Source organism: Saccostrea cucullata, unplaced genomic scaffold, assembly GCF_032062105.1.
Source record: "Saccostrea cucullata isolate Sc308-1 unplaced genomic scaffold, CSIRO_AGI_Scuc_v1 ctg1175, whole genome shotgun sequence".
Classification (NCBI taxonomy): Eukaryota; Metazoa; Mollusca; class Bivalvia; order Ostreida; family Ostreidae; genus Saccostrea; species Saccostrea cuccullata.
This window is the reverse complement of record NW_026920785.1, coordinates 82,697-154,785: the sequence shown is the minus strand read 5'-3', so window position 1 is coordinate 154,785 and position 72,089 is coordinate 82,697. Positions and strand designations below refer to the sequence as shown.

Below are 72,089 nucleotides of genomic sequence, written 5' to 3'. Positions count from 1 at the left end.
TACGCATGCCAAAAAATTTAATTCGAATTAGTTTCGTTTAGCGTACACACGGAGCTGATGCAAAATAATTTAATGCACAACCAATTCATTTGAATTCAATTATTAGCAACTCTATCTCTGAACGCGGTTCAGATTTAATTTTCAGTAACTTAAGTTTAGTTCGAATTTAACTCTCCGCAAGAACAGGGCTTTAAACTCATGTTACTGGTTTGGAAAATGTAAAATTAAATATTTTATGATTTTTCCCTTCTTCTCTATACCAGTGACGAATTCTCAGATCTTCCAAAGAATAACCATCTGTTATTAAATGAACTTTGTAGATGGAGTGTAAGCAGTTTGGTGCAAAACTAGTCGAAATAGAAACAAAGGAAGAAAACGATTTTCTGAAACAAAGAATCAGCATATATGATGACGAGTCTCTGTCATATCATGAATACAGTGAGCATTTTAAAGTCAGATCTCCCGTAAAATGTATCTTATTTTTGCAATATGTCATGTAACATTCTATTTGAATTACCTTAAAGAGAAATTCTGGATCGGTGGAACAGACAGAAACAGAGAGGGAAGTTTTTTCTGGGCCTCTACCGGAAGTTCCTTGACGTTCACGGACTGGGACAGAGGAGAACCCAATGATGAAGATAGCGTTGAGGACTGCATTGAAATCTCCACATTTCAAACAAGAACCGGGACATGGAATGACAACAACTGTGCCTTAAAATATCATTACATTTGTGAAAAATCTTGTTAATATCTGAAAAAAAAATCAATGCATTCTATGTCGTCAAAAATAACATAAAACTTGAACAATTCATCATAATGTATCGAACCTCGGAAGATGGTTTTTTTCAAGGAAAAAATGCAACATTAAGCTTTTATCTAACTTTTTTGTGTACATCAAAAAGGACGTTTTACATTGATTACATTCAAACATTAATGCCTGTTTATCTATTCATTTTCATTTTCATGTTGCATGATTTTTTAAAAAATTAAATTTATGGTTATAAATGTAATGTAGTTGTAAGTTGAAAGTTGTAAGACTTTTTAAGCCTTTGAGGTTGTTTAACGTCCATTTCAAGAAGCTTTCACTCATATTGAGACGTCAAAGTTTTCGTTTCTGGACTGCAAAATTAGATCCACACTCAGAACTCCTGCAGTGGGGTTCAAACCCGGAATGTAGGGATCAACTCGATGGGTATTACTACAGCAAAACTCTCCACTAGATCAGACTTTTAAATTTTATGTAAACGCTCTATTTAATGTATGGAAGAATAATGAAAATTACAGAGAGGGATCTAAAAAGTCAAAAGCAAGGAATATAACAGACGGACTGACTGAAGGATCGCCCACAAATAGTGACAGAGATGATGTTGAAGAAATAGTAAAATTTATTGGCCTGTAAGCTGATAGTAATGCAGATTGTTTGAGCAGAACTACTTCAAAAACTATTGACGGGTTAAATGTTCAGTCAAAGAAAAGGCTGACACTCCCAGATGCACCTAAATCTTCAAATAGAAGTTGTTGATGCATGTATGTATAGTTCTTGCATAATTATAGAATGTATATACTACATGTAGGAATTTTATAATTCATAAGAGATTGATTATGACGCTCTACTTCAAAGATAATTCAGGCGTTAAATGTTGAGTAAAATATTATGTAAAAGAAAAGGCTGACACACCCGAATACACCTTAGTCTGAAAAAAAGCTTGTTAAATGATGTAAATAGTTCTGACATATATATAACGTGTGAGTACCCGTTATTGCCGAAATTCAACACTTTTTCCCAATTTTTTTTAAACGAGATATACCGTGGTTAATATATCTATACTTATTTCTGCAATACTGATTTACTTTGATGATACAATGATTTGATTTGAAATAAACCCTTTCAACTTAAAATAATCGTCTAAAAATATACCTAAGGTCATGGCTCTTGGTAACAGGAAGTCGAGTACCCATTATTGCCACTTAGATCTGTTCTGAATTATTTGGTAATAATTTGCTATAATTCAAAGAAGAAAACGAGTAAAAAAGAAAAAAAGACAAAAAATCTTATTACATCAATGATAAACCATTTAATCGATGCGACATGCTTAAATATTTATTTTTCTCAATGTCATTGTCCACGAATCATGCGCAGAACGTATTTCCTGTCTGTGAAAGAAAGCACATGTTAATCTTCAAGAAAGCAGCGGCACTCCTGGCAGAAGGCATCTGTTGCTCAAAATGCCTGATAATTCTCAATGCCCTGGAAGACGTTGTGGTACCGTTTACCACAAAGTTCACACGAGCACCAACCCTCGTTGACTCTAACACTGGTACTCGTACTGTACACGGGGCCTCTCTGCTTGTACAAAACGAACAAATAATCGATTCGTCATCGATGTCAACAATGGCGGTTGTTTCTTCTGCGACATGAAGGTATCTCTGTTTTGATTTTAGTTTTTATGAGGCTGGAAAAAAAATAGGAATATGTGATATACAGTATTGATCGGTACTAACAAATAATTTATCATTAACAAAAGAGTACTGTAATATTTATTTAAGACCTTTGGTTTTTTAGGTTGTCTCTTAGGCCTGGATAAAACTGGCAGATCATCATGCAGATCATCATGCTCACTCTCAATTTGAGTTGGAATGGGGAATGATTCGTTAGAGTTGGTGATCTGAAACAGGTAATAAATAACTATAATAAATGCATATTTTTCTATCTTGTGTTCAAAATAAAGCAATCTGTCCATTATTGGCACACACCAATCCCTAGGTATGTGGTGTTAAGAGTCAACTACATGATATCAGATGTTGAAGGTGTGATCATTCGGATGAGTTTTATGTTTTTGTATTCACATCCCGTCTGTTTTTCCTTATACAATTCATGAGAAGTCCACGGCATTCAATTTCTATAACACATGCAAAACCTTGTCACCGCGTGTTCGAATGCACAGTAGGAACTATTTGCAGTTTCTATAATCTAGGAACACCAAAATGTATAATGTGTTGACTCAATTTAATCAAAACCTATCATCCTGTTAAATTAACGTAAAATTACTACAAATGTGAGTTTAAAATTAATTTGACACTTTTTCCCTCGCAATGTTTGTTTGCGTTATTTTACTTTGCAACGTCATCTGACGCCACAAACGGCTCTTACATCTATCAACCCCGTCAGTTTTTGAAGGGCGCTAAATTCACATAAAAGATTAACGAAATCAGTAATTATGAAGCAGGAAAATTGGAGAATGTAAATATAAGCATTGAATTCATATTTTTGGCTGTCTTCGGTTCTATAACACACCTGGCCGTGCCGACAAATTTAATTACGCGCGGTATTCAATTTGTCGGCACGGCCAGGTGAGTTATAGGACCAAAGACAGCCAAAAATATGAATTCAATACTTAAGTATAATCAGCTTAGATTTGTAGTTGGACATGGTTTAATCAATCATGGTGTGTTTCCTTATCTCCAAACCTTGGCGAGGGAATAAAAACATGCAAGTTTAATGTAAATTATATCCAACAACAAATCATGGTAAATTCTTTTAATATACCTTTTTAGCTTCATTAACGAAGTTTTACATTGTTTTAATCATATCGTATTCGCGTAAAATTAGGGGAAAATACCTTAATTCTATGGAACCTAATGTAATTTTTAGCTTGAAAAGGAAATATTATGAAACAAACTTTTTGCTTTCTCTTCGTGGCTTTTTTTTTGCTGTCGACTTTGTTTTCTCTGCTTTCTTTGCTGCTGCTTTCTCTGCTGCTGCTTTCTCTTTCATCTCCTTTTGCAATTTTTGTTTTCTCACTCCTCCTCCTCTTTCTCTTCCAACTGTTGTAATATTTCATTTCTTGTTGTCGTATAGTTTAATTTTATGAAATTTGTACTGATAAACTCACAGAGCAGATAGAGAACGACAAATCAACAGATGTATATATGATTATATCAATATCTGTAAATGACTTTGTGTGCTCCAAAGATAGAAGATTAGGAAAATGTTCCCCCGTCTTTAAAAGCATTGGTTTTTTTTTATTTCATTAGAAAATGCCACCTACTCTTGTGGTAATTTGTTTTATGAAACACTTTTTCAATGTTTATATTAAAAAAGATATTTAAAAAAGAATACCTCTAGATTTTGTGACAATCCTCCATTTCTTTTCAGATGGCTTGTTGAATATGGGCAAAAACACATCGGATAAGTTGGATTGTATGAGGCCTTGTTGAACTAATGGGTTTTCTTTGATAAAGTGGTCAAATGCATGACACAGTACAGATGTTGCACAACTGCTGGAACTGCTGAAATCATATTTATGAAATGAAAAGTGAAGTGAGTAAATTGTATATTGCCAAAAAGAGGAAGTTTTATTTAAAGAGGTAAATTGCATCATTATTTAATAGAAACGATTTTGCTCAGGCCTTTTGTGTTCATCAAACACATTGTATAAACAGTTATCATTAAAATTCTTCTGGATAATTTATTTGCCGTTATATTAATTTCTTTTTATTCATTTATAACACGGAAGACTTTCTTGTAAATAACTTGGTCACCTTGCTTTTCTATTAATTCAGATGAACACTTTGGAGCAAGCTGCTTGTGATCAATGGCATCTGAATTCAACGGGAAAATCCCAGTTTTCCGGAAAGCTTCCTTGATTGCGTGAGGAGAAAAAAATCTTGTCAATCGCAGTTGAGAGAACAGGTGCAAATCTAATAAAAACATAAATGATTGAACAAATATAACATTTCTGTATTCTCAAAAATGCAAGCAGATATAAACAATAATTAAATAATGAAGCAATTTATAAGCAGAACTTACTTAGCCTTTCCAATAATCAAGTCTTTTCTTGCATATCCAAGATTCATCGCAAGCTCAGAAAACTTGGCCTTCAGGGGACGGAAGAGACAGACGTTAAGAGGTTGGGTGATTTGGGTCGTGTGTGGAGGAAGCCCGTGCAGTTCTACATCTTCCTCTCTAGCCTTCCTAATTAATTTTAAAGACAAGTGACTCTCTTGATTATCCAGAATTAATACTGCTTGTCTCACGTGACAGTTCGGAAGAAATATGAACTCAAACCACTTGTAGAAAAGGTCTTTATCCATATAACCATTTGTCAAAGTTCCAAACAGTCCTTGGGTGAACCTAAATATTCAATATTGATAGTTGATTTTTCTTTATGAAAATAATATGTATTTTTTAATTTTTTTCAATTATGAAAGGAATTCATTTTTTTAATATTACAGTAGTATACAGTATATGTTTAGTTTTTAAGTTCACCTGAGTTGTCAAATAAGGCCAACATTAAAATATTTTTGTTTGATGTACTCTGACTCACAATTTTCAAGGTGGGTAGGTAGGTACGTTTTTTAATACTGTTTTGCAGTATTGGACATAACTGTAATTGTTATAAAAATCAAAGACTCAGGAATTTATTGATGTTTTCATTCCTCATGGGATTACTATACAGAATAATAACAATATGCAGATTAATTTGATATTTATTGCTATGAGAATTTCAATCAAAAGCATCCTACGAGGGAAATTATATTATGGAATGGAAAATATAAATAAGAAATTTAAAATGCTGAATAAAAATTTTGGGTATGGCTGATTTTGACAGGTCGGTTGGAGTACACCAAACAAATATTTTTTTTATTGTTGGCCTGAGCTTTTTTGATCGAATTTTGTTTGTCTATCTGTATATTTTAACACTTACCTATAAAGTCACTTGATTAATTTTAACGAAACCACAATTAATCAAACATATGCCAAAACTTCAGAATGAAAGAGGGGGCTAAAAGTTGGTTTGATATCAAGAATAAGGTTGGTACTTCAATATTGGGAATAACAAAAAAATGATCACGTTAAAATAATTGGTAAGCATTATGACCAAATGACATTGTTGTAGATTCATCTCTCAAAGATACTGAAATACAGATCTCCACATTAGCACAAAGCACAGTCTCTGTGCTAGTGTAGAGATCTGTATTTTAAACAAAATTCCTTAGCTCTTGATGTTCTTTTCACTCAGGTGAGCTTTGAAACCACAAGAATCCTAGTTTTTCTTTTTATTTTGTTTTAATTTGAACATTAACTTTATATCTGTTCACCTTCGCTATATGTTCCACTTGGAAAACTGCTTTCATAAATGACAAATGTAGGAAGTACCGTTTCACTTGCTGAATTGCATATGTTTGCAGTGATATGCTAGTGGTATAAATATTACGAGTGTAGTTGTGTTTCCTGGTCTTGTTTTTCAAAACCTTTTCTCTGCTTTCCGTTTTACCAAAACCTGTCTCATCAACATTGAAAATGTTTCCAGGTTTTCCTGTATGCATGAAGCCAAAGAAAAATTATTTTGTGGAATTGTTTAGAGTCATCAGTTTATTAATTTTGGAAGTATATTTCAAAGCATTTTCTATATTTTGTTTATTTAGGTACAGTTTTGAATGCAATAGGTTTAGAAATTAATTCAATGAAGCTTCTTATTTTGGAATTTGTAAATTTTAGGGGAAAAAAGAAGTCATGAAACTTGCATTTTCTACCATATTTTGTGCATCTTATTTTCAACAGATAAACTTTTCAGTTTATGTAAGCTGGTTGCTGAAATTTAGTTATTCTCTTTTCTTTAATTCATTTTTTTTATTTTACAACTGATCTAGCATCCTGTACCAGATTATTCATTGATATATAAAGTTGTTTTGCATTCTTTCAAAAAAAAAATTCAGGTTAATTAAAAAAAAAGGTCCTTACCCAAATTTTTTAGGCATTTCTCAAGCAATTTGAAGTGTTCGGTCATGACTGTTTCATTGGCCATACCATATGTGCCAATGTCTGAATTTCTCTTCAAGAAACTCCTGAACCACTTGTTTGATGGTCCTTTGCAAGTGTTCACTGTTGTGTTTGCATTTTGGTTCATTCTAATAATTTCTCTTGCAAAAGCCTGTTGATTAATATTATTTTTCTCAATTCTGTTGTTGTTTTTTGTTTTGTTTTTTTAAATTATGATTGTTTTCCTTTTTAACTTTGAACATGTGTTACATGTATATTCATCATTTTCATTGCTTTTGTGTAAATTTGAATGCTCGTTTTTCGCATGTTTGCCCTTGGTTCATAATAACTTTAAGGAAAGGAATTTCGTTTTAGATTTTCACCTTTATCATTTTTCTTGCAAGAGGAAATGCCCTCTCTGCACAATATTTAATGTATGCAACAAGGTTGTCCTTTTGTACTCGACTGAGGCATCTCATGGGATATCCTTTGAGCTGATTGGCAAGTCTGTACCACATTGTCCGCACTGGGATGTTGTATTTGTTGGCTGCTTGTATTACTGATTTATAATATTTTGCATCTATGGCTTTAATAAATCTGTATTTGAGTAATTTTTTTTTCTTTTCCGCATCTTGATATAAAATAAATTAAATTTAAAGCTTTTGTATTTGTGTATTTCTTTGTAATAAAAGATAGATAATTCTTTCAGTTAAAAAAAAAGTGGAGCAGTTCATTTTATAGGAGTAACGCTACTTTTGATAAAGGCAGATTATTTGATTCACTTCCGGTTGGAGAGAAAAAATGGCGAGACGTTGACATTGAGACTAAGTGAAGTTTAAACATTATATGGAGGTATTGAGACATTTAAAGAAATGTTTTTATAATGGATTTTCACTAAGTTGGTAGTTTTCTTGCATTTCACCTTTAAAAGCTGATGGTTTTACTAAAAAATTATGTTTTAAAAGAATTTGCAGGAAAGCATGTGCTGTCGCATGTGTCGTAATGGCTGTGTATTGTAACACTTACCTTTTATAATGCTAAAATCTTTCACTTTGATGAGGAAATTTCTCAGGCAGTTTATAATGTTTGCATAAATGACGTTATTTATATTTTTTACGTCATAATCAATAAATAACAAAGATTGATTGAGTTTTTATTGTTTTTATTGAAAACGGCAATAATGGGTACTCGCACGTTCAATGTGGTAGTTTAAATCTATAATAATAATAATAATTCTTTTATGAATTTATTCATTTTGGAACCTTTTTTTCGTTTCATCTAAATATTTTTATCCTAAATTTCATTCGTTCATAAGATATTATCCAATAGTTTTAATTTAATTAAGTAACCGTTCAAACTAAGCAAAATCGGTAGTATCAAATTTTAAGGAAGAAATTATGTTCAGCTGATATCCGATGAATCTTGTGGAATGTAACTTTCATATCTAATAATTTTTTACTTCACTATTTAAGATTTGGGTTTGACAAATTGCAAAGTTGATACTTTATCGTATTTTTGAAATCGAAGTTGTCTAAGTAAATTCTTATATTTTGTCTGTAAGTTCAAAGCTCATTTGCTAAAGAACATTTTTCTTTCTTAAATATGTAGGCTGAATAAACGGTAACTTATTGTCAATGTTTAGGAAACTATATGTAAATTGAATTTTTTCTAATGTGTTCTTTGTATTTGTCATAGGTCAATGCAGTTTGTCCATAGACGCAATAAATAAATTGGATACCACCATCTTATTCATCATTTTCCATTAACTGCTTGGTTATATTAAAAAAAATGTAAATATTACATGTAATATGACTATAATTCATAACAAATCTTGTTCAATTTGATTTCCTTTCCCTTGTCTTCGATTTAGTAATAAAAGTAATATGATTTATTGTTGTAATTTTTTTTCATTTTACAAACTTTGTAACTGTTACCTTCAGAAACACATAATGATTGATCTTTCTTAAAATCTTTCACTTTCAGGAATACACAGGTATTTTATATATGAAATACCCAATAAAACGTTTAATTTTCATTTTCCTCAAACTATAGCGGGCATTAGATAGGATTCCTTATGATTTTACTCACGGTACGGGGGTCTTTATATCCTGACAAATGAAAAAGGAATAAGAGGGGCTCTTATAGGGACAGGGGTTATAAATAGGGATTATACGGTACGAAGAACATTCGTTCACAAATGCCTTGTTTTATACCGACCTAAAACCCATTCCACACAGTATCATGATTTTTTTTTTTTGGGGGGGGGGGGGGTAACTGACGATTTTGCAGCAAATTTGCATTTTTTCTCAATAGTTGCGCCTGGTTTATGTTTTCCAGTATCAGAAAAAATGTAGTGGGTTTCTTCAGACATGGCCAAAAAAAAAACCCGAAAAAACGTGACTTTGACATAAAAAAGTCGTAGACTCTTCGATAATTTTTTTTCTTACAGCCGTATATTTTTTGATTTACGAAATGCCATATGCATACGTAAACAAACAAGCCCATTTCCTAGCATCAATAATTATCGCATAGCCTTCTCTAGAGGGCTCATGATCACTTCTTAGAAACACTTAAATATCATTGTGAATTGAACAAGATCTCTCTCTCTCTCTCTCTCTCTCTCTCTCTCTCTCTCTCTCTCTCTCTCTCTGTGCGTGTGTCTGAGGGTGTGTGTTTGAGCTGTGAAATGTGCTAAGCTTAAAATTAAAGATATTGATATATTCTCATTATATTTTTTTCATCAGGGTTATAGGGTGATAAATAATTTAAGTCAAAAGACGATGAAAGATTGAAAATAAAGAAGTCTACACTTTGAAAGTCTTTAACCCCTGTGCCCGTTGGACACCCTTCAGAAGTAAGTGCTGTGTGTGTGATGGTGTGTGAGTGTGTGTGTTACTACTTCTACATTAACCATATTTTACAATTTATTGCATAGCCCTACTTGATCTGAAATTGAGAACATTCATTTAAAATTTATTTAAAATACGAAAATTTATATTTTTCATCACGATTTTGTTAAAACTCTGAATTCAAGATATTGTACTGAAGTTTGTATATAATACCTCTTTGAACATCTATGCATTTGGTAATCATGCTCGAAGGAAATATGTATTTTGCAAGATTGTTTTGTAAAATTCAATGAATTCATTACATGTGTACGGATATAGCAATGTCAATTCATTATCTTGTAAAGTTCTATGGTTGATGCAATAAACTTGTCGGCCAATAAAATTGATCATTGAGTTAAATGCTGACTTACATTTTTCATACTTATTTTAGTCTATATTTCATACACTGAATTGACAACGGATTTTTTTCGTTATTTCCCGATCATTACAGGGAGCTCACAGTTGGTGTGACCAGTTGGCAGGGATGCTCTCTTTTCCACGGTGCCTAATCCCACTTCTGATGTTTTGGAGGTCTGTGTTTGCTCTTCTCCTAATTTGTAATGTTTTATAGACTTTGAATACTGTTTGTTTTCTCCATATATTTCATAAAATCCCCAGAACTTCGCTCTAATGGGATATTATGGTAGTGATATAATAGAATATAATAATGCAATTTTAGGAGAATTTCAAAAGTTATTACAGCATTATTAAAATATATACTTCGCAAACACATTGAAATGTAATTTCAGTTGGTTTTTTTAAGAACTGTTGCAATTCTTCAGTATTCTCCCTACATATTGAAACGTTTCTACAAGTTATAGAACAATATAGTGCCCAATCAGTATGGCAGATATAACCATTACATATAAGTATATTGTGTCTTTTTCTCGATTTACAAAGATGTGTCATCTCACGAACACTCTTAAAAAGAGTCATTTTAAGAGTCTAGCTTAACAATGAACATATATGATCACGTAGCATATCAGAGTACTTTTATTATGTGTAAAGTACAATGTTTGTGCGGGATTTTGACGCACCGTTTTACAGTAATAATTATCATGCAAACACGTTTTTGGTTAAACTTTTTTACGATTTGACAATTGGGCAATGTATTAACTAACCAGGTTTTACAAACTGAAATCAGCTACTTACACAGGATTTTAATTCTTAAAAAGTAATGTAAAAAATATAATAAACACTCAGATGGCAGATAAATTAGAAAAAAAATATATTTAGCCGTACAAAAGAAACAGTACACAATAAAAACAGGAAAAAGATAAATGCAATATCTTCATTTTACATAATGATTTTAAATTCTGAAAGGACTCTTGAATAACAGCGATTAAATGAAGGAAGTCTATGTCAAACGTTTTCTACTTGTTGTGAGTAATACGTCACATGGGCTATATCATAGTTCCCGTGGTACTTGTATATGTAAGTACTTTTTGTTAGAAATACATTTGAAAGCTAAACTAAATTGAGAATAGGAAAAATCTGAAAAAAATTGCGATCGACTTTTCAACTGGTCATACATGTATTCTCATGTCTGTCAAAATGATCTTTACAGTTATCGGTTTCCTTGTTATTCTTAGTATGACAAAGGGACAACCTTTATATAAAAGTTCAATTGATAACGATAATATTGGAGTATCCACCGAGGTGAATATGAGAGACTGGCGCATCTTTCAAACAAATATGGAAGCTCGGATCACAAAGGCAGTGAAAAAGGAAATATCTGACAATAAAGGTAAATTTAGTAAGCATAACTGAATAAAAGAATCATTCCAAGAATGAACATGATAACAAGTAACTGGATCGTACATTTAACTTTATCTGTTATCAGAACAGATTGTTAAATATGACTATAAAAATAGTATTAGATGATAAAAAATTAATGTTTGTTAATCTTCAAGATGTTTCCTAGTCATATCTTAATGGGATTATTTAACAAAAACAATGATTTATTTTACAGCAGCATACATTAATTAATTATTAGTTTTAAACTTTTCAAAATAAGTAGTTGCGTTTCTTTATCACTCGTTAATTGCTTGGGACAATATTTACATTCGCTGTGTTTTTCAAGTAAGCTTACTGTGAAATCAATTTGAAAGCATTTTCATGTATACTCACGCGTCGAAATTTACACGGAGACACGTGAGTTAACGTGACGTCACAATGAGAGTGCATATTTTAAAATGCAATTATATAGGACAGCGAAAAATTCAAATATTTTTTTAGTTGCCTCCAAATAGTTAAAATGTAAATATAATTAATTTTTCAGTTAAGTTGAATTATTTTTCAAAACACAGACTTGCACATAGGCATATTTTTCATGAAAGATGCCTACTCATCATATTCACACACCAATAACTTACACAAAACTAGAAAACAATCCTTAAATACAAAACACAATGAAATTCATTAAAAGAACTACCCACATATAGGTAAATGAAAAAGAAACATGATTCTTTTTAACAATTGAGGTATTTTCTTCCAATTGATAACATTATTTTAATTTTTACAAAAGTTTTCAATAAATGTCATTGTGTTAATATGCACCTTTGACATAAGCGGGTTATATGCTTTATCAATAAAAAAAAAAATGGAGGTATGCACGTTACAAAAGTAACATATTCAACTAGAAATGATTTATTTTCTAAATGATTGAATATTCACTTTCCTGTTTCAGCATACTAGATGCATATAAGTAAGCATCTGCAGCAATTGCAGCCTTCTACAACTATTTTTCGGTATCTTACAGCATACATACATTTGAGATGAGTGGAATGCTTATTTTGTAAATAAGAAATTTTAAGAAATGTGAAACTACATATAGTAAGAGCGACGAATTTACATTTTTTTTCTGTAAATGTAACAACTTTTTGTTATGATTGCGTCTTGAACTATTTTAATAACAGCGTAGTGATGATAAAATGTTGTATCACAAGAAACTGAGCGTATGTAAAATAAAACTGAGCAAAACTGAGTATAAGTGATTATTAAACAACAATAGTGATTTAACAACAGGCAACTGTTATCGTGTCATGTGACATTTGACATGTGACTTATATCATTTGACACGTGACTTACAGCATTTGAAATGTGACTTATCATATTTGTCATGTGACCTAGGGCATTTGACATGTTATTGTACATATGAAATTTCTATATACTTTAAACATAAAAATACATTAATATATATTATTTTATTTTTTTAAATTCATTATGTATAGCATAACTTTTCTTCATCATTCAGAAAACAAACAATTAAAAAACCATATTTATGCTATTTTTAGAACCAGACATAAGACTTCTCCAAATAATAGAAAGGATGCAAACTGAACTCACAGAACTGGAAAATAAAGTAACTAATACAACAAAAGGTAAAACATCAAATTTCGTCAATTATGAACAAAAACTAAAGATTTTTTTTTAAAATAATGTACCAGCAACGAGGCCAGTAGTGGTCAATAAGAATGCTTAGGGTTTATCATTATGATGTATCTTAATTTCCTTTGTATTTACATTTAGATATGCCCTCAAAGTCCTGTCCATCAAATTGGATATCATTTGGATCTTCTTGTTACATGATAATAGCACAGAAAAAGTCATGGGACAACGCAGCTGTGAGCATTTGTTTTATCTCATAACTTACAAAATAAATAACCGTTTACTAAATGTCCTAATTATATGTGTAAATGAAAAGATTTTCAGTTTTCCATTTGAAGTTACAGAGAAGACAACACGGATTGTTGTAAAATCAGCATTTTATAAATGTTATGGTCACTACAATAACCTTCTTTGCAAATATAATCTATCGTTCGTTCGTATCTTGGGCTGACATAACTCATGTCAATGGCAAAATATGTTTTGTTTTAATTAATCTTACTGAGAAATGCCCCGCCTATTTGTTCAGTAAATTAACAAGCGGGTATGATCGGTCAATAAGATTTCGTTATTTCTCTATATGTACCCGATACAGCCTATAGAGTTTTCAAGGTGGGGGGGGGGTTACATATTGTTTCAGATTTGTATATTCTTTACAAATGTCACTTCAGAGTCTTCAATTTTCTTTGTATCATTTTTATATAAATATTTTGCAGATAAAATGTCTACAGTATGGTGCAAAATTAGTCGAGATAGAGACAAAGGAAGAAAACAATTTTCTAAAACAGCGCACCAGCATATATAATAGAAGTATGTATTTCATTGTAAGATCTCATGTAGAATTAACAATATTTTTTGTATTTGTCATATTTTAATTCACTGTAAAATTCTTTCTATCCTACCTGAAAGAGGAATTTTGGATAGGTGGAATAGATGAATTCTTAGAGGGGAGGTTTGTTTGGGCGTCTACAGGAAGTTCCCTGACATTCACGGACTGGAACAAAGGAGAGCCCAATAACGACAAAAGCCGGGAAGACTGTATTGAAATCTCCAGACATCCAGCCAGATTAGGAATGTGGAATGATAACAGCTGCTCTTATGAGTTTTATTTCATATGTGAGAAAACTCTGTAATTAAAAAAAATTCTTCTTGTTATTGAATCATACATTTTCACACAAGTATGTACATTATGAAATAATTGATATTTAGATAGTATGAAGAATCCTCGATCAATAGCTACATGTGTATCACAAAAGTGACTCTGAATGATTTGTCCAAGAAGCCCTGAGTAAATATATATAACTCTTTCGGACCAAGATGTCAAACAAATAGTCAACAAGAAGCTTCAACAAAATATGAAAATTTCATTCTTCACTTTTTATAATCATATGTTTCTTTGAATTTTATTAAGTTTCTCTCATTTCCTTTTATTGCAAAATAATATGTGCAAATTAGTTTTAAAACATGCCCAAAACACAATGATACACCAACACCAGGGTATAGTCTTCGGCACACCCGACTGCTTTATTGTCACGGGTATCGGCATGGAATAGCGACCTGTATTCGTGCGAGTTTTCTGCCATTACTTTGAAGGTTGATAGAAAAGTGTGAATTCCATAGTCAGTTGAATTTAGTTTACTTCATTTCTACATAAGTTCCGAAGTATACAACAGGTTTGGCCCAATTCCTTTTTCGGGAGAGTATTACTATGAAACAATATTATTCCTCTTTTCCGTAATAAAAAACAGGTCTGAATTCGAAAATTTTTGTCATAATATTTTAATAATACCTCAAATTTATTTATTAAATAAAAAGTTTAAAAAAATACCATGTGATGTGTTTAATCTTCATTAAATGAACTTCACTGACCGAATTATTTGGTCCTTTAGTGCTGCTGTGCATAATTCCATTAGAGGTATTGCATAAGAATTTCAACTCTTGTCCAACGGTAATATAAGAATTTTTATTACACACTTAGTAATAAATACAGAATTTTTGCATATGTGATATGGCTGCCGTCTCAATAGCCGTATCAGCCCTGTAGGCCTGATATGGATTTGCAGGGCTGATAACCTATATCAGCCCCGCAAATTCATATCAGCCCTGAAGGGCTGATACGGCTTTTGAGACGTCAATATCACACCCTTAGTAAATTAACCACAAAAACAGTACTTGTGATCATACACAGTTTTTGGTGTGTTCATATTCTTTTAATCTTAACCTTTTGAAAATAAGGTTAATCTTAATTTACAAATACATGTAATAGATTATTTTCAAATTAGGATCGAGTGCATTGAAATAGAAATAGACACAAACCCAAATCGTATGAGACAATAAACCATGTAAATGTATGTGAGAAGTCTGTGCATGATTATTTAGTTATTTTCATCTCAACTTAATATGTCCTTTATTTTATTACTAAGTATTTAATAGATATAATACAACATACCTTTTTCCACATCACATCCTGTATCAGACCTCGACCTAAATCAATAACCTAGCTGTGAAATAACAAAATAGAATTAAATTTGGCACATGTTTAGCGATAAACATGTTCTATAAACAGACGATATGTAATGTATTGCTCCGTTTTTTGCCGTCATAATATGAAAATAACGTAAATATGTAAATGACATGGGACAGAAATGGTTGACCCAGTCATACTTTGGCAACTGGGGCTCAAGTATATGCCAGAGTTTTTCTTTGCAGTAGCATAAAATAATTCGTTTCTGAAAACTAGAGACTTGCCAGAATTCATTCATTTATTTGAGGGATTTTTAAGGCAAATTCATTCATTTATTTGAATTCTTAAGGCAAGATGGATATAAATGATGTTCTTATTTTGAGAGTTAGCTGAGGAAAAGATGCGCCACAAGTTGATCATGAGCAATTTGTTATCGAAGGTTGCAAAGTCACAAATAGGAAAAAGTTGACAAAAAAATATATATTTATATATAAATTATTTAGATTCGTAAAATATTTTATAAGACTTTAATCCTATGGGGATGATCGTTCTTACGAAAGCACCCATACTTTATTCCAATTTCATTAACAAGGATCTAAGGTCGATTAAGGTTATGATGATCACTATGCTTATTTTCATTTGGTACGAAAATCCTTATCAGTTTGTCATGTTCTCGACATTTGGCTATTCTGATAAAAAAAAAACATATAAAAGTTAAAAGTGCGTGGTTGGAAACATAAAAATGGGAAAGAGCTGTGCTTCTATGAACAGAAAGCTACAGATCGTGTCACATGACCGTCTGGATTACCCAATTTTCTCATATCATACATAACTAGTAACAATAGTCTGGGAAAGTCGAGAAAGATAGAAAAACACTCTATTTGACCTTCTTCATTTTGTCCATTATTACCTTTTAGTGATTTATTAAATAATTTATTAATTCTTAGCGTTATAAACCAAATATTTAATAACTGTTTGGATTCAACGAACAATGAAATAAAATATTTTTCTTTGTTGGGATGAAAATAACCCTACCCTTTAACCAGGCAATGTATGCATAATAAATAATTTATGCTTTTCTAAGAATTGTTTTTTTTTTTTTTAGATTTTATGAAATAGGATAAGTGATTCGGAAAAGAGGGCAATATCAAATCAAATAGTTACTTAATTAAGAATATTGATCTAAAAAATGTGAAATTGTCAATTACCTATTTTTCTTTTGTCAAGCTAAGAAGGTAAAATAACTGTTGTTTATAGTCCGAAATTTTCCACGCATAGAAAGTATGCTCCGTGGTATTGTTTTTGCTACTCACCCCTCGGAAAATTTTCATGCAATTTTTCTCGCCAATTTTGATTTCCAGCGATAAACCCGTAGTGTGCAAGTCATAACTGTTTCTGGTAGTAGGTAATTATAATGTCTGCAATAGTTAGTATGTGAATAACGGAAACTAAAGAGCAAAGGCCTAAATATTGGGCAAGTGTGCCACTGCGCAACTCTCTAAGTGTACCACTGTGTAACTCTATTTGGAAAAAAAGTCACAATACCACAATAGTTACATCGCTATACACTGGAAAAAGTATCTTCATAGGGCGCAAAAATGAACACGCATGTCGATTTATTTCAACTCTGAGTGCAGAAGTGTTACAAATTGTTGTCACAACACTGCTATAAATTTATATTTACAAGAATGCTGAGAATCTTGGGTGTGCCTTTTATATAACCCATGCTGTGTGAACTTTGAAGTGTGTCAAAGGCCCCATGTGGGAAAACACGGATTGTTTTGTAGCGGCGTTGAAAGCATAAACAAAAATTGATTTTTATGTGTAAAATGCCACAGCAACAGCAAAATTTTACATTTAAAATTTTTGTTGTTAAAAGCTAAAGAGAAAATTATAAAACAATCAATATAGCGAGTGTATATAATTTGTCGCTTAATTCATTTAATTGTTAAACGAAAAAAATGTTTTCAGTAATTTGTTTGTAAAATCAGTATTTTGAATAGATAAGTGTTTTGAACATTTTATATATTCAATTGTAGGTGACCAGAAATTGTATATTTTTTTCTTGAACCGGAAAGGCTTCCAATAATATGGTGGACCGGACGGGACACTATTGGAATTCAATATGGTGGACCGTGGATGACGTTGGAACGTGGTGTGATTACAACCTATGTGTTTCATATGTATTGTTCATTGTCAAAATATGCAAAAATTTTTTGAAATTTTTATAAAACTTGTTGTTTCTTGGTACACAGGAGGTCTTTTAAATATTTTTTTATTTTGGTTATCTATAAAGAATCCATCAATTAACAATGGTAATTTCACACTGTGTAACTATATCAAAAAATTCACAATACCACAAAAGCTACAACGCTTTACATATTGTTTTTGAAAAAGACTTCAAGGGTAACGCAAAAGAGCTATATGAACACACATGACGACTTATTTTCAACTCTGTCAGAAGTATTAAAAATTGTTGTCACAACACTGCTATATATTTATAATTACACGAATTCATGAGAATTTCTAAAACGAGGTAAAATTTAACCATGAAGGATGCTAAGCGAAGGCGACATGTGACGGAAAACACATCATGTTAGTTCTAACCTTCATAATCAAAAATTGATTTTACAAATTAAACTTTACCACTGCAACAGCAAAACGTTGAAAAAAAACAATTTTTTAAAAGATAAAAGAAAATTATAATGCAATCAAATTGAAAAAAAAAATGATTATTTATCTTTTTTTTTTCTGATCATAATTTAAAGAAAAAAAATATACATTAGCCATGGCAAACAAACATTTGAACCAGAGTCCCCTTTACTATATATTCAATGTTTCTAGATATTGCATTTTTTTTTCTTCTTGTTTTATGGAAACTTCCAACAATCTATTGGAATTCCCATATACCAATTGCGCTCCAATATTAGCAGACCTATTTTAATATTCATATGTATTTCATATTCAAAATATGCAAAATCTTATGCGTGAAAAGGAGAACAAACTTGCTGTGGCCTTCAACTCGACTATTAAATATATCAATGACGTATGTCAATTAACAATGGTAATTTCCATTCCTACGTTGAAACGATATATCAAGGAGAGCTTCACATTAAAGACAATACAGATTCTGACATATCTGTTTCATATTTGGATATTGTTCTTGAAAAAGACGTCAATGGTAACTTAACAACCAAGCTATATGAAAAACAACTTTAACTTTTCTATCGTCAACTTCCTTTACTTATGCAGCTATATTCCTTCATCACTTGCATACGGATATATATATCTTAGTTGATTCGACACGCTATGAATGAACAATATCTAAAATGAGGTAAATTATTGACAAGCAAGTTGATGAAATAAGAATATCAACAGTCTCGTTTAAAGTCATCATTTTGTTAGTTCATGGTCAAAAATGACCTTGTCAGCAAATATAAATCTTTATTGAGTCAAAACTTGACTGACATTTTTCATTAGAATTGTCAGTCCATTATTTATACACTGAATGGACAACAGATTTTTTTTTTCCTGATCATAACAAGGAGCACACGGCGGGTGTGATCGGTCAGCAGGGGATGCTCACTCCTCCATGGCACCTGACCCCAACTCTGATGTTTCGGAGGTCCGTGTTTGCTCTGATCCTATTTTGTATTGCTTTGTGGACTTTGATATTGAATACTGTTCGTTACTCCCATATCCTTCTTGATCAAATCGTAATTTGTCACGATTAACGTTCGTACAAGTAATTGTCATCTTTTATAAACCCGGTGTCTAATTGCCTGTAGTGAACATGTCGTAATCCTCTAAATTATTTACATAATGTTATGTACAGGATAATTAACTCTCAAATTATTGACCATCAGCTGATTGACTCTATTGTCACGCTTCACAACATAGCCACCGATTAACGACAGTGTTTGTTTTAGCACGACCCGGCTTTTTATCGAGGCATGCGAGGTGCATGGCAGTCGTAGTGTAGACACAATTAACTACTCAAGTCATTAAAATAAATGTATGTGGACTGAAATGCAATAAAAATCATGGCGGCTGCCGGTTTTAACTATGGCGCAGCTCGTTTAAGCATGACGCACATACATTTAATCATGGCAGGCCGCAATGGTAAAACCCCCTGTGGAAAACCATAGTATTGCATAAGCAATACATGTCCCCTACCTGGTTGAACATCGGAATGTAGCACAGCACGAACCCCATCTTAAACGATTATGAAAAATTAAGAATGCCATAATTTTGTCAAAAATAAATGAGTCAGAACTACATTCAAACTAGATCTCATCAAGATACATTTACAGACCAAAGTTCAGTTCAATATCTGCAGGTGTTTAGAAAAATGTGCGGAAAACCAAATAGAACAGAATGACAGACAGACGTGGAAGGACGGACAGATTTAGAGGAAACCTGTAGTCCCCTCCGGCTTCACCATTAGAGGACTAACAAAGTATAATACTCAAACCCATATTTATTTTTGACTACAAATCCCTTTGATTAGAAAATAATCCTTTTAAAATATTATTCTAGATTTTTCTATGGCCATATGACAGGAAATTGCGGGTGCTTTTTTCATTAATCCATGCTGTTATTTAGCTATATATACTCTACCTGCACCGAAGCGCCACTTATGGACACGGTGAGCACATTGCTAATTAGAATAATCATACTGATGGGTACTTGATATTTAATTTTTTTTCCTTTTGTCAAGAATCTTAAAAGATGACTTCATAAAAATGCTATATTCCTAACAGGTCGAGAAAACTATTTCCTATGACGTCGGAATAAATTTACATGTTAAGTGGGGAACCAACGTGACTGTCAAGTCGACCAATCAGCTCAATAGGTTACATTATTGTTTACAACAAAGGTACTACACGTGTGTTTCTTAACGGCCATTTTTTTAAATTGCTCTCACCCTCGGAGAAATGTGATGCATTTTTCCAAGCATTTTAAACACTTAATACAATATGAACATCATTATCTACTAATTCGATGCTCACATTTACATACTAATGATTTAGAATGATAAAAATAAGTGTTTTCTTCACTCCATTGTACAAGTCCATTTGTTGACAGCTTTCTCTGTGCTGTACTGTCAGTGAAAAGTCAATATCACGTACATATTCCTTAGTCCAAAAACAATCAACTTTAGGGTATACTCACGTACTGTCAATGATTACAACGTTAAAAATTTCGAAATATATGCTGCTCTCGTTCTATGATCAATGTGCATGAGGAAGGATATGGAAATAACGAACAGTATTCAATCTCAACGTCCATTAAACAAATATACAAAATAAGAGCAGAGCAAACACGGACCTCCGAAACATCAGAGGTGGGATCAGGTGCCATGGAGGAGTGAGCATCCCCTGCCGACCGGTCACACCCGCCGTGTGCTCGTTGTCATAATCAGGAAAAAACGGAAAAAATCCGTGGTCAATTCAGTGTATAAATAATGGACTAACAATTGGTATGAAAAACGTCAGTCAGCATTTCATTCAATGATAAATTGTATTTGCTGACAAGGTCATTGTATCGACCATAGAATTTACGAAATGATGACTTTAAACGAGACTGTTGATATTCTTGTTTCATCAACTTGCTTGTCAATAATTTACCTCGTTTAAGAAATTGTTCATACGTAGAGCATGCTCTTGCGTATCGAATCAACTGAGATATAAATACTCCGTATGCAGGTGATGAAGGATTTATATATAACAGGTAAAAAATAAATAAAAGGCAAATTAAGTTTTTGTTTTTTGTTGTTAATGAAATACAATTTTGATTTCTAGTAACAGATGACTGGGCAACAATTGAATAAGTTTAACCTTTTACATGGCAAATTAACGAATATCGAGATAAAAACTTGAGTCTTATTTACTTCTGAAGACTTTGTGAGTGGTATTTCTAAGTTCTATTGAGCAAGGAAAACTGACTTTGTTTGTTAATGTGAGCATTGCGAATCTGAATTATTACCTCATCTTTGTATTTTTCATAAATACATTTCAAAAAATTGTGAGCTGACTTCCCTGCAGTCATTTGAAATTGCGTCCCTAATTTATTTTCCTGACCCACGTGTTTGTAATAAAAATAAACATGTAGTAGACCATCATACTTTTCGGCTCATTCACTGGATTGAACCATTGTTTGTTGTGAGCACCTCTGTGCGCAATCGAAACAATATCCATATAAGGTAGTTTCCTCGACCTGTTATACTGAAAAACGTAATCATTTTATAGTTATACGTGTAAATAAGGAGTTAAAAAACATTATTTATTTTACAAAAACAATCGTAAACCACATTAAATCAAATAAATTCTAAAAATTATTGAGTTGATCCTTGAAAAATAACATTTTAGTCACCAAAAATTTGGTTTTATTTTGTTTTCATTGTCAGAATTTTTATGTAAATTTGCAATTGTATCAATAACCTTAATTTTTCCAATTTTATCAATATTTTTTAATCATTAATGTACAGTATGTCTAACATTTGAATAAAAATGTTAAACTTTGGGCTTGTTTCATCATTAGTGGTACTGTGACGGTACATCAATACTATAATTTTATTTATATTTCAGAGAACAATTTTCAGTGCATTTATGGAATAATTAAGTATATGTGAAATTGTTACCAATAACTGTTGAGAAATTACAGAATTTTCTTATCTATTCTTTTATTTTATTTGACTCTCTCTTTGTACATAGATTTTGACGCATTGATTTTCTATTAAAAATTTTATAAGGAATTATCCTTCATGAACAAAATATTATATACTATATGACTTCCATTTTTCTTTTGTTAACTACCGTTATTTATGTAACAAAAGCAATATACCTTATCACCTCGTATAGAGTTAAAATTTGATATGTAAAAGCATTAAAAATCAAGAAAAACAACAACAATGATGCTCAAATGTCCATTGACACAATACAGATCTTGAGAAAAGCAAGCATGGGCCATCAAAATTCACGAGGGTTTTTAATCAAGTGCAATAGAGAAGTAAGTAATCCCTGTCCATTGACCACAAGCGTCCAATGCTTGCTGTCATGATTTCCTCAGATAATTCAGTTTTTAGATAAATAATTTTGAACAACAAAAACTGCAAAATGACTAAAGATTTTTTTTAGTCATATACATAACACTCTACAATAAATAATTAACGAGGCCCGATCTACTTGATCTGCGCATACGTTTTAACGCAGCGTCGACTCAGGCACGTCACAGTACCCTGAACTGTCGTCACAATGGAATACAATAACGTCACAATTAAAATGACGTCAAATTGCGCTAAAATGTTTCGCTGATCTTTCTCTATAATAGACTATGTTTGTTGAAAGCTGGCTCATTCTGGCATTTTTTTACTTACATGTTTTAAGAAAATATATATTTTTGAAACATTGTTTATTTTGAAGTAACAATTTCTTGGTAAATATTCATTAATTTTATTTTGTTTTATTTCAGTTTGTGAGTTAGAAAAAACCAGCACTGCGACCAAAAATAAACGATTTTAGTCTTTCTACTCGAACATGTTGAAGTATCTATTCTCATCATTTTTTATTGAGCATAAAGAGCAAATTATGTCATAATGTAAAAATGATTTAATTTTTAGAAACTAATACGTACTACAATCGTTTGTTGATATTATGTAAGCCTATCGTAACTTAAAAAAAAATATCTAGTTGGATAAAATAAGTCCTATTTTTGTGTTTTGATATGACCCCCTTTCACTGCAATAAAGGCTACCTCCTTTTTTCTTTTCATATTTAAATAGACGGGTGCAAATTGCATGATATATGTGAAAATCAAAACATTTCACCACTTATTTTTTCTTTTAATTTGTCTATTACTTTGTTTTTGTGTGGAGTTTTAGTATATAATTGTGTATAAAAACACGAAAAATGGTCCATATATTGAAAGTGCCCCCATTTGACTACAATAAAGGCAAGGTAACAAAATTACATTCTAATTTTTCTTAGCATAATACATACAAATTTATTTCCAAGAATCAAAATTTTTTATCATACCTTTTTCGTAATTTCCAATTAGCTTTGGCTTCGTTAATGAACACTAAAATGAATCTAAATCTAGAAAGACAAAGGGGGGGATGAAATAAATTAGAGTTCAATGGAAACTGCAGAAGAAAGACTTGTTCTACAGTCACAAACTTGAATAGCCAAATTGAAGGCTTACAACGATGTTTGTTATCATTGTGAGCAGACAACACATGTAATTGGTTTGTTGTTAATATACGGAGGACATTTCAAACTTCCACATTTGGCCACCACATCGTAAAACAGGAAACCATTAGCATTTCCTGAACCTCCTTTAATCTGCTCGGGGCTCTCGTCTACGCACGTGTAGAATCCCCGTGATCTGTCACCAGAGTGAGTTTCTGATGATAGATATCCGTGATATTCTTCTGTCCATCCCTTAAGACACTTATTTCTTCCGGGAATCATGAGTACGTGTGTACTTATTTTTAGTTGACAGACTGCGCAGGGGACGTCCGTGTCATCAAAGTTTGGTCCCCAAAAGTTGGTTTCGTACTCAGCACCATGCAATCTGGCAGAATGTGGGGATTTTGTTCGGTATCCCCACAAAACATCATATGTGAGACACAATGGGTTAGCGGCCCCTCCCTTTGAATTGTAAAATGTTCCACCAGCTTGACCTATGTTAGTATAACAACAGTAAACAATAAAGCTCTAATTATTACTTGAATTGTTTTGTTTAAACGATCGATATAGAAATACTGTGTAGAAAATTCTACAGTTTTTCCATTATCTGTTAAATGATAGTCGGCACATCCATACGATATATATATATATATATATATATATATATATATATATATATATATATATATATATATATATATATATATATATATATATATATATATATATATATATATATATATATATATATATAATTATTATTATTATAACAGTAACTTGATTCGAAGGGTCGTATCACGTCTCGTTGACAGGCGCGGATCATCAGATCTAACGAGACGCGAAGCGTCGAGTTTGATCTGATGATCCGCGCCTGTCAACGAGACGTGATACGGCTCTTCGGATCAAGTTTCTGTTATAATGATAAATTTATTATATACCCCCTTATAAGTAGCAAAATATAGCAATAGAAAACTTAAGAGATCAATTGCATAACATTTATCCATAAAACAAAGCATAATAACAAGGGACTTTTTTAACGCGCAAGAAAAATAACGTCATATTTCTGCGTACTACGTCATCAGTTTCAGAGAGTGGTGATATGGATTCAGAAAACAACATGTTGGTGATCCGGAAAATCGGATCACGACGTCACGTGATAGCGTAAATTCAACAGTAAAATTGAGTGATACACATTAGGTATATAATAAATTTACTTAGAAAATTATTTCAGCATTTCATTTACTATTTTAAATATTTAGTTACAAAAAATTCTTTCAGCGAATAGATGAAATTCACACGAAATATATGCAGGTAGTATGAAATCCTAAATGATTGTATTAGCATTTAAATACCCATGAATCTCATGATTTATTAATGAAATCATACATGGAATTTATCTTAGTGAGAATATTTTGTCAATCTATTTGCAAGAGTTGTAATAATTTAAAAGCAACTCAGAAGATGTTAAAGTAATGGAATATGGAGACATAAAATCCATTTGACTTGAATTGCTTTAAAATCAAAATGTTTTGAACAATCACTGATATAGTATGACTTGTTTTTAACATAGATGTTTTTTGTACATTTACATACATGTATAATAATATTATATATTATAAATAAACGAATGTGCGACAAGTACGTGATCATTGGCAAAGTAATAAAAACATATTTAACTGGGTGGCAGTCATGAATTAAGATAGTTCCAATTTTTAGGACAATATCATGTAAAATGACCCAGTTTTAAATAAATTTTTCTTACCAACATAAAGTAATTTTGATCCATTGTTGCAAGTACTTCTACCCCATCTCACATAAGTCGGAGTTCCGCCTAAAATATATGTATATATATGTTGTGGTTCCGAAATTAAAACATTTCTTTCTTGCCTAAAAAGTCAAAACACAAGGAAAAAAGAACCTGAGGACTATCCTCATGTGTGTACCTTCTATTTTGTTCCGCCATAAGTCCGTATTTTCTTTTCTATATAATTTGAGCTTTCTCTCCAGTGATTTCAATTTATTTAACGCATCTGCTAATCTCTGGGCATGGACTTCAGTAGTTTCGTTTATTATAGACTGGACATACAACTCTGCAAAATATGTTGTGTAAAATGTTATTCTGATTTTGTATTCGTTGGTTTGATGATCATTGTTGATTTAAACTAAGCAGGCAATTTTCAGCCACAATTCGGTGAAGATTTGTGAAGTGTTAGGTGTTAAATGATCAATGGAAACTTCTATGTATCTCTCAAATGTTTTCCAACAATTTGTTTTTGTAATATATGATAATATTATATATAGCTCATGATGCTGATCATGATGATATGAATAATTGTTTTATGTAATTATTAGGAATGGCAGTTTGTAATGTAACCTAGTAACCGATTGCTCTTTGGAAAGATAGCAAAATCGGTTAGTCGGAAAAAATAAAATAAATGTAAAACTGAACACAATTTTCGTAAAATTCATTTAAAAAAAGAAATCTCTGGACAAAGGTTGATAATTTAGCATTTAAAGGATCTATTAAATCTGATTTGGAAGGTAATAATGGCTCTTTGAATGGAGGCCGTGGGGGTAATTGGTCAGTTTGTGTTGAGGTAATTATCATTGATAACAACGTGTCGTTAACCCGACTTTCCTTAATTTTTTAATGATAATAATTATTCATTCTAAGCACCATTTCAGTGTATTTGTCGTTTTCAGTTATATCAATCCAAATAAATTATTAAACAAACACTGTAATTAGGGCAACGGTCTAAATGATTTTTGATTATTGTGAGAATGGAAAATGAAATTGTTTGATACCTGCATTGAAAATGTCAATGAATTAATAGTCTGGTTACATGTCCACAAGAAAAAATTACATGTTGTTGAAAGGTGTGTTCCCCGAATGGCTACTCGGAAAAAACAACAAGTAATTATCACACTCAATTAAGGGGCCATCTAAGGGGTACGGGTAGACTTACATGTGTTTACCTGGATAACCAATATTATATAAATCATATACATTCATTCAATTTTATTTTAACTAGGAGTGTTTTTTTCAGGAAATTTTTAATTAAGATTTTTTTTTTAATTTTTAGGAAATATACTTAATAAAAAGATTATAAATAAATAAAATAGATAAAATTAAGATTTTAGATTTTAGAGAAATAAAATTTTTATTGAACCTTTAATTATTTTTTTTTCAAGCTATTCAATAGTATTGATTGAGGATTTACTTATTATCCCCTTTTTGTGCTACATTTTCAAACTCTTTTAAATAAATCGATACAACTGATTTTTTTTTTCGTAAAATTATAGATATTTATGTATGATGAATAAAGTGTTTCTATAAAGTTCTGTTTTATCTAATTCATTTATTTATTTATCATTTTTAATTATCAATACATTTTTTTAAATCATCATTATAAAAAAGTTTATCTTTCAATTTTTATAATAAATATACAGACTCTGCATCTGAACTTCTTCACCGTGGATAGTGATCCCGTAGTTGTGATGAAACATATGGAGATAAAAAAAATCGTAGATATTGTAAATATGTGTTAAATGAAAGTGAAACAGTGCTATTTAATATATACTGTGAAAATCAGTGCTACTAAACAATAGAACTTCAAGATAATTTATAGTTTTAACATGTTTTGTGTTTGTAGAATTATTTATTTAAAATATTATGTCTACAAAATTTTATTTCATACTAGTGCTAAAAAAGAATGAATTAAAAATATTTAAATTCTGGTAGATTATTCATACAGGTAAGTCTACATGTACCCCTAAGAGGGCCCCTTAATTGAGTATGATAATTACTTGTTGTTTTTTCCGAGTAGCCATTCCGGGAATAAACCTGTTGAAAGAATCAAGGCAAAGAATTTTAATTAATAGAAATAAAGTTTAACTTCTAATGTCTTACTTGTAATCGTCTTTTTCTGTCTTTATGTGTATACAGATAGAGCTACTTATAAAAAGAATGTCATGAAAAGTTAACGTTTATTTTGATACGTTAACCGGGAAACCGGTCGGAATCTTTTACGGTTACATGTAACCGATTAGCAATTCGATTGCCATCCCTAAAAAGTTTATTTCTTTACTAAAGTCAATAATAGTAACTAGTAATTATTATTGTTGAATATTATAAAAAAAAAATACGTTTTACTTAGATGGATGTATAAAATAAAATTAATTTATCTGCCAGTAGGTGTGATATTTACATGAATGTATATCTCTCCAAAAACTGAAGAGATTAAAAAGGTGTCCGGTGCATGGGAAAACATACCTATTAATGTACAGTCACTTACTTGATACTGGAACGTTTTTGTTTTTATTATCCTGAGTGATGGCCTTCCATTCCTCGGCCTCTTTGGTTAAATCTTTTAATGTCTTCTCTTGTGACATTCGGATCAAAGTTTCTTGATTAAGTAACAGTCTGACAGTGTCTAGTTCTTGCTTTACATCAGAATACTTATAATTCGAGAATGTCGCTCTGCTTTCTATAGAAAATTCACAAATGATATTGTAAAGAGAGATCTACAAAATAGTATTTAATAAGAAACTTTCCTCTGTAACTTCATTTAAATGAATTTCTAGACAATTACAAATATGTTTACTGTACGTGTTCATCAACTGACGTATTCGTAACTTGGTATAAAATAATTGGCGTAATCATGAATAAGCACACATACATATTTTTGCCATATATTGTATTTAAAAATGATTTTTATACAAAATTTTATTCACATAATGTGAATGGAATCGTGCAGCAGACAAAGCCTATTCTAGCCCTCCCCTTACAAGGTCAAAATGAACACACAATATATACATTGTACATAGTAACAAAGAAACAGGAACAAAGAGAGAAGAGAAATATAATTACAATGAAGTACCGGTTAGAAAGTGTTGGCATAAGTAACATCAAATAAACCGTCTGGTTGCTGCGATGAAAGCATGTATTGCTTCAAATTTTTGAATTCCTTTCAACTACAAATATGAATATCGTACGATGGTTGTTCAATAAATAATGTCCTGAACTGTATGACATTCATTACAGATATCATATGTCATAATGCTTGACTTTTTTGCATTATTGAATCTTTCATAAATTTATGACAATTTATGTGACCACTTTTCATCACATAGTTTCATTGTAAGAAGCTGGAAAACAAGCGTTATTCGAGACACTGCATTAAAAAAAGAATAGTGAAGAATGACTAAACTAGAGCGAAATTAAACGCTTTATGAAATCTGCTGTAAAACTCGTTAAGAATCCCAAAGAAATGTTCTCTGAAACATGTAAGATTTACAATGTCTGTTTTATAGATAAAATAGCAGTTGGATTTCAATTATAAAAATTATATACTGGGCATCAAAAATGGTACTGTCCATGCCAACAAAAATTATATCAATTAATGTACTGTTTGCCTAATTTCAACAAATAATCACTGGTGATGTATGATTAACATTAAGACACATAGCAAATTTGATAAACATTATTTTGGGAGTATATCACACTGTTCCAGAGAAACGGTTGAGAGTGAAAACCCTTAGTACTCAAAAGTAACAATAAGTTTTGAAAAAATGAGTGAAAACGACAGTGTGTAAGAATATCTTAACAATTATTTAAAAATATTAGTAACTGTTATACACGTTTGTTTGAAGTTCCAATAAATAGTAAAACTTGAATCTCTTGCTTAAAACCCTCAAAACAAAATTTATAATAAGATATACTTGAAAAAACCGCAAAAGATCGGAGAAGAGCAAAGAACTGCAAGAGCACAAGGACAGATTTATATGCAGTTTTCTTAATTTTTAATGGTCTTGTTGTTCAAATTCGTATTCATGGAGGCAGTCTATTTTCTGGAAGAGCCTAGAAAGCAGATTTTTTTTCTTTTAAAATCGAAAGGTTAATGAGAGGAAGGAACCAGAATCAGGAACCCACAATAAATTTCTCATGACAATGTCAAAATCCGCACACCCTGAAGAGTAAGAGTTTTTTTGGGGATAAAAGAAAGCTATATTTTTTTTATATTAATAAAATTCATCAGATATTTCGACTTTTGACTAGGAGAAACACCTTAATTCCAGAATGATGAAACGAGTGCAGGACATTACAAGATCCTTCATTTTCCAGTATAATAATGTTCATACCCAAAATGAATTCAAAAAACAATCAGAAATTGGATAAAAAAATATTACGAATACGTGTTTAAATTAAAAGAGAATGTTATGCCAATTCATTTAGAGTAAATAATTGAAAAGCGTCCTTTGTTTGTATGCGAGCTATGAGGACATTATTTATTGAACAGCTCGCGTACGAGTTCATAAACTGACGTATTCGTAATTTAGCACAGTCACTAAGCATTGAAGGGTTGACGTAATCATGAATTAGCACTGCGCATATTTATGTCATATATTGTATTTATAAATGAGTTTTGACGGTATCCATGAATTAGTGCCTAGTCCGCTAAAATATGACGCTAGTCTTTTTAGGTACACATGGAGTTTATTTAGAGAAGTCGGATTCTACAATTCGGCAAAGATGTTTCAATCCAGAATATTTTGCTATGTGTTGAAAACTTATACACATTGTTGGCAACAAAAGCCAAATGATGAGATGGGATCATCCTAAGTAAAATATTTAAAAATTTTAGAAAGCAATTTACTGCATTACATATTTTGAATCACACCCTTTAATTAGTTTGAACACATTTCATAATGTTTGTAAATGGTAAAGAAGAAAAACCATCAGAAGTGGAATCAGATTCCATGGAGGAGTGAACATTCCCAAGCAAAGCTTGTCAAACCGGCCATGTGAATTAATTATGATCAGAATATCCTGGAAAAAATTTGTTCTCATATTCGTGCAAAAATAATGGAATATCAATTGGTATAAACGCAATACAGTATTCGACACAATGATAAATTGTATTTGCCGACAAGGTCATTGTTTCGAACATAGATGTTAGAAAATGATGACTTTAAACAGACTGCTGATATCCTTAATTTATGACATTGTAAGTCATTAATTTAATCTCGTTTTAGGTATTATACATGTATTATGCATAGCAAGCTATCGCGTATCTAATCAACTGAGAGATATAAACTCCATATACAGATGGTGAAAGTATATTGCTTTATAAGTAAACAAAGTTGACGTTTGTAAAGTTGTTTGTGTAAAAGGAGGTTTTGAAGAAAATTTGTATTTTTTCTTAAATCATGTTCAACAAGTTTAAAAAAATATCTATTCTTGTACATTTAAAAGGTCTTTCTACATGCTCTGAATTCGTATTATTTTTTTAATATAGATAAATACAGTTAAATATCAGAAAGGACCGAAAGTTGAATATATAAATTAGTTAAAGACATGGCATATTATTGGCGCAAGCAATCATGAGCAAATGGTCCTTAAAAGTATTTAAAATTAGTTGATGAGTACCGTTATGTGCAATATTATATTTAGTAATTGCTATAATTAAAGCCTAGTTATTATCTTGGATAATGAAAAATGAACTATAAACCTGTTGAGAAGTAAAACTAAAATACATTTCATTTAAAAGAACTAACTTTACAAGGAGGTTAAATGTATGAAATATAATAAAGATAGAAAGGAAAAAAAAAGTTGTCCTTATTTTAAAGACAGATGATACAAACATTTTTTTTTTATTTGGAAGAGACTTAATACCGTGTCACAAGTTTAGAAAAGTGGATAATTCTTAGAAATTTTTTCTCTTAAGAACTGGAAAATGAGAAAGATTGGGAAAATATTATTTATTTAGCAATATTTAAAAAAAAACAATTTTACAAAAATCACACTCAGTAAAGGCTTACAGGTGAAAACAAATTTCAGAATATGTTACCTTAGAGCTAAAAATGAAATATAAAATATACCAAGCCAGGTGAACTTTTTAGGAAAACCAAAATGACAAAAATTCAGCAGTATAATATAGGCTGCTTTTTACCATTTTGCTTTTCCTGATAAGATCACCTTACTTGGTATACTTTTCTAAAGTTAATGTTACTCTTTAAGCACCAAGGTTACATATTCTAAGAATTGTTTTCATCTGTAAATCTTTATTGATTGTGTTTTGTCAATATTTGTATTTTTTTTATATTAGTAACTAAAATTTTCCAATTCAATTTCATTTTCTAGTACTTAGGAGAAAAAAATCTTAGAATTATCAACTTTTCTATGCTTGTGACATGATATTACGTCTCCTCCAAAGATAAAAATTGTATCATCTGTCCTTAAGTAAGACTAATTTTCTACAATTTTTTTAACAGATAAATTCTCAATTTTACATTAAAAGGCTACGCCGGTATGTTAAGGCAGCACATGGACTAGAATTCGGCGAATGAAGACTTTGTTTTATTATTATGTAACACTAATAAATCGGAAAAGTCAAGCATAAAACTTTTGTTATAATTATGCATACTATAGACTTCAATGGGACTTATACTACATAAAGCACTTCACTACGACGTCATCACGTGACATCTATAATAAGGAAATATGCCTTAATGAAAAAGTGAAAAGTTCAACACTAATAATTAATTTCAATTTGTAATAATAATTATGTAAAACAACTCTGTACCATGAAAAGTGCTGCTAGAATCCTACTGTCCTATCACAGAAATAATTATTGAACACTTTCTGACGAAACCTTCCCAAAATTTTTACATTTTGTTCATAACATCGAAAAAAATGAATTAATTCCCGTAAACCATACGATTCTAGCAGCACTTTCCAAAAACAATAGAATAAGAACTTTAGATAGAAACAAAAATTAAGTTTCAAAGTGTGCGGCGTAGTGTTGAACTTTTGTATCTTATTTGTTACGAACGACAGAGGAAAGGCTAATAGGCAAGTAAACACCCCCCCCCCCCCGCTTTAATTTCACGAAGAAATTGTTCAAGTATATTACCATACCTTATTCATAAGCTTTATTCCCACATGAATCACACATGATTTTCATTCTAAATGCTTTTAAACTCCGATTTCTTGTGTTTGTTTACATGAATTCTCGTTACGTTTCACTTTCACTCTACTACTGCATGATCAACAGTTATGAAGTCATGGGTTTGGTATTTAACCCCTGTGATAACTACGACGAAATTCTGTTTGTATTATGCCTCTGCATATTTTGATTAATTTTTACGACCTCAAATCAATCTTAGATATCGATTATAAGAAATTGTTATCTCTAAACTTCACGTCATATAGTTTACTATGACGTCATATCATATAGGCAAGTAGAATATTTGGTTGTAACCTTAACCTACCTGCGTAATAAAGTACTCAATAAAGTAAGATAAAATATTGATTCAACGTATGTGCATCTCTTAGCAAGAAAAAGGATCAGAAAACACAAATCAATGTAGATTAACATATGAACCTTACAAATATATGATAGATCAACTATTTTTGAACGATCAACTACCTTTAACAGAAGGATCTCGTCTTAATCCAGAAGAGTCTGCTTGTAAGGGGAGAATATGACAAAAAACGAAAAATATCAACATCGACATTCTATTCAATATCTTCTACCGTTTGCAAAAGTTGTGGAAAATCTTGCGTTTCACACACTGTTGGGGGTATTTAAATGACTCGTCCTGTCATGCAAATTTGTAATTAACTTGCAATCAATCATTTTATTTTGCCGTTGGTGACGAATGTTTTTGACTTTTTATTTTTCTTTTAAATGTCATATTTTTGTACTTAATTTTATTTACGAATTTAGTAAGAGCATAGATTAAACATATTAAGATAACGAATAACATTCAGGATCTCAAGTCCAATTAACAAAAAAAAAAATAAGAGCCGAGCCAACATGGAGTGGGTTCAGGTGCCATGAAGGAGTAAGCATCCCCTACCGACTGGTCACACTTGCCATGTGTTCCTTGTCATTGTAACGACTAAAGTCAAATTATTTTTAAAGGTTCTTTTATTTTAATTAGATATCAAATTGGCAATGAGTTAACAAACAAATAAATATATACACACATTACCAACAGAGCACACAAACAACAATAAAAGAATTAATCGGTATATGAATTGAAATTCAACTGAACACAAACAATCAAAATATGGCGATGCCACAACCGGTCACTCATACATGTAATATTTTACACTGCGTGTATGTTCTCTACATTGAAATAAACAAGATACTGGTATTTATTACATTAACGATAAGGATATAATATTTAGTATAATTCAAATTTAATAAAACACAAGATTAACAATATTCTTACCGTAACACGTATCACTCTCAATCTCTATCTTGAACACGTTCAGTTCATAACAAGGGAATCAGTACAGTGAGTATAAAGAGATTACTCGACGAACCAGTTTAATAAATCTTAGAGATTTACTCAACAAAATAATAATTTTATAAATTCAAATCACTGCACTGAAAATTAATTAAAAATAGATAACAAATAAATTAATATTCAAATAGAGTTTTTAATAATTAAATCACTGACAAAAGTTAAATACCTGGCGCAAGGACAGAAACTCTATTAATAGACTAATAGACTATCGGTAAATAAGATATGGTGCGCGTTTCGCATTCTCTCAATATACTCGGGAAATAACGGAAATATCTGTCGATAATTCATTGTATAAATATTATACTAACAATTAATATAAAAAGAACGTCAGCCTGCATTTGTCTCAATGATAAATTATTTTTGCTGTATCGATATCATTATCTCCTGAAATTTGAGATTTGATAACCCTCTTTACAAGTGAAGATGAAAACGTTATTGTTCATTTAATTTTATTTCATTTAAAACAATTCATTTTTTTTTTTATAAATAACCATTAATAATAAAATTTAATGGGATATGAAGTACAAAACATTTTACCATGTCAAAGATTTTAATAAATAAAAAACACAATTTTACATTTTATTTTGATACTTTGAAAATTGTCCTCTATGATGCAGAGATACAGAAGCACATACGAATTTATTTTTGAAGATAAAGACGTTGTTGTAACTATTAATTGAAGATTTACAGGCACATCTATGTGCAGAGCATAGACAGTAAATGAAATGAAGAATATTCTCTCCAGTCCGGGGATGATATTTGTTAGAAACAAAATTGCGTTTTAAGGGAAATTTTCCCGATCTTTGTACATAAAGTTGATAGCGGATCATTGCATTCACATGATTCTCTCTTGTCGATTTATCATAATTATTTTAAATGCAATTTAAATTTTATTTATTAAAGATCTTAATATATAAAAACAAAAAAAACTAAATTTTATTGTGTTATACGAGTCGGCAGCTATGGTTTACAGAACAGTGGAGCAGCCGGCAAATATGCATACCCCTAACATCAACAGTATGTTGTGCCTCCCTGTCGGGAAAAGTAGCACGAGGGGTTGACCTCAGTCGTCCAACAAATTAAAGTCACCCGCCTGGCGCAGTGGTAAGAGTGTCTGCTCAAGAGTTGCAAAGTTAGGAGTTAATCACCTGTTCGAATCCCACTGTGGGACGTGGAGATCAGTCCTCTGGATGCGACCGTATAAACTGAGATCCCGTGTTGCAGTAGGTGCTGACACGAGAGAGATTTCTCCCTGCTCAATTGTCCTAAGTGCCAAGCTTAGGGAAAAATTGAAGCTCTTCACCGGCAAGTGGTCGCGTCTTCATATTAATGAAAAATTCTAAATACCATCATTCAATCAATCAGCACAACTTATCTTTAATTATATTATTTTGCCTTAGATTTACATTGTACATCTTGTATAATTGTTAAGTCAGAGTCCGAAACTTTCTATTATAATGGTATCAAGGACTGGGATTCACTTCCAGATGAGATAAAATCCATAAAAAACAAAGCTTTTTTTCAAAAAAGAATTTTAAAAAACCCACCTTTTATTCAAAATGCGTTCAATATCTGAAAATGAGTTTTTATTCTATAAGCTTCTTAAAATTTGTATATTGTCTTATTTGTTTATGTTTTGTCTGTTCTTATTTATATCATAGCATTTAGTGCTAAGTATGTTAATTACTATTGCAATCTATAAGGACCCCATTTAAAATAAGCACATTATTGCTTTCATGGGTCATCGTCAGGTAAATGGCTATACCTTAGATCATTCCAAAGGTCATACTAAGCAGGAAAAGCGCGAAATCCTAGTCAAAAATTGGTTTCCTTCAAGGGCAGCGCTACTTTCTGAAAAAAAGGAGAGAACCCACAGCAGAAATTTAGAATTTTAATACTATTTCCTTAACTTTCTATGAATTATGTACGAGGGCCGTTCAAAATTTACGCGGACTTGTGACACAGAAAAAATATTTGACGACCTAACTGGGCAAAATGTCCCACAAAATATAAAAGTATCATTACTTATATGATCTTCAAAATTTCATATCAAAATGTTGTAAATTTGTATCAATTTTGAGTGATTTTTCAGGACATATCATTAAGTCACGGAGCAGCAAAATTGTAAATTCTTTAAAGAATGTTACTCGTCAGGAGAATCCTCAATTGCTTTGGAAAACTGTGCCATTTTCAAAAAGCCATGAATATCTTCAAATTTAAAATCTCAACATTAACAACATTAAAACATAAACTTTATTTTATATATATTTAAGACAATTTCCATAAACATTCAGTTGATATACTTTTATGATATCATAAAGTAGATACCATATCTAGATCTTATTTTCCCGAAGTATTGTTTTCATGCGCCACTGGTGAAATTGACCGGTACAGAAGTTAAGGGGTTAAAATTCTTACAGTCTCCGTGAATTTCAATGTGTTTTCCCTTACGTTGCATGCAGATATATCTGCTTGTAGGAAAAACAGGATGATGATCAGACATAGCTACATGTACTCGTATTTATGAGTGGTGGGTTTCCCCAATACAGTAAAAGTTGGTTGTTGTGGAAATGATTAAAAGAGAGCATGGGGTGTTAGTAATTCTAGAAGATTAACTGTTAGTTAGTTGAGTTGGTTCAAATTCTTCTAGTGCAGATGTCCAGGATAGATAGGGGTGTCTTTAAGCAAATCAACATTATTATCAAAGTCACCTTTTAGTATGGCTTCTTGGTTCTCCCAGCAGGAAGTTCTAATTTAAGGTAGGACAAAACACCCGTGGATTCTATTTTAACCCACTACTTAAAAAGTAATAGAGAAAAAAAGAATAATATTACTATATTGACAACAATGAATGATCCCTGAAAGAAAAATAATAAGTTTTTGCATATTTGCGTTATATTTTGTGACAAAAATCAGAGAAACCTATATATTGGTCACTTGAGAGCTTACATTTTGGAATGTGTTTACGCTATCTAAGTGCAATAAACAAGTTTTTAACAGTCTGTTATAAAATGCAGTGCAACTTTTGTTCCATTAATAATAAAGGGGTGATATTTTGACACATATATAAGGAGTCTCAATTCTTTATGTACTATTTGACCTATCTATTTGATCCTACCTTAAGAGAGTTTGGTAAGTTAATCATTCATATGCAGGTTATCCAAACTCATAAATCATTTGAACTACTGCATAGAATTTAATTTGTAATCAAGATCAAAAGCAAATACACTTAAGCTTAGATGGTTAGCTCAGATAAAACAAGGGGCCACATTAAAACACGTCTTATCTCTTCGAAATTTTATCTCATTGAGGAAGAATCACGCATTCTGGTGAACTGTACTTTGTTTTCAGCAGAGTCAATGTAACTTCTTTCGTTTAAGGAACGAATTAGGCCTAAATCAATTTTTACTTGGAACATGTAATATTCATGATTCCGGGCATTTATGTGGAGTTAAGGACATATGATTCAAACATTTAAAAAAAAAAAGATTTAATGTCATGTCACAAATATAGAAATGTGGATGTTTCTTAGAATTTTTTCTCCAAAGAACTGGAATATGAAAAAGACTTGGAAAATATTAATAATATTTCAATGAAAAAACAAATACAGACAAATCACATTCAGTTAGGTTTACAGGTGGAAACAAATTTCAGAATATGTTAACATGGTGCTAAAAGTGTAATATAGACTAAAGAAAAATATACCAAGCCAGGTGAATTTTATTAGGAAAAGCTAAATGGTAAAAATCAGCCTATGTGATATTGCTTATTTTTTGTCATTTTGATCTTCCTCTTAAAATTCACCTGGCTTGGTATTTTTTTTTAAGTTTATATTACACTTTTAGTGCCAAGATAACATATTCTAAAATTCGTTTTCACCTGTAAACCCTTACTGAATGTGATTTCTATTTTTGTTTTTTTTTTTTATTGAAATACAACTAATATTTTAAAAGTCTATTTCATTTTCCAGTTTTTTGGACAAAACATTCTAAGAACCATCCACTTTTTTAAACTTGTGACATGATATTAAATCCTTTTAAAAGAAAACATTTGGTTGTATCATCTGTCCTTCAAGCCAATTTAGGACAACACGTACAGCTGGTAATACTTCAATTCATTTTTTAGAATTCTAAAATTTTACTTACATACTTAATTAAATATTTACATATTGCTATTTAAATAAAATGTGTTGTTAATACTTTTAAGCTGCTTGTCGTTGCTAATCATTAAACGTGTTTTGCTCTTTATTATTACTGATTTGGTGACAAATGCGTTTTAAGGGAAAATTAAAAGATACAGAAAACATATAGATTCGACAAGTGCATTATTTCCCTTATGACGTACATGTTACAAGTATATTTAGAGGACTCGGGCTACATCTTAGACCAAACGGACTCATAAGATTCGGTCAACATTGCATGCTATAAAAAAGTAAAGTATTATTGTCTAATTCTTCTTGCACATTAATAAAGTAATTTGAGGTACATCTTTGTTTATTTTCCTCGATATGGAGAAAGCACTCCTTTAAAATGTACTTTTATGATAATCAAAAACTGTAGAATCAGATCAAATTATCTTTTAAATATATATTTACTCTTCTTTCAAACTTTTTAATTATTTTTAGATACTTTATCGGAGTCTCTCTTTTTATGCATTAGAAAGATTTCATACTTGATAAGACTGTCTCAAAAATTTTTTTTTCTCCTTTCGATAAAACCATCCATTCCATTTTGTTTTTCTCTCATATATTGAGTGGCAGTTATACACATTATCAGATTTGAAATTTACTTTTTTTAAGTAGTTGTTTTTCCGCGTAACGCTCTTAATCTCATCCTGTTATCCCTTGTTGTTTTTCTTTTTTAGGATTTCAAGCATCAGACACTTAAGATAAAATGATACATGTGATACTCTCATCTTCTAATTTTCCATATACGTATATTTTGCCAAAAGATAAATATCTTGGCAGTCAACAAATATCAGATTAACAAAATGTTCTGTATACTTCTCAAGTCAAACTTGTTTATATTACAAGCTAAGGAGCTCTCTTTCTCTCTCTCTCTCTCTCTCTCTCTCTCTCTCTCTCTCTAATAATTCAAAATTTATTTTCTCATGTTACACAATATCTGTTTCTGCAGATTGTAACTCTCTTGTCAGATAAAATTGCGATGAATGATCACAAATGCTACAATGCGATCCACAGGAAAAAGTACCTAGTATTTTGTGCACGCCTCTAGATTTATTTCAACTCTTAAAATATATGTATGAAAAATATTGCTGTCACAACACTGCTATACAACTATGATAACTAAATATAATATTTATATCCTAATATACCGGTCAAGGTAGCCTGGTGGTAGAGCGTTTGATTCGTGATTGGGAGGCCCGGGTTCGATTCTCGTTCGCGGCACCTAAGGCGTAATCATAGGAAGTGACTGTTCCTTCAAAAAGCGCTCAGCACTAGAAGTGAAAGTCACGGATCTTTTGGATATGACCTTAAAAACGTAGGTCCCGTGTCACGGTAGGCGCTGACACGTTTAAAGTCCTTCACTGCTCAATGGCCCTGAATGCCGAGTAAAGGTCAAAATTTGAAACCTTTCACCAGCATACGGTAACGTCTCCATATGAGTGAAAATTCTCGAGAGGGAGGTTTAACAATATACCCTTATATATTTTCGTTTTTGACTAAAAATATTCTTGAATGGGGCTTAAAACAACATACAATTAATCAATCAATCGAAAGAAATTGATGATTTTTATGCAAAGGTCCGAGGATTCTAGAATTCTTCTCATTATATTCACAATAGCTTATCTCTTTTGATTGATGAATGGTTGTGCCCTGAAATGGTGCAATAAGGTATGGAATGCATTCATGTCACCTAAAAAGTGAAAAGCCCTGAACTCCTTTTGCCTTTCACCTTATAGCCTCGTCTTTTTTTTTTAATTGACTGGTGTGTCTTGTAGATGTACAAAATTTTTACGGTATTCTTACTTTCATCCTAAGAGTTAAATTGGGAAAAATGACCATTTTTATGCAAAAGCCCCTTGCTCCTGTTATTCATCTTACATTTTACACAGTAACCTATTTGTTATCATTTTTTGAGGTATGTCTGGTAGTGTCTTTGTAAATGTATACTAAGGTTTTTGAATTTTCATTTTCTCCCTAGGGGTGAAGTGGGGGTTGAAAATAACAATTTTTAAAACACCATATCATACTGGTTCCCAGAATTCCTGTTACATTTCACCTAGTACATAATGTAGCCTATATACTAAATTATTTTTTCTCCCCTCGTTAACATCATCCATTCCATTTTTTGCTTCTCTCATATATTGAGTGGCAGTTATACACATTATCAGATTTGGAATTTACTTATTTAATTTTTTTTTTTTTTTTTTTTTGTTTTTTGTTTTTTTTTTTTGTTTGTTTTTTGTTTTTTGTACCGCTCTTAATCTCATCCTTTTATTCCTTGTTGTTTTTTCTTAGGATTTCAAGCATCAGACACTTAAGATAAAATGATACATGTGATTCTCTTATCTCCTAATTTTCAATATACGTATATTTTGCCAAAAGATAAATATCTTGGCAGTCAACAAATGTCAAATTTACAAAATGTTCTGTATACTTGTTAATATTACAAGCTAAGGAGCTCTCTCTCTCTTTCTCTCTCTCTCTCTCTCTCTCTCTCTCTCTCTCTCTCTCTCTCTCTCTCTCTCTCTCTCTCTCTCTCTCTCTAACAATTCAAATTTTATTTTCTCATGTTACACAATAGCTGTATCTGCATATTGTAGCTCTATTGGCAGATAAAATTGCAATGAATGATCACAAATGCTACAATGCGAATAAAAGTACCTAGGAAATATTGCACGCCTCTCGATTTATTTCAACTCTTAAAACATAAGTATAAAAAATATTGCTGTCACAACACTGCTATAAACCTATGATAACTAAATTAATATTAACACCGTTAAATACCGGTCACAGTAGCCTAGTGGAAGAGCGTTCGCTTCGTGATCGAGAGGCCCGGGTTCGATTCTCTTTCGCGGCGCCGCGTCTTACCTAAGACGTAATCATAGGTAGTGAATGTTCTTTCTCCAAGCGTTCGGATCTAGAAGTGAAAGTCACGGGTCTTTTGGATATGACCTTAAAAACGTAGGTCCCGTGTCCCGGTAGGCGCTGACACGATAAAAGTCCTTCACTGCTCAATGGCCCTGAATGCCGAGCATAGGTCAAAATTAGAAACCTTTTACCGGTATACGGTGTCGTCTCCATATAAATGAAAAATTCACGAGTGAGGTGAAACAATATACCCTTATATTTTCGTTTTTGATTAAAAATATTCTTGAATGGTACTTAAAACAACATACAATTAATAAATCAATCGAAAGAAATTAACGATTTTTATGCAAAGGTCATGGGATTCTAGATTTCTTCTCACTTAATTCACAATAGCTTATCACTTTTGACTGATGGTTGGTTGTGTCCTGAAATAGTTCAATAAGGTATGGAATGAATTCATGACACCCAAAAAATTACTGCTAATCTCTTTTCATTCGTGAGAACATTATTTTCGCGTAATTATGCGAGACGGTATGCTCGCGAAAATTTCATTCTCGCGAATAATAGAATTTCTTAAGATTATATAGAGCAATGACTACAATTCTTGAATATTTTGTCTCGCTAGAAAGAGTCAATGACTATCTCGCGAAAATAAGGTGTCGCGAATAATAAGTGATCTACAGTAAATAGGGGTCGAAAAACAATGTTATTTTGAATGCAAAAAGCTCCTGGTTACATTGTACTTAGTGCAGTAAGGATCCGGAAATTTGATTTTGCTCCGGGGGGGGGGGTCAAATGGGGGTCGGAAAATGACATTTTTATTTTTATCTTCTCTGAAATCCTTTTGCCGTTTACAAAGTAGCTTCATCGTATTTTTGAATTGGTTGGTGTGTCTTGTAGATGTACAAAAAAAATTCTGAATTTTTATTTTCAACCTGAGTGTAAAGTTTAGGAAAATGACTTTTTTTATGCAAAAGCCCCTTCTCCTGAAATTCATCTTATATTTTACACAGTGACTTAATTCTTATCATCTTTTTTGATGTGGCGGGTAGTGTCCTGTAAATGTACACTAAGGTTTTTGAATTTTTATTTTCTCCCTAGTGGTCAAATGTGGGTAGAATTTGACAATTTTTAAAATACCATATCATACTGGTTCCAGAATTCCTGTTACATTTCACCAAGTGCTTAATGTAGCCTAATCATCTTTTTCAAGATGATTGGTTGTACCCATAGGTGTGTAATAAGGTTTTCTTATTTCCCTTATTATAGGTTTTCAATGTGACATTTGTAACAAAAAAAGGATGTCTGGATGTGTCCTTTTGTAATATTAAGAAGATCAAAACATTATTGTAAACTTATTTTTCTTAATCTATTTGGAGTTCTGCCGTTTTAGCTTTAGTATGAATTACACAGTATAAAATGTTATAAGTTTGAATAATTAAACTGGGAATATGTCCATAGGAAATGAAATCCCCACCGAATATACATTATATAAGTAATGTGACAAAAAAGTTTGTATAAGTATATGAAGTTTGGTGAGAATATATCTTTTTTATATATTATACAATTATGGACTCTTTCGCCTCGGTCAATATGAATATATTTTTCTGGTGAATAAAAAACCATATCCAACACCAAAAGAGTCCATAATTGTTTTATTATATAGTCGAGATTTGAATAGATAAGACATTGAAGGCTGTATGACGACACCAGTTTCATTTGCAAACTTCCATTGTTGAAAATAAAAAAAAACAACAACTCAAGATTACTGTTTGTAACCTCCGTGTTTTCCTCTCCGAGTTTCGCTATCTGTAAGACGTCCAGATGTTAAAAAATAATCCTGAAATAGGCTTGAATAATTGTATTTCTGCTCAGAGACGTAGCTCGCTGCTGCCGTTGCAACCATTGCATGTTTACAACGTTGTTCGATGTTTTGATTGTGACGTCACAATGCCGTTGCACGCGCATTAACCCTCCGGTGAATACGGTCTAAAATCCGGTGAATATGTAGTGTTATGATTATAAAGGGACTATAAATAGACTATATAATTTTTTTTTTTATTTTGAAATTGACTGAAATATTTGATATGGATGATAAATCATCACCAAATTTTGTATAAGCTTACTTAAACATATATAAATATCAAATATATCTGCTTTTACATTACAGAATATTTACCTTCACTTGTACTTATCGACTATCATAGCTACTGTCAACTTCCTGAAATAATATCCAGTTAGACAAAGAATGAATTCATTCCCACTAATATACATGAATATGTGTGTACACGATAAGCATTCGAATAATGATAATTGTAAAACTAGTAATAGTAGGTCGACGCAAGTAAATTGTCTTTATGATTGATTTTTGATGTTTTAAGCCTTGCAGTCGGCAATATTTAAGCCATGACGGTAGAAATATCCTAAAAGTTGTACACATAGATGTATTGTACATGTTCTTCTTGTTATCAATGCAAATAAAGTTTTAAATAACTTAACTATCGTTTCCTAAAACAGACGTATTGTGGGGAGAGGGTTGCTAAAATCGATTGAATGTGGGTTTTCGATAGAGTTTTTGCCTATCCAAATAATATGAATAAGTTTGCATAACTTGATTTTTTTTTTCGTCAATAAAAAAATGCGTAGCACTAAACTAATATTACTTGTTGCTTAGAAAATAAATCTAAAAATTGATTAAATAATGGGCCAAAAATTAACATCCTACCTTTAATCAAAGCATAATTTACATGACGAATTAGTTCCGTGATTTCAAACTGGTCATAGGTCACATGTGCACCTGAGTAATTTATGCTCGATTTGATAAATATATGTGCAGTGTAAATACTAGAATATTTTGGCTTTTATTTTCTTGGTTACCCAAATATATAAAAGAGTGTGTATCTAGACTGGCAAACACCTTAGTGCAGGTATTGCTGTCTTACTATGACAGCATCTGTTATATTTTTGTTTTTATTTAGTTATAAGCACTCATCAGACGCTTTTGATCAAGATAACGTCCAATAATTAATACTTTATGATTATGATTTTTAAAACGTGTTCTAAATGTTTTAATTAATGCTAAAAATCTGTTTGTTTGAGTCCAATGTTAAATGGGTTTTGGTAAAAATAAAGAATTTTTTTAAATAGAAAAAAGGAAGAATTTTTCTGTTATAGATAATAATCATTAAAAAATACTTTCCATCATACAATTTAAGTGGTTCACGTGGTACTTGCACTTATATATATATATATTTCATTACAATACACATCAAACCTGAACTAAACTGCGAATAAGCATAATCGTAAAAAATTGCAATCGGCTCTTTATCTTATATTATTCGCATGTATATCAAAATGCTCTCTTTACTCTTCAGTCTCCTTGTAACGCTGTATTCTACAAAGTCGCAGACTTTATATTCGAGTGCAATGGATAATTGTCCCAGTGAATTATTCACGATGGAGGCCATTCAATCAAACATAGAAACACAAATCAAAAAGATATTAAAAAGAGAAATGTCCAGCAGCAAAGGTAAAGTACAAATGTTTAGTATTGTCTAAGAAAAAATACATATAATTATTGATTTAATATATCATCAGGAAGGACAGTAATTGTAAGTAAGAATTTCAATTGATTTTTAATGAATTAGGGAAATCAAATTCTCCAAAAACATCTTTAGAAGAATAAAATAGTAGAATTGTGGATATGCTCTCAGTGAAGCCTTGAAGTCAAAATTGTCTTCGTTATTACATTAAAACTTTTCTATGCTGCGTTTCATTTTGTTTCTGATCGAAAGTTTTACAAATTTGAACAAAGGAAGTCACAGTTAAATTAAATATTGTAAACACGAATTGAAACATTTTACTATGGAATCACCGGGAGTTTGAACGTCATTGTTAAATATTTTCAGTATCAAATTTCTTGACTGAGCTAGGTACATCTACCATTGGCGCATCCCTACACATGTACCAATGAAATGAAGAATTTAAATATTTGTAAAACATATCTTACTTTTTATTCATTTTATTTTTTTAAACGTATATGCAAATTTTCACCGATAGACGTTCATAAGAAAGAATAATATACACAATATCTTAATAATTTCTGAACAGCCCTTGTAGATTGTATCAAGACACATCTTATCTTTTTTTTCTCTAACATATAGATATGTGCACAAAGTCGTGTCCATTCAATTGGACACCATTTAGATCTTCTTGCTACTATATCAGAGAACAGGAGAAGTCGTGGGACAATGCAGCTGTAAGCATCTTCTCTTTTAATTATTAGTGATTAAATGTCAAGACTATTTGAAATCGGTTGTCAGTAATTCAATTTTTCTATAGTCATGATGACTACATTTAACTTTTAAACAAATATATACTATTATTTAGTATTATTTTCACTACTATGTTCTATGCAAATTATAACGTTAAGGTGAAATATTTCTCTGATAAGAGAGATAACTTTCTGAAGAGAAATTTGATAAGAGAGGTAACTCTCCGAAGACATTTTCCACGAAGATCAATGAATTGTCCTGTCAGATTATACAGATTTCATTTATCAGGACCACTTTATAGTCCAACTCAATGGAATCTGTCCTATAGTACAGATTTTGATTTTTAGTTTCTATAACCAATATTTTATGAACTATGCATAATAGTTTACTTTAAACATTTATACTTAGTATCTTTAAACGGTGTAAATTTAGATATTTCTATCTCTTAACGTATAATTCATTTAAATATTTCCGATACAGAATTGTTTATATACATGTAATTGATATTTTGTTTCATAGAAAATATTTTCAAAAAGCGATAATGGAGAAATAACTCTTGTTTATTGATGCATAATAATTTTACAAGCACAGAAGGCATTCTGATATTCTGATTTAAAAAGCAACTTCAGTATGTTTCTAATGGGAATTAGATAGGTATGAGAGTAATTATTTTTTTTTATATCTTATATTTTTAATTTTATTGTGAGATAAAAAAAAAAAATAACTGATCTTTCTATTTACTATATCAAATTTCTTCACATCATGATTTGACTTATTATGTGCTCTTAAATACTGAAACTGATGAGCAATTTGGTTCATGTGAATAATTATTATTTTTCTTTATATCTCATATTTCCAATTTTATTGTGAGATAAAAAAAATAACTGATCTTTCTAATTACTATATCAAATTTCTTCACATCATGATTTGACTTATTATTCTTATACCTCGTCAACACATAAGGGTCATGGTGGGGTGACCGATTGACAGGGGAAGCTTATCTCTCATGTCCACCGGATGCCATCTCTTGGATTTTCTGGGGTCCGTGTCTTATACCCTCATGACAGATTTTTATTGTTTGCTGTTTTAGATCATTTTTATTATATTTCGTGATCGTTTATTTACTACATGAAAATTGTAGATGGAGTGTCAATACTATGGTGCAAAACTCGTCGAGATAGAAACAAAGGACGAAAACGATTTTCTGAAACAAAGACTCAGCATTTATGATGAATATCTTCTGAAACAAAACTCCAGCGACTACAGTAAATATAGTATGTCAATAAATGTACATATCTTCTGTAGGAATTATATTATTTCTTTATTTTCAAACATAATGTAATATTTAATCTTCAATCCCTGATAGAGAAATTTTGGATCGGTGGAACAGATAAAATTATAGAAGGAAAGTTTGTCTGGGCCTCTACCGGGAGTTCATTGACGTTCAAGGACTGGGACAGGTTGGAACCTAATGATCAAGAAGGCATTGAAGACTGCATGGAAATCTCAAGATTTCCAAGAAGAATCAGGTTATGGAATGACGCTAACTGCGCTTTGAAGTTTTACTTTATATGTGAAAAATCTTGTTAAACTCCGAATATTAAGAAAACTGTCATTTTCATGTAGCGTCAAAAATTACATAATATTTGAACAATTGAACTTTTCAACTAAGTTCTACGCTATTTTATTTTTTATGTATATATATTTCATTTTTATTTCTAAATACAAAAATATTACCTTAAGACCATGTAGAACAATTGAATAAATGTATTCAGAAATATTTGATGCAACATTTTCAAAAAAGCCTTTAATGTACAAGAGAGTTCAAATTTTTCAGAATGGAGGCATAGAAAAAGGTAAAGATTTAACATTATTAAAAATGTTATAGTGAAGGATATGAGAAATACGACCAGTATTCAATATCTAAGTCCATCAAACAATACAAAATAGGAGCAGAGCAAACACGGACCTCCAAAATATCAGAGGTGAGGTCAGGTACCATGGAGGATTGAGCATCCCCTGCTAACCTGTCACACCCGTTGTGTGCTCCTTGTCATGATCGGGAAATAGCGAAAAAACCGTCGTCAATTCAGTGTACAAATAATGGACTAACAATTTGTATGAAAAAAATCAGTCAGCATTTTACTCAATAATAAAATGTATTTGCTGACAATGTCATTGTATCAACCAAAGAGCTTACAAAATGATGACTTTAAGCGACTTCTAATATTCTGGTTTCTTCAACTTTAGTCAATAATTTAGCTCGTTTTAAAAATTGTTCATACTAAGAGCATGCTCTTGTGTATCGAATGAACAGAGATATAAACGGCAGTTGAAGGTGATGATGGTATATTGCTGCATAATTTAGGGAAGTTAATGACAGAAAAGTTAAAGTCATCACGTTTATGATAAAGCTTGGTTGTTATATCTGGAATGTAGTCGACAGTGCATCTTATATTTGTAAATCCCATATTAAGCAATATATAAGATGAGTGCTTTGAGTGATACATTCTTTTCAGTTGCGCTTAGAGCTAAATCCAATCATTACTGTAAACAGAGAAATATTCGCCCCCGTTTTATTTTCGCCCCTTTCGCCCTTACATCGTTTGGGCGAATTTAAAAAGGGACGAATTCAAAATATACAGCGTATGTTCTTAACCGAAACTGTGATTGGGCGAATTTAAAACAGCGCAAAATTGGTTGCAAGTGTGAACAGGCGAAAATAACCCTGTATACAGTATATGTTTCCATTTGATATCTATTTTCAAGTACAAACATAATATTTTCTATATTTCAATATCATATCTACATTTAAAAATGAGATATATAGAATATATGTGAATGCAACTCTTTAAGGTCAAAACACTTTTGAAATAAATATTTGACATCCAAAAATCCCGTTAATTCATATATTATATGTATTTGGGATACTCTGCATTAAATATGGAATTTTTACCTCATTCTGGAAGTTTTATGAGATTTTATCGTAAATTTAACAGTCATGGAGTATCCAAACAAATAAGGCCTTGAGAGTGACTTCAAAGAGGGAGGGGGGTTCTTTTCCAAAATTCTATAAAGAATTGTACCTGAAAAGACTGATATAGATATGGGAAATGTATCAAATGGATACTGAGAAATAATATGTATCCAAATTACTTGTTTTAAAGGACAGATGATACCAATAAAAAATGGATGCCTGGATTGGTATATATTTTTTGGTCTAATTTCATTGCAAATGATGCAAACAATAAATTTCTAGAATTATATAAAAATTGTAAACCTTGTGTGATGTCCAAAAGACTACCCTTCTAAAACCATCTTTTTTAATCTTTACAAATATTTTTCACTTTAAATACCATTTTTGTCCAAATTTGAATGAAAAATTAAAAACTATGCGGTGAAAGTAATTCATTTTATTCATTTAAACATGACCCAAATTGTTATTTTCAAATTCTTCGACAAAAGTTTGTTTTTATTATCTGTCCTTGATATCAAAATAGATTCAGATAGCAAGGGGATGCCTAGCTATTGTCGATCTGTAGTCAAGTTGTAAAAAATCAATCACGTTAAAAAATAAAAGCCATAACGTTGGTCATGTATTGTAGATATTAAACTCCAAAAAGCAAATGCTGGCACAACCAAGCGAGGATCTATTCTACCAACTTGAATGTATAAATCCATTTGCAATTTTATATGCATTGAAACCCATTGTTCATGGCATTGTAAATTCATACAAACAAGATGGGTTTCATTGGTGTCTTCCCACTTAGCCAAAATTCTCAAAATGTTAAAGGTGACTGGTTTTGGCTAGGTGGGAATGTTGTACAGGTAGGGGGAGGTAAAGAACAAAAGAAATTTATTACAGGTGACCTACAGTCTGTTGAAGGTAGGATTCTTCTCATATTTCTAATATTTAAAAATTAATGACATTTTCACAGAATCAAGAAGACAATATCAGTAAGTGATAGTATCAGTGAAATTAAATTTGACCGTTTTATATTAGAGGCAAGGTCTGGTCAATGTCATTATCTTTTTCCTTGACATTAAGAAAAAAAATATACTGTTGCCAATCATGTTGTACCTAATTCTATTTCAAAAGTTTAATGATTGTTCTTTTTGCATAAAAACATACTATATAGGGTCTATAGCATTATATTACCAAATCTACATCAATAATTTTAGTTAACTGGATATTGGCTAGTCCGAATTTTCTCTGTTTTTCTTAATTTTTTAGGATATATTAGTTATTTTCATATGCTTCTTATATTTTTACTTTTTCTTATTTTCACATTATAATAAATTAGTCTTATAAATGTACAAAATGATACAAAAACAAAAAGTTTTGATCGTTTACTAAGAGAGAAAAAATACTTTTTATGGATTTTTGGCTCAAATCTGCACCTTGATCGGAAGCATTTAAAAGCTCACAAAGTTCTAGTTTGTTTGAAAAATAATATTTATTTGATATATTTTGAAAGTTTAGTCCCTCACTATTAATTTAACTTACATTTGAAAATTTCTCAAGTCTTCGATTGTGTAAAAATTATAACTAAATTCATGATTCTACTATAATTTCTGAGAGGCAGAAAAGAGGATATTTTCATACGCTACCATTCTGCCAAAAATATAGTCCCTGCTAGTTTTCAAATGCAGTTTACTATTTCTATATAAAGTTGTATATTTCTGATGAGGAAAGAAAAATATGGTCTTTTAAATTCCTTACACTTCAATATATAAGACATACATGCAAAAATACTTTGAATGTTTCAACTTGTCATAAACCAGAGAAGAATCCTACCTTAAGATTAACCACAAGAAATAGGTAAAAATTTACTTATTAAATGCAGATATTGCAATGAATGGTAACTGAAATTAATATTTGAAATTATATATTTGCTTTTTGTTTTTTAATCTTGATTAAAATAATGGCATTTTTTTCCTAAATTATTTTATTTAAATCAATTATTTATTTCTTAAATGTTTATTTAAAAATAACACTTTTACATATCAATTTATCAGTCATCTTATTCATGCTTTTCCATTAATGTGATATTTCATTGTAATAAATTATTTAATTATTAGAATTATTTGCATTTAAGATTAAACAATTGATTACAGTACAACTTCAAGACTTCAAATACATTTAAAATACCGTACCTTTCATTCACATGTATTTTTTAAATATTTGTGATACAAAGTACTAGTATATTTAATTGGCTCTTAAAACTTTTAATTAATTTAAAAAAAAAATAAATTTGAAAAAATGCACAATATAGAAAATTTAAAAAAAGAAATACAAATCGTTTACCATTTACAAATTAAAAATAAACTTATGAAACGTATTTTTCTATTTCTTCATTAATATGCTTAAATGAAACTGTTTTGTTTGAAAAATATGTTAAAGCAAGATATTCTCTAAAAGATATCCTATTTCATAATTCAAACCATTTTTTGTTCAGTAAGAATTGTTTTGAGCATATTTAATTGATTAAATACTATCAAATGGTTTTAAAACAAGTTATAACAACTTGACCGGTACGGAAGTTAAGAGATTAAAATTCCTACAGTCTCGGTGAATTTTAGTGTGTGTTTCCTTACGTTGCATGCTGTTATATCTGCTTGTAGCGAAAACAGGATGATGATCAGACACAGCTATATATGAGTGGTACTTTGATTTCCCAAATGCTGTAAAGTTGGTTGGTGTAGAACTGATTAAAAGGGAGCACCGGGTGTTAGTAATTCTTGAAAATTAACTAGTAATTAGTGGAGTTGGTTCAAATTCTTCTAGTGTAGATGTCCAGGGTAGATAGGGGTGTCTTTAACGAGATCAACATTACATTGTATTATCAAAGTCACCTGTAAGTATGGCTTCTTAGTCCTCCCAGCAGGAAGTTCTAATTTAAGAGAGTTTGGAATGTTCACATTAACCCCGTTCCCCACAGTCACGCATTTTAACGCACATATCATTTCCTATTCCTAACGCAAAATCACGCAATTACTTTTTCCCCGCAATCACGCATTTTCACGCACTTTAAAAAGTTCATTTAATCTTTCATTTAATGCCAATTTCCTCTTATTTTATACTTGCAAAGATTTTTTTATCTTGAAATTGACTGAGATATTGGATATGGATGATAAATTCTCACCACATTTTGTATAAGCTTATTTAAACATATATCAAAGTGCTGTCTTTGAAAGTGTGCAGCATAGAATTTTACGAAAAGTGAGGTCATGGTCACAGGAAAGTGCAAGGAGAAAAGTTTTTGATGCAGATAATAACTCTCATAACGCAGTAAATATATAAGCGAGGCTAAACAGGATGCCCTGGGCATAGGCCAGCCTACGCATGCGCGAGAATTCTAGAGAGTTTCAATCGGCAATCTTCGGCTGACTCCGCTTCACCAATCGCAACTTCTCGAGCCTTTACGACTAGCTTTCCGACATTTGACAGAAAGACCCGAGATGATGCGATTGAGAGTTCATTTGCGGATCCAAATTTTAATCTTGTACACAAACTTTTAAACACGAACTAAATATTGAATCTATGGCACAAGCATTTTAAAAAGATAAAGAACCTACATTTAGCCAGTCATTGAATCTTTTAAAAACCTAGAACTAGTCGTTGAATGAAGTAGGCTGTAATTTCGCTAAACTTCGGATTGATCTCGGTAGTTTATGGAATAAAATGCTTTTTCAGTTCGAGTCAATATCAAAGGCCACAATTCGAATATTTTTATTTCAATTGATAGATAATCAAAGAAAACAACAAGATGATAACAAATTTGTTGTTTAAATACGTTTAAATGTACATCTTTTAAAATAAAACGATGTCTCCGAGACTATAAAATTCAAGATGGCGGCGCCCATGAAAAGTCGGACAGGAACAGAACTGTTCAAGAAAAGACACAAGTAGAACTTTTTAAAAAAGCTTACCGTCTTAAGCAACAATCTTAAACAGTGAATTGATCTACAGCTATCAGACCGTATAATTCTTTTGAATTTCTTGATCTTGTACATTAGTTTTTTACTGGCATTAGCCCTACCAAGGTTGCCGCTTGGTCATCTCCGTAAACTTTGACTGGCCGAAAGCTTTCGGCAAACCTCGGCTAAGAGCTAATTTTAATTAGATTGCTTCGGACCACTGGTCTTTTGCAAGAGAGCAATTGAATGTTAGTGAAACTCTGGTTAGGTGGTATATGTACATACAGTGCGGAAATTGCTTGCAGTTGGTATCGGTGTTCCCAAAAGCTGAGAAAATCCAAAGGGATGCAGAACTTAAGTGTCAATACTCAATATACTGATTGTAACAGGTAAGCATTTATATTTATATTTGTTAATTTTATTTATTGTTCCAACTACCTGATTGGCTCAAACTGGATCACATGATCAAGTTTAAAAAGTGTTACAGACTGGATGTTTCTATTTTAAAAATTTATAAACCTGCTGTTTCTAAAATTGGAAACATTCTCCTGTGAAGCAACAATAGTGCTGACGTCACAATAGTCTTTATAGTCTTGATATTTCTAAAAACAGATACTGCAACTGGTTTTCATTACTGTGACGTCATAATGCAATGACATAACAATGCCTTGAATGAGAAGGTACTGAGTATTATAAGATTTTAAGACATTTCTTATTAACTGATAAAAAATAATAAAACAATTGGAGCCTTTTGATTCGGTACAATCCCTCCATATATAGACCTTAGAGAAAGCATATCATACTATCGTTTTTTTTTCGAAACAGGGAGTTTGTGCGGAGGGGGTTGAAAGAATCGATTCGATGATGGTTTTAGAGAGGGGTTTGGCCTATCCATATAACATGAATAAGTTTGCATAACATGGTTGTTTTTATTCATCATTCATTTTAGAACCTAGAATTATTCGTTAAATGAAGTTCTTGATTCAAGTTGTTATTCTATATTCTACAAGTTCTTCCTACTTTTCAAAATGCATTTGCCATTGAATCAATGATTAGTTTGTATATAAATGTATTCGTCTTCGAAAGAAATTCGGATTCGCCCTTAATTTAATAAATACGATATGCAGATTTAAAAGTGAGATTTGCCTATGAACGTGGTAGATTCTAATTCGAATAGGGTGAATTATTCTACGGGTAAGCTGTCTTAGGGGTGTCGAACACTCTCAATCGAAAATTCTCGAGTTCTTTTCCAGACGTCTGGCGGAACGACCCGAGATGATACGATTGCGAACTCTCCAGCATTCTCGCGTATTCGTAGCCAGACGTTTGCCCATGGCATCCTTTATAACCTCGCTTATATATTTATTGCTTGGACCTCAGGTTCCACTCGAATAAATGACATTGTGATGTGTAAATAATAAAAATAGTTCGGGTATTTTTTATTTCTTTACCCAAATATATGAAAGAGTGTGCGTCTAGACTGGCAAACAGCATTTGTTATATTTTTGCTTTTATGTATGTTTAAGCCGTCATCAAACGCTTTTTGATCAAGATGAGAAACCTATAAAACACCTTATAATTTTTATACAAGCGTATTTTTAATGTTATAATTAAAATGCTTTACACAATTGTATCCTTGAATCTGATGATAAATATGTTATCATGCTGTACGGTAGAGACAAAATTAAATTTAAATGCACGATTATTCTGTTAAAGTCAAATTAAAGGAACAAAACTTAAGGTTATTTTTTCTACTGTAGATAATGATCATAAAGAAATACTTTCCATCACAAAATTTAAGTGGTCCGCGTGGTACTTGCACTTGTATGCATATATAGATAGATTTCACTAGGACTACACATGAAAGTTGAACTTAACTGCGAATAGGAATAATCGGAAAAAATTATTCGTTATCTAGTATTATTCATATGTCTATCAAAATGCTTTCTTCAGTCATCGGTCTCCTTGTAATGCTGTATTCTACAAAGTCACAGACTTTATATTCGCATTCAATTGAAAGTTGTCCCAGTAAATCGTTCACGATGGAGGATATTCAGGAATTACGTATCTCGCATTCAAACATGGAAAGAGAGATAGAAAAGATACCGAAAAGATAAATGCTCAGCAGCAAAGGTAAGTTATAAATGCATAAAATTTACTATTGTTTAAGAAACTGAATAATTAATAATTTACTTTATCATCATAAAGGATAGTTTTTCTAAGTTTAAGTTCAATTGATTATAAATGAAAACAAAAAATCATCTTTTAGAAAAAAAAATAAATATGCAACAATTGAGCTATCCAAAGTGCTACACTTTTTTTTTCATATGCTCGCTGCGCCGCATTGCCGTCAAACCCATGTTGTATTCGCTATTGCATTTCTGTATCGCGTTTAATTTTGCAGATAATCTTCGTATTTTTTGATTGGAATCCTTACAATTTTGCACAAAATGAAGTCAAAGTTAAGTAAAAAAAAATATGAATTTTACATACATAGTAATTGATGTGTAACTGACAATGGATCAACAATGAATCTACATGTAGCCCTGCCTTGCCTAGCACGTTTTGTTCTCCCAACGTATAAAGAGTTACTTTTTACGACCCCTTGGTCCTTGCAACATTCATTCAGAAGTTCGCTTGAAGTAAAGCCCCAACAATTGTCACCTATTATTTTCAAAGACGCAAAAAACAAAAATTTCTAAATTTTGAACACGTTCTACTTTCTTTCGAGGCATGTCAACATCAACGGTGCTACGGCATAAAATGAAATGTTAAAATGTTATTTATTTAAATTAAAAATCATTCATGTAGATTCGCAGGGGAATTCTTAAAGTTTTCTTGAGGCGAAAGTTGTATGAGATAAATAGAACATCTATTGGTTTAATCTTACTCGTTCAAATGGTGTATATTCGCTCGCGGTCGCCAAGCATCGCGAATGTATTCACCGTTTCAACTCGCTTGATAACGCCAATATCAAATAACACAATATTAAAATCCTCTATCTGTTCATTTTAGTGTTTTTAAACGTATATGCAAATTTTAACAGATAGACGTACATTAAAGCGAATAATATATACAATGTCTTAATAATTTTTGAATATTTGAGTAGACTGTATCATCAAGGCACATCTATTCTTTTTTTTAACTTATAGATATATGCATAAAGTCATGTCCATTCAATTGGACAACACTTGGATCTTCTTGCTACAATATCAGAACACAGAAGAAATCGTGGGACAATGCAGTTGTAAGCATCTTCTCTGAAAATTTAAAATTAGCAGTAGTAAAAAATGTCAAAAATATTTGAAAATGACTGTCAGTATTTCCAATAATTCTGTAGTTATGATCAATACCCTGTAAGTTAAGCAAATAACTTATAATTTGGTGCAATTTTCACTACTTTATTTTATGGAAATAATAATGTTGATTGTTGATTTAACCACAGCATTTTTTCATGCCTAATCAACACATACGGTTTACGACTGGTTCTTCACATCTTTCGTTGTAATTATTACGTAAAAATTGTAGATGGAGTGTCTATTATATGGTGCAAAACTAGTCGAGATAGAAACTAAGGAAGAAAACGATTTTCTGAAAGAAAAAAACATATTTGATGAACATCTTCTGAAACAAAACTCCAGGGAGTATAGTAAATATAGCATGTATTTAAAATTTCATATCTTCTTTCATGTATATCAGTTTTTTTTTCAAATATAATGTTATATTAAAAGTTTATTACATGATAGAGAAATTTTGGATCGGTGAAACAGATAAAATATTAGAAGGAAGCTTTGTTTGGGCCTCTACCGGAAGTTTGCTGACGTTCACGGACTGGGACAGACTGGAACCTAATAACAGAAGTGGCAATGAAGACTGCATTGAAATATCCATATATCCAAGAACCGGAATATGGAATGACAACAACTGTGCTTTGGAGTTTTATTTTATATGTGAAAAGTCTTGTTAACCTCTGAATATAAAGAAAGAAAAAATGTCATTTTCATTCAAAGTAAAAAAATTACATAATATATGAACTGTTGAACTTTTTAACTAAGTTCTACGTTCTGTACTTTTTGTATTTAGTATATTGTATATATGTATTTGATTTATCTTTGTATGATAAATCTTTAATTGGTAATAAGAAAATATACGTTTTCCTTTTTTCACCTAGTGCTACAAGCCTTGATTCTCTATTCTCATAAGGAGAACAGGCCTCTGTATGATCGTGTAGACATACAAAGTGCATCTACTAATTATTTTCTAACAGTAAATAAATAAATAAACCACCGTGTTCCTACAATCATTTTTGGTGGCCGACCATACATGTAATTAAATATCAACATAATGTAAAGAGGAAATGAAGATGAGGTGAGGAAAATTGCAAAAGGGAGTAATTTTGTTAATAACTCCTGATCATAAATTATAGATTGAATAGAAATTAAAATGGGAAGGGGTTTTTAAATACATATTTGGAAGGTGTTTATGTATATTGAAATTTAGTTTTAAAATGAAAACAAGTGGGGGTGAAATAATTAAGTTTTGCTACATTGTTTCAAAATTTATATTGAAATATTGTAAATACGAGGGGTTATCAAAAAGTTCGTGGACTGAGGCTATAAAATTTGTATTATGTAGTCTGTGCTCTCAAAATTTATGTGGAACGTAAAACAACACAAAATAGAGAAATGTTGAAAATTTAAGCCTTATACGTTCATTATTTGACGAATTATTATAAAATGAAAACCACATTATATGATCACCCGGCGCTGTCGTCGTTTATTTTCATGACGTCCAATAACGTCATTGTTTTTTCAAGGTCATCTTCTTCTACCCCATACACTTTTTTGATGAGATTGCCCGGAGCTGAGTAAGGATTTAAACCCGCCTTGTTTATATAACTTTACAATGTCATTTACAGTGGCCTTCAATAAATATAATATTCCAGATGGATTAATACATCAGAAGAGATTTGCGCTTGATTTTGCCGGCATATTTTGCTTTTGGGAGTTCAATATCTACAACACATGATCAATGTCATTTTTGACGGGATTGATTTTTCACACCTTGACTGCAAATCAACATTAAATGTGTATCCCTTTATTCTCTGAATCTATTTTGACATTAAAAGACAAGTACTCTGGATGCATATTATTTCTCTGTAGCCAGTTTCAACATATTTTAGGTCTATACTATTTTTTCAGGGGCAAAACTTTATATAATGTTGGAAAAGGAAACCCCTCCCCCCTTTTGACGTCATTTTCAAGGCCTCATTTGTTTAGACATTCCGTGTAAAATGTACGATGAAATTTCACAGAACTTCCAGAATGATGTGAAAATTTCATATTTAATAGAACAATTGTGTCCCGACACATACCTGAATTAACGGGATTTTTGGATGTCAAATTATCATATCAAATGAGTTTTTCTCAGTTACACATACGTAAAAACAACGTCGTTTTCGAGGTTGCGCCGCTTGGACATACCGTTGCTTACAGAAACGTTTCTAATTTATTAAAAAAATAAAATTCATGATTTGTGGTTTATTCTTGGATAGAAAAGATGATGCTTATTAGATATTTAAAAATTCATTGATGTACCTTGAGCGGTTTTAATTTTATGGCGCTAGTCCACGAACTTTTTGATAACCCCTCGTAATTGCTGTTGACACCGATTGATATTTAATTAAGATAATGTTTCAAAATTAGCAATAGTAATGTACAAAATTAAAAGCCTACAAGAAACTAACCTAGGCAATAAACATAATAATTAACAGAAGATAAATACATATATTTTTTGATATCAACCGATTATTTGTATTTGTATGTACGTATATCTGAACAAAAATCAAAATTTTATAAAGAAAAAGAACAAACTGAATATAGAAATTTTGGTTTGTGCTATAGCATAATTAAAATTTTAAAAGATGCCAAAAGGTCAAAAGATGTCGGCTAAAATGCCAGCAATTTTGAAAGGGAATTCTCATCACGTGCTATTTCCAAACTCCAACCAGGTTTGTTTCGTTAATGGATTGGCCAAGTTGTTACTAATTATAATGTCTGCAATAGTTTGTATGTGAATAACGAAAACTAAAGAGGGAAAGCCTATATATTGGGCAAGTATGTCACTGTGCTACTCTCTCGGTGTGCCACTGTGTAACTCTGTTTGAGAAAACAGTTGAAAAGCATGTATACATTTTCAAAGATTTTTTTTAGTTCTTATTATTATGCACCCGGATCGATAGATCCCGTGCGTATATCTGTTTGTCTGTTGTCAACTTTAACCTTCGCCATAACTTTTGAACAATAGGAGATAGAGACTTCATATTTAATATGCATACTCCACTCATAAAGTCCTTTTAAATGACATCAAGGTCAATGACCTTGTGACCTTGACTGTGACCCATATGCTAAGAATAGCTTTTTCCACTGTTTATCATAACTTTTGAACCATAGAAGATAGGGACTTCATATTTGGTATGCATACTTTACCGATAACGTCCTTTCAAATGACGGCAAGGCCAATGATCTTGTGACCTTGACTGTGACCTATATGCTTAAAATAGCTTTGTACACTTTTTGCCATAACTTTTGAACCATAGGAGATATGGACTTCATATTTGGTCTGCATACTCCACCGATTAAGTTCTTACAAATGACACCATGGTCAATGACCTTGTGACCTTGACTGTGATCAATGCAATATGCTAAAAATAGATTTTTTTAACTTTGTTGCCGCCGGGCGCATAAGGTTTCACAAACACATCTTGTTTCAAAAATGTTTTTGAATATACTTTATTAATATATTTTTAAATTCAATTACATTATACACCATGAATATATTTCTTATTTATACTTGTTGCAGATTTTCCCCTGACCAACAAGAATTCCCAAACAACAATCCTTCCCCTTCCCGCATTTGAAATATTAAAGCCCTCCTTCGGTGTAAAGGTGATACAATACAATTGTCGCGCGAGTACTGGCTGTACATCTTGTTATTCGCGTATGAAGTAATTCTTACCGTCGTACGAAAATGGGCCTTCATTCCTGGACGCTGATCAGGTTTTTTCAGATTTTCCGGAACTCCAACTTAAAGAAGCCCAACTACAATGTCTTGCCACCCATTTAAGTTCCATTGAGTAAATTGATTTATATGGGTGACCCAATGAACCGATTATTGTGTATCCTGTCCCATTTATCAATAATTATATTCTGATTGTATTTTATAAATCATAATTTATTAATTTTATTACTTTAATATATCCATTCTTAAAAATAAACAAAAGGGGTAGATCTCAGAAATTAGGGGACCCACAAAATCTTTGTTCCGCCCAAAATTTGACAACGTTACATATTCATAATTGTTCCGATTAATTTTAGACTTTCATTCTGGCAATTTTAATATTGGTCTTTTTGACTTTGCAAATTGTTCTGGGTGTTAGAGAACGATGGATATGGAGATAACAAACAGAATTGAATATCAATGTAAAGGAATACAAATTAAGAGCAGAGCAAATACGGACCTCCGAAACTTCAAAGGAGGGATCAGGTGCCATGGAGAAGTGAGTATCCCCTGCTGACCAGTCACACCCGTTGTGTGCTTCTTGTAAAGATCGGGAAATCACGGAAAAATCCGTCGTTAATTCAGTAAATAATTGATAATGGACCAAAAATTAGTATGAGAAACATCAGTCAGCATTTGACTCAATGATAAATTGTTTTTGCTTACAAAAAATTGTATCGACCATAGAAAGTACGAAATTATGCCTATAAACGAGGCTGTTGACATTCTTGCTTCATCAACTCGCTTGTCAATAATTTACCGGTGCCTCGTTTAAGAAATTGCTCATGTGTAGAGCATGATCTTGCGTATCCAATCAAATGAGATATATATACTCAATATGCAGGTGATGAAGGTATATTGCTGCATAGGTACTGGAAATTGACGATAGAAATTTAAGTCATCACGTTTAACTTAAAGCTTGGTTGTTACATTACCACGAATCTCTTTCTCATGTTAAACATCCAAGTATGAAAGGTGCGTCGAACTCTGTGGTATCTTTTATCTCGAGCTCACAAGGATATATCGTATCGACGTAGGAATGGAAATTACAATTGTTAATTGACAATACGTTGTCGCTATATTTTAATGTCGAGCTGAAGGCCACAGCAAGTGGTTTTTTTTTTTTTCACATATAAGATTTTGCACAAATTCTGCTTCATATGAATATGAAAATAAGTCTGCTAATAACGCAACACAATTGGTAAACATTGGAATTTCAATAGATTGTTGGAATACCTGGTCTCCAAAACCATCAACTTGCTTGTCAATAATTTACATCGTTTAAGAAATTGCTCAAACGTAGAGCATGATCTTGCGTATCTAATCAACTGAGACAAAAACACTCCATATAAAGGTGATGTAAAATATTGCTGCATAAGTAAAATAAGTTGACGGTATATTGTAAAAAGAATCGTATTTTGTTTTCTCAAATCAATGGGAAAAAGTTTCCATTAAAATATATCTATTACTGTACATATACGAGGGGTTATCAAAAAGTCTGTGGACTAGCGTCATAAAATTTAAACTGCTATAGGTACATCAATAAATTTAAAAATATCTAGTAAGCATCGTCTTTTCTATCAAAAGAATAAACCATAAATCATAGATTTCATTTTTTAATACATGAGTAATGTTTTATAAGCAATGGAATGCCCAGGCGGCGTAACCTCGGACAAGACGTTCGACCTATGTGTAACTGAGAAAAACTTTTTTGAAATGATAATTTGACATACAAAAATCTCTTTAATTCAGGTATGTGTCGGGACACAATTGTTACTCAAAATATGAAATTTACAATTTTATTCTGGAGGTTCTATAAATTATTATCGTAAATTTTACACGGAATTTTCTAACAAATGATGCCTTGAAACGACGTCAAAAGGGGTTGGTGTTTCCGTTATTAACATTCAATAAAGTTTTGCCCCTGAAAAAAACTGGTTAAGACCTAAAATTTATTGAAACTGGCTAGAGAGAAATAATATGCATCCCGAGTACTAGTATTTTAATGTCAAAATAGATTCAGAAAGAAAAAGGATACACAGTTAATGTCGACTTGAAGTCAAGGTGTGAAAAAATCAATCACGTTAAAATATGATTCACGTTGATTATGTGTTGTAGATATTGAACTCCCGAAAGCAAAATATACTGGCAAAATCATACAAGGATCTCTCCCAATAAATGTATTCATTTGGAATATTATATTCATTGAAGGCCACTGTTCATGGCATTGTAAAGTCATATAAACAAGGAGGGGTTATGTCCGTACTCAGCTCCAGGGAATCTCATCAAAAAAGCATATGCAACGTGTCAAACCGTTACTTTGAGGGAGTCGCGAAAAAGAACGAGGGAGTCGATTTTTTTCGCTTGAAAAACTGCCGAAAGGTAGGTCACGGTGTTTTGTTGCATTTAGAAATAGTTTTTGGACAAATACTATATCGCACGGAGCAATCCGATATCTAAGGTACATGTACATCAGAAATTTACCAGTCTTAACCATCTAGTATGCTCAAACACTTCGGATCTTTTTTCAGTATTCACAAATTTTACTTTGACGATGACAAAAAATATGCATTAATGGATATTTATGCAGTATAACCAGGTTGTAGGTGATCTAAATGTTTTATTATTTGATAATCTTTATTGTTTGACAATTTGAATTTGGAAAATGATCGTTTAAGGAATGTACGGAGGTGATTTCTAATTTCAGAGCAAAGGTAACGGAGGGGGGAGTCGATTTCTGTTCATGATTAAAAAAGGGGGAGTCGCAAAGTTATCTAAATAATGAATTTTGGCAATCAATGTTGTCGAAATGAGCATTTTGAATGTTGAAAATGTCATATTTTATTGTCAATATAAATCTTTGAACGTAATTATTCTGAATTTTTAGAAATGACAAAAAAGACATCATCCTTTTAACTCCATCAACCTAAATACACAGTTGGAGCCAGTCTATTCGATTTCTGCACATATGTTCATGAGCACCACTCTCTACAAAGTCTTGCAAAGAGAAAGACAAATTGGCGTTTAATTCGTACAAAATAAACAGGCCAAAATTATTCTCTAACTCAATGTTTAAAAAACTTTTATCATTTTGTTTTAGGATACAAAATTTCTCTTTAGATGTAATATCAAAGAAATTTAACCACACCCTTTTTGCCCACATAGTTTGAAATATGGACTATCAGACCCCCTATAAAAGATTGTGAGGTTGTGAAATTAGACATTTTGAATAAAGAATGTGCATTATTTTTATACAATAAAAAGATTACCATTCAGGCACGTAGCAGCGTTTTTGAAAGTGTGGGGGGGGGGGGGGGGCAACCATAGAAATTTTTCTGTTACTTACCTGAAGAAGTTGACAAGCCAAAAAAAAAAGAAAATTAAAAGTTGCCCAAACCCAAACTCGAAAATCCTATTTCGTTGGGGGGGGGCAACTTTTTTCGAAGCAAAGTACTTCAGTTTTTTTTTTCTACAATTCCTTGATATCATTATATTATGGTAAAAAGTGGGGGGGGACCAACCATACTTTCAATGAATATTTTCTATAGTAAAGGTAATGTTGGGGAAAAATTGGGGGGGCAGGTCCCCTTGCCCACCCCCACCAACCACCCCCCCCCCGTTGCTACGTCCCTGCCATCAATCTATTACAAATGTGTGTGATGCTATTTCTAAAGGCAACCTTTGGTACAATGATTCAGTACAAGAGGTCCATTGGCCACATCGCTCACCTGAGCATTGTGGCTAGGAACAAACATGAATCTATACTAGCTGAGGATATAGATATGAGCAATTATAGCTTTGCAAAGATTTTTTAAAGAATTTTCTTGTATATTTCTATGTAAAACTTTGATCGGCCATTTAGGCCCGCCCTACCCCTGGGGGTCATGATTTGAACAAACTTGAATCTACACAACCTGAGGATGCTTCCATATTAATATGATCAATTATGGCTTTGCTATTCTTTAAAGAATTTTCTTACGTAGAACTTTGATCTATAAGGCGCAAAAATGTTAAAACTTTATTTGCTATATGCCTTTATCGTATTTGAAGAGTTTCGCAGAAGCTTTTGAAAAAAGGTCTTCAGATATTGTTTTTGAATTTTCATCCTGTGTTTGGATACCTATGTCAGCTGTACATATATCATGATACTCGATTTCGCTGAATTGTTGTATATCAGAAAATTTGTTAACCCGTTGTCTTTTGGGAGTTCTTTTCAACGGGGAAGGTGACCCTCTTGTCTGGTTGCAATGAAAAACTCTATGAACTTTCATCTTTTTTAGTGTTGGAGATTTTGAATAACAAGGAGTTTTTGAGGGGGTGTTTAATATATCAGCTGTCAATTTCCATTTGTACGGACTACTGGTATTTTGTATTTTCCCTTTTTGTTAGGTTGATGGAGTCATAAAGATGATTTCTTTTTTGTCATTTCTAAAAATTCAGAATAATTGCTTTCAAAGATTTATATTGACAATAAAATATGACATTTTCAACATTCAAAATGCTCATTTCGACAACATTGATTGCCAAAATTCATTATTTAGATAACTTTGCGACTCCCCCTTTTTTAATCATGAACAGAAATCGACTTCCCCCTCCGTTACCTTTGCTCTGAAATTAGAAATCGCCTCCGTACATTCCTTAAACGATCATTTTCCAAATTCAAATTGTCAAACAATAAAGATTATCAAATAATAAAACATTTAGATCACCTACAACCTGGTTATACTGCATAAATATCCATTAATGCATATTTTTTGTCATCGTCAAAGTAAAATTTGTGAATACTGAAAAAAGATCCGAAGTGTTTGAGCATACTAGATGGTTAAGACTAGTAAACTTCTGATGTACACGTACCTTAGTTATCGTATTGTTCCGTGCGATATAGTATTTGTGCAAAAACTATTTCTAAATGCAACAAAACACCGTGACCTACCTTTCGACAGTTTTTCAAGCGAAGAAAATCGACTCCCTCTGGCGTAAAAAGCGACTCCCTCGTTCTTTTTCGCGACTCCCTCAAAGTAACGGTTTGACACGGTGTTATGAGGTAGATGAAGCGGACATTAAAAAAAACAATGACGTTGTCGGACGTCCTGAGAATAAACGACGATAGTTCCGGGCTTATAATAATTTGGCAAATAATGAACGTATCATGCTAAAATTTTCAACCTTTCTTTATTTTTGATGGTTTATGTTCCATATAAATTTTTATATACACAGACTACATAGCACTAATTTTTTAGCCTCAATCCACGAACTTTTTGATAACCCCTCGTATAAGGTGTTTTTATGATATAGATAAATATCAGAACAGAACAAATGGTGACTGTATGAATTAGTTGAAAATATGCTATATTTTTTGCGCAAGTAATTATGAACAAATCGTCCTTAAAAGTATTTGAAATTATTTGATGAGTACAATTATGTGAAGTATAATAATTTTTATACAATGATAGCCTTTTGATGAGGTCAATCCCTGGATATGTAGACCTAAGGGAAAGCATATTGACCTCACATGATGTCGATATGCTTTCTCTAAGGACTATATAGCTAGGGATTGTACCGAATCAAAAGATAACAATTGTTTTATTTTTTACACTATCGGTGAATACAATTGTCATGTATATTCCCTGCCAACACACGTGATCACGAGTACAGTTAGGTAAAAAATGTTTTGTCCATTTAAATGCATACGAGAAACTGCTTGTTTTCCTTAGCCTTGAAGTGCTTGTGTGCTGAACTTAAAACTAAGTACTAAGATGCTTCATTGATTTAATTATCCATTTCTCATGGTTTCTAATGTTTGCATTTTGTTCATAAGACCATTTTTAAGGTGCACTCCATTGACATGATCAAAGATTGAACAGAACCACGTGTTCGAAGTAACATTTCAACATTGACCTTTACAAACGTATTCAATCAACAATAAGCCAGTTGCTCGTGTAAGATCCTCTGTGCGCATTAATAGCAATAGTCATATTAGGCAAACAACGGTTTTTCAGTGTAGATGATATTATACATATTTTTTTACCATCATATCGGTCGCCATTTAGCTGTTATTTTTGCAGTAAACTATGATAAGATGTATTAATTGTTATTTAACCCTCCCCTCCCTTTAGCCACCCATTTCTGTTGAAAATCATGAAATTCTTTAAGAAAGGTCTGGAAACACATTTTTCACAGGACATGATATCAGAAGAAACAGATTATAGCAATTTCCTGTTTACTGCTAATTTTATTTATAAAACCGGTTCTACCCTCTAACCTTTAAATATATAAACCTAAACCACGTGTCTTGAATTTAAATCACAATAACATTAATAGGGTTGATAAAGCGATTAGCGAATACGCTATAGCTAACTGCTTAAAATCTAGTTGTGTCTCTGCGTGTGTTTGTCAATTGCAATAGTTTATGCAGTAAAATGATAAAACATTGACAACTAAAATTAATCTACTAGAGTACTTTTTACCATTATACAATTTAAGTGAAAAAGATTTATTTCAATGAATAAATATTAAGACATACATGTGTTGTTTGAAGTGTATAGAGAGAGAGTATTTTTGAGAAAATCTAAACGGTATGTGCTTTATGATACAAAATTATATTTTAATTTAAAAATTCTTTAAAACGATTTCCTTTAAATAACATAGAATAAAACTTTACATATTCACAAAATGATGTTTATACATGTATATTATCCTTACTTTGATTTCTTTAAAACAATATAGATAAGATTTATGTGCGCTGAGAACTTTTCGAATGTATACTATATTTTCGTATGTATACTTTTTTCAAATTCTTTTAATGTATTCAGAGCGTAAATATCTTCACAAAAAGATGTTTTTGTCTTCTAGGCATGATCCTTACTCAAATACGAGAGAAGGCAGAGAACTGCAACATTGCAATTCAAAACTAATATTTTTAGGAGAAAATTTAACTTAAAATCAATAGCTGACGCGGAGTGGATTCGTAGTCAGAAATAATTCAAAGAGTATATCAGTTGGGCATATCTTTTTTGCCCCTTTTTCTTACATTTAGATATGTCCACATAGTCTTGTCCATCAAATTGGATATCATTTGAGTCTTCCTATTACAATATCAGTATACAGGTGAATTCGTGGGACAAAGCAGCTGTACATGTAAGCATCTTCTCGTAATAACATTAAATTATTACTAGCTAAATTAATGTCAACATACTTGAAAACAGTTTTCAGTAATTTCCTAATTCTATAGTCTTTATGGCTTCTCTGTAAGAGATACATTCATTTTTTCGGTCCTATTTTAATAGTTTTACTTCATTTAAATTATAATATTAACATGGTTAATGCTAATTTTTCAATGGAATAAATCGCACATCTATATCAAAGCCCAGGGTTCATGATGAATGTTACAGATCGACAAAGAAGGTTCACCTCTTATGCAAACCTGAAACCGCCTCTTTAATAGCGAGCGCAGCGAGCGTCGCAAAGCAACACTCATCACTGCGAGCTCTTAAAGCAACGCCTGTGCGAAGAGAAAATTCGGACTATTGCACATTCATTCGAAAGAATTTTTTGATGCAGTAATTTGGACCCACAATGCATCACTTGTTAAAGCTACGTTCTCGCGAGAATAGAAGCAAAAGTTCACTTAAAAGTAAACATGCCCTGATTTAATTGATAAATATTGAAGATAAATAGTAAACGAAACGTTCATCATTTACTTTCAGCACTTTTCAGGCTTCTTTTTGGAAATGTAACTAACATACGACGTCATGTGACGTCAGAATCTAGACGCACCAAATCAATCGCAACTTCTTAGGCCTTTCCAACTAGCGGAAAAACGACCTCGAATGAATACGGTAGCCGCCTTGACAGCCCTCCTTTTTTCACGATCTTGGAAATAAATGCATGGAGACCTTTTATCTGCGGAATAAGGAGTTTAACTTTATTTAACGTAATGATATTACCTTAAATATACCATAGAAGGGACTTCTAACTCCGTCTATTCTATATTTGAATAAACAGGAAATGTATGAAGTTTTAGCATCCGGTGATGTTAATACATTCAAGGTTGTTTTTCCCACCTCTAACGGAAAGACCCGAGATGATGCGATTGGCACCAAATATCATGTGCAGTTTGACGAGCCCGATCTAAATTGTAACAAAATAAATATCTGCGCTCGCCATAACGGTCGCATCGTCAACATATTATGTGAGGGTTTGTGTTTCATACCCTCGTCACAGATTTTAATTGCTTGTGGTTTTGAGATCAAACATTCGTCATCTACAAATTTCATTTTCATTCTAATATGAAATTCGTAGATGGAGTTTCCACAGTGTGGTGCAAAACTAGTAGAGATAGAAACAAAAGAATAAAACGATTTTCTGAAACGAAGAATCAGCATATATAATGACTATGGTATGAACATCGATTAATTTAAAAGTCAGATCTTGTTTTATTCTATCTTATCTTATTTTTGAAAAAAAAATTATGTAGCATTCAAATTCATTTACTCTAAAGAGCAATTTTGGGTCGGTGGAACAGATTAAAACATAGAAGGAAGGTTTGTCTGGGCCTCTACCGGAAGTTCCCTGACGTTCATAGACTGGAACATATTGGAACCTAATGATTACAAAGACGGGGAAGACTGCATTGAAATCTCCAGGGCATCGGGAAGAACCGGAATGTGGAATGACGTTAACTGCGTCTTTAAGTTTTATTTCTTATGTGAAAAATCGTGTTAATAATAAGTAATGTCACTCTCATTACATTGTAGCTTGTCAAAAAAAAAATACATTATATTACATGCCCTTAGTCAAAATTGGTTCAACTTCAGCAGAGGGCATTGTTGAAGTAAAATTAGAATTCCATGTACTAAGTTCTACGGTCTATTTATAAATTATTTGCCTATCCCAGCAGGCACACAACATTGAATAAACTTTGAATCAACGTTGTTTTTCTATGTTGATTCAACATTGTTTTAATGTTAGATTTGAAAATTTGTATCAACGTTCAAGTCTTAACATTGAATGAACATTGATAATCAACATTGATCATATGTTGAAAAACAGTTGATTCAGCATTCGTTTATTCAATTATTTTGGAGAGGGGGTGTCATATAGTAATACTATACTTACTAAAAATTTCAACCGTTTTATTGCACGGTTGCCAAGATGCCTTCATAATTGTTGAAGGGATAGCGACCCTCTGATAAGACAGATAACTTTCAGAGTACAAAATAGTAATACTACTCACAGTTTTCTTAATCAGTTTCCCGAGACCTCTGAGTAATGAATTTGATGTGATCAAACATATTATGGAAACATTACTTTCTATTTCTTTTGCCAATTACTTTGTAATTGTTTTATTATATTTAACAATAAAACATTTCAATCCGACATCAAATGCCTTAAAAATTAAACAATTGTATTAAGTTGTTTTTTTTTTAAGTACCATTTTAAAAATGGTTTAATTTTATATTTCAAGTACTTAATACAGTATTTTATTTGGAATGAATTTTTTTTTCACATGAAGAAATATTTAGAAGAAAGATAAATCCTCATCACAGATATATATTTTTCTTACAACCACACACACATTTTCTGACTTAGGAAACTTCGCTTCATGATGTTTTCTCACATGCTTTACTTAGGTATAATAGTAAGTATTATTTTCATATGCACCTCATATATTATATTAAATGTTATGGTAATCGTTACTCTTTCTATTCTCTGTGTTCAATTTCTTCATTTCATGATCTGCACATAAAATCATTTATGAAAAAAATAAACAGCGCTTTATACTTCAAACTATTTTCCATGTGGTTCTAATGTTATTGTTATTTATGAAAATCAATATTACAAATTTAGATTTTCTAAGGTGAAATTTATAGCAGAGGGCCGGGACCCCTTAAAACATACGGTTTATCACTATATGAAATAAAAAATTATATATTGTAAACAGTAAGTGTTTAATTTCCCATCAATAGTTAATTGTTTTACAATAATTTTCACCAAAATACATTTTATGAATTAATCATTTTAGAAAACACGAGCATTTACAAGCGTTTTGTATTACTTTCACATGTGGCCATGAAATTGTCCAGAACATGAAACCTCTCCAAGGTAAGATGCAAATCTTAAACGGAACAACTTTTGATGCACCAGATATGCATTTCGACAAATTGGGTCTCTTCAATGAAACTAGTTCTCTGACATGCCGAAATCGAGTAAGTGAATATTTTCAAATAATATTCTGACGATATAAACGTACTCTAGGAGGATCAAGGAATATTCCTATTAGGGACCATATAGCCACTGATAAAACTAATCAGTAGTCGTAAGTCATTTAACCATACCCCCGCTGCGAAGGAGAAGAGGTATACTGTTTTACTCTGTTTTTCTGTCTGTCTAGCTGTGTATCTGTCCTTAACAAAGTTTTTGGTCGCAGTTTTCTTTGTAAGTACGCAGCACTCATTGCAGATGCTTAAAATTTTAGCATATTCGTCACTTTAGCATGCCACGTGGTGGTTTCATTTTTGTTCAAATCAGATGTCAACTTCCTGTTTTACCGTGCGTCTGTCCGTACCATACACACATGTAACAATTTCTTATCGCAATTTTCTAAGCAACTATTCATCACAGATTCTTTAAATTTTAGCACAATCTTTGTTTAGACATGTCATATAGTGGGATTTTTTTTGTATATGAATCAGATGTCTACTTCTTATTTTTTTCGTGCATCTACCTGTAACTGAACGTGTGTAAATTCACATCAGAGTGGGGCATTATTGGTGAGCATTGGCTCAAAGACTTCTTGTTTATTCTGCCATTAAAAAAAATATCAAACAAGTATTCAGCTAGCTATAGCATACGTGCATAAAATTTTCCCGAGTACATTGTTTTATGTATACATGTATAAGTATATGTTTAGAAATCGAGACACACGATCGAGTAAGTGCAACACTTTTTTTAACAATTTTGGAAACGTTGATTCGATAATGAAATCATTCAAATTTAAATCAACCTCTTTTTCAACATGATATTGTCATTCCTTTATTCTGTTTCTTTTTATTTGTGTATGTGTATTTTTTTATTGCTGTGTAACATGTGTAAGGTGGGAAAATAATCAGGTTTTACGAATTTGAATTTAAATAGAACAAGAAATAAGACAACATGAGACTACATGTAACATTAGATTACATGTAAACTGGAACAAAGCTAGAGTCCCTGTTCTATGAACAAAACTTCTTAATTTTTTCTACGGTTGTATGACTACGTATAAACTTAAAAAATCGTTTGTAATTTTATACGTTCCTTCTGTCGATTTCTGTACAGGTTTTTATCAAACACTTACATAAAAAAAATCATTCGTCGAATTCGCTAAATTCTGAATCAAGGGTCCCATCTCACACAAGTTTGAGTGACTTTCATTCCACATCACCACACCAGTGAATGGTGAGCTGATTTAGTGTCAAAAGAAAGAAAACCTTAATTTGTCTGGCATCTCAAGTTTCGTCCAATTAATTGAACGACTTGGACATAATAAATTGAGAAAAATTATATTATTTGCGAAATATTTTAGCATGGAATAACAAAATTTATTATCTAATCATTTATTATCATACCATCAAAACTTTATGCGTAATCAGAGCAGAAAACCTCAAAAACGAAATGTGCGTTAAAATGCGTGATTACGGGGCAACGGTTTATGCGTTAAAATGCGTGATTGCGGGGATGGGGGTTAAAATAAATAATATTTGTGTTTTGAAATATGACGTTTCAAAAAAAAAAAAATAGATAACGTAGAATTTAAAGGCACGAAACTTTAAAATACTCTCTATAACCGGGTTCTTTTTTCAAAGAACTGTGTATATATTAAACAGAGTAAAAAGTTAATAATTCTTTAACTGTCAGAAGAAAAAAGTATATTTCTGTTCAGAACACGATGTGATGCTGGTCGATGTAAGCAAGAATTACCCCTGTTTCGTCACAAGTACCATTGTTTGGCGCTTAAAAATTGTTTTCTCAATATTCTAACGAAAACAATTTTTTTTTAAGATTCAAGTCTTATTTTAGTGTAGAAAATATTATCCTTTGATATTTTCTATTGATTCGTTACGAGATATACAGATGATACGAGTATAAACAGTGTTTGAAAAAAAGAAGCTGACATTCAAGGCCGGTATCATTGCATTTATGTAAAAGATTCCTGTAAACATTTAGACACTTCAAGCCCGTATTAATTGATTACAAAGAAAAAAAAAACTCTAGAAAAATTGAAAAGTTGAAGGCTTCAAACTGACAAGTAATGAAACTAAACAAATATAAAGTCAAATATAACAACCTTTACACATCAATGTAAAATCTATATCAGGAGGAAAGAGGGTTTCTATAACTATATTTGATTTTTTTTTTGTTGAATTCCCGTATTCTAACTTTCTCCAAACAAAAAAGTTACATATTATGACAGACTCGTGTTTTTATATATTAAGCACATGTGCATAGCAATACATTTGCATGTGCATTTATTCATTAGTTTTTTATTTATGTATGTTTTTACTTGCAGCACACTTCTACAGCTGAATTACATAATTATTCATTTAACCTGTAGTTAAGTGTTTTGATTTTTAAATTATCCTTAGTTCCAAAGAGGTTCAGAGTTAGCCTCAGGACGCTAATTATTTTCTGGTCATGGTCATTTTGTATCTTTTAGTTTCATTGGTTTTTGAGTGTTGTCTTATGCTTTTCTATTGGTTTTTGTTTTTCCCTCCAAGTTTTCTTTTTGTTTT

General features: G+C 31.6%; 5 protein-coding genes and 1 long non-coding RNA gene across 8 annotated transcripts in view; 4 read left to right on the top strand and 2 right to left on the bottom strand.

Annotated features, from left to right (window-relative positions):
* LOC134257845 (hepatic lectin-like) overlaps positions 1 to 750 on the top strand; it is a 7,335-nt gene extending 6,585 nt beyond the window's left edge. The window contains exons 3-4 of the mRNA XM_062740437.1: positions 321 to 438; positions 525 to 750. Coding sequence (XP_062596421.1) covers positions 321 to 438; positions 525 to 748 — 342 coding nt within the window. The 3' untranslated portion in view covers positions 749 to 750. The remainder of the gene's footprint in view (positions 1 to 320; positions 439 to 524) is intronic.
* Positions 751 to 2,309: 1,559 nt separating this feature from the next.
* LOC134257815 (uncharacterized) lies at positions 2,310 to 3,818 on the bottom strand. Its single transcript, XM_062740415.1, has 3 exons — positions 3,681 to 3,818; positions 2,550 to 2,666; positions 2,310 to 2,427 (listed from the first exon to the last, which is right to left on the bottom strand). Exons 1-3 carry the CDS (start codon positions 3,773 to 3,775, stop codon positions 2,310 to 2,312), a joined length of 330 nt encoding a protein of 109 aa, XP_062596399.1. The 5' UTR covers positions 3,776 to 3,818.
* Positions 2,330 to 4,353, top strand: LOC134257826 (uncharacterized). Its single transcript, XR_009990010.1, has 3 exons — positions 2,330 to 2,421; positions 2,564 to 2,675; positions 4,157 to 4,353. It is a non-coding gene; the product is annotated as an uncharacterized LOC134257826 (long non-coding RNA).
* Positions 4,354 to 11,093: 6,740 nt separating this feature from the next.
* LOC134257857 (ladderlectin-like) lies at positions 11,094 to 14,403 on the top strand. The gene is made up of 5 exons (XM_062740442.1): positions 11,094 to 11,398; positions 12,948 to 13,034; positions 13,183 to 13,277; positions 13,755 to 13,848; positions 13,948 to 14,403. The coding sequence occupies exons 1-5, from the start codon at positions 11,194 to 11,196 to the stop codon at positions 14,169 to 14,171; spliced, it is 705 nt and encodes a 234-aa protein (XP_062596426.1). The 5' UTR covers positions 11,094 to 11,193; the 3' UTR covers positions 14,172 to 14,403.
* A 9,146-nt stretch (positions 14,404 to 23,549) lies between these two features.
* On the bottom strand, positions 23,550 to 33,981 carry LOC134257804 (short-chain collagen C4-like). Its single transcript, XM_062740408.1, has 5 exons — positions 33,934 to 33,981; positions 27,987 to 28,178; positions 25,635 to 25,781; positions 25,454 to 25,522; positions 23,550 to 24,185 (listed from the first exon to the last, which is right to left on the bottom strand). Exons 2-5 carry the CDS (start codon positions 28,081 to 28,083, stop codon positions 23,719 to 23,721), a joined length of 780 nt encoding a protein of 259 aa, XP_062596392.1. The 5' UTR covers positions 28,084 to 28,178; positions 33,934 to 33,981; the 3' UTR covers positions 23,550 to 23,718.
* A 10,350-nt stretch (positions 33,982 to 44,331) lies between these two features.
* On the top strand, positions 44,332 to 47,062 carry LOC134257779 (CD209 antigen-like protein C). Of its 3 annotated transcripts, none has more exons than XM_062740381.1 (4): positions 44,332 to 44,594; positions 45,229 to 45,323; positions 46,481 to 46,604; positions 46,706 to 47,062. In XM_062740381.1, the coding sequence occupies exons 1-4, from the start codon at positions 44,408 to 44,410 to the stop codon at positions 46,927 to 46,929; spliced, it is 630 nt and encodes a 209-aa protein (XP_062596365.1). In that variant the 5' UTR covers positions 44,332 to 44,407; the 3' UTR covers positions 46,930 to 47,062. The 3 variants fall into 3 exon arrangements, 2 of the variants coding, with proteins under 2 accessions (XP_062596365.1, XP_062596359.1); XM_062740375.1 differs by having other exon boundaries at positions 46,481 to 46,613; XR_009990001.1 differs by lacking the exon at positions 45,229 to 45,323 and having other exon boundaries at positions 46,481 to 46,613.
* Positions 47,063 to 72,089: the final 25,027 nt, after the last annotated feature.

Excerpts from the sequence above, each read along its gene's own strand:
- LOC134257815 (XM_062740415.1), bottom strand. The coding sequence starts at position 3,775 with ATGAAAGAGAAAGCAGCAGCAGAGAAAGCAGCAGCAAAGAAAGCAGAG. Across the intron at positions 2,667-3,680 it reads CCACGAAGAGAAAGCAAAAA|ATCACCAACTCTAACGAATC; the intron begins GTTTGTTTCATA and ends TACCTGTTTCAG. Across the intron at positions 2,428-2,549 it reads GACAACCTAAAAAACCAAAG|AGATACCTTCATGTCGCAGA; the intron begins GTCTTAAATAAA and ends AAATCAAAACAG.
- LOC134257857 (XM_062740442.1), top strand. The coding sequence starts at position 11,194 with ATGTCTGTCAAAATGATCTTTACAGTTATCGGTTTCCTTGTTATTCTT. Across the intron at positions 11,399-12,947 it reads GGAAATATCTGACAATAAAG|AACCAGACATAAGACTTCTC; the intron begins GTAAATTTAGTA and ends TGCTATTTTTAG. Across the intron at positions 13,849-13,947 it reads CACCAGCATATATAATAGAA|AGGAATTTTGGATAGGTGGA; the intron begins GTATGTATTTCA and ends CCTACCTGAAAG.
- LOC134257804 (XM_062740408.1), bottom strand. The coding sequence starts at position 28,083 with ATGTCACAAGAGAAGACATTAAAAGATTTAACCAAAGAGGCCGAGGAA. Across the intron at positions 25,782-27,986 it reads CAAAAACGTTCCAGTATCAA|AGTTGTATGTCCAGTCTATA; the intron begins GTAAGTGACTGT and ends CATATTTTGCAG. Across the intron at positions 25,523-25,634 it reads ATGGCGGAACAAAATAGAAG|GCGGAACTCCGACTTATGTG; the intron begins GTACACACATGA and ends CATATATTTTAG.
- LOC134257779 (XM_062740375.1), top strand. The coding sequence starts at position 44,408 with ATGTATATCAAAATGCTCTCTTTACTCTTCAGTCTCCTTGTAACGCTG. Across the intron at positions 44,595-45,228 it reads AGAAATGTCCAGCAGCAAAG|ATATGTGCACAAAGTCGTGT; the intron begins GTAAAGTACAAA and ends TCTAACATATAG. Across the intron at positions 46,614-46,705 it reads CAGCGACTACAGTAAATATA|AGAAATTTTGGATCGGTGGA; the intron begins GTATGTCAATAA and ends AATCCCTGATAG.